The sequence below is a fragment of the Hyperoodon ampullatus genome, assembly GCF_949752795.1.
Source record: "Hyperoodon ampullatus genome assembly, chromosome: 3".
In the NCBI taxonomy this organism is placed as follows: domain Eukaryota; kingdom Metazoa; phylum Chordata; class Mammalia; order Artiodactyla; family Ziphiidae; genus Hyperoodon; species Hyperoodon ampullatus.
The window spans coordinates 55,273,420-55,345,508 of record NC_136916.1 but is presented as its reverse complement, the minus strand read 5'-3'; the positions used below and the strand labels follow the sequence as shown (position 1 = coordinate 55,345,508).

General features: G+C 39.4%; 2 protein-coding genes across 3 annotated transcripts; both read left to right on the top strand.

The window, feature by feature from the left end:
• Nucleotides 1–15,417: 15,417 nt before the first annotated feature.
• CLPX (caseinolytic mitochondrial matrix peptidase chaperone subunit X) lies at nt 15,418–51,520 on the top strand (the record flags this gene model as incomplete). 2 transcript variants are annotated; one of them, XM_079700543.1, is made up of 14 exons in its annotated part: nt 15,418–15,496; nt 23,277–23,437; nt 25,098–25,215; nt 31,391–31,545; nt 33,716–33,875; nt 35,265–35,306; nt 39,455–39,631; nt 39,996–40,160; nt 41,000–41,088; nt 42,069–42,233; nt 45,661–45,960; nt 47,585–47,677; nt 48,953–49,059; nt 51,066–51,520. In XM_079700543.1, 14 exons carry the CDS (start codon nt 15,418–15,420, stop codon nt 51,154–51,156), a joined length of 1,902 nt encoding a protein of 633 aa, XP_079556669.1. In that variant the 3' UTR covers nt 51,157–51,520. The 2 variants fall into 2 exon arrangements, with proteins under 2 accessions (XP_079556669.1, XP_079556670.1); XM_079700544.1 differs by lacking the exon at nt 35,265–35,306.
• A 5,846-nt stretch (nt 51,521–57,366) lies between these two features.
• Nucleotides 57,367–67,642, top strand: PDCD7 (programmed cell death 7; the record flags this gene model as incomplete). Its single annotated transcript, XM_079700431.1, has 5 exons — nt 57,367–58,251; nt 60,202–60,340; nt 65,222–65,458; nt 65,730–65,817; nt 67,519–67,642. The coding sequence occupies exons 1-5, from the start codon at nt 57,379–57,381 to the stop codon at nt 67,640–67,642; spliced, it is 1,461 nt and encodes a 486-aa protein (XP_079556557.1). The 5' UTR covers nt 57,367–57,378.
• Nucleotides 67,643–72,089: the final 4,447 nt, after the last annotated feature.

Here is a 72,089-nt window from a genome sequence, read left to right as displayed (position 1 = left end):
TACCCTTGGGTAGCTTGACTATTTTACATGTCTCAGTTTCTCCCTCTGACAGTCTAAAACTGCTGTGGATGCTCAGAATCTAAGATGACCGGTCTTTATATCGTGTGTCCCCAGATGAGCAGTATTTACTTAATCGTTGTTGTGGGTGTAAGGTCGGATCTTAACAAACGGCATCGCGAAACAGAGGAAAGCTTCAAGTGAGCTTTATTAGGGGGCGCTCCCGGGCGAGGTTCACTGGTCCGAGAGAAAGGGGCCAGAGAAGTCGCACCCGGGCGAGGGTTGGGCAAGATTTTATAGGGGAAGAAGGGAAAGGGGTGTGGTGAATCTGGGAGGGCGCAGGGTATTCCTTATTTGGTGGTCTCTTCGGGTATCGTGGCAATATCTGGTGCCGGTTGCGTCAGTCTTGGGACCGCTAGTCCCGCCCCTCGAAAGGCGGGAAGGCTGGGCCGGGTGGAAGGTCCCCAGGTCAGTTCCTGGAACTGGGTGGTCCGGAAAGTCTCCAGGTCAGTTTCTGGAACTGGGTGGTCCGGAGAGTTTCGGTCTGATGCAACCTGTGAATCTGATTGCGTTCCCCTGCCTCGGGCCAGTTGGCCTTACAGCGGGGTTCCCCTGTAGGACCGCTACAAGTCATGAGGATTGATCCTCAGACACTTCCCCTAGGTTCTCAGTCACCTGAGAACACCTTGTGGATGGAAGGAGCAGATGTCCCTTGTTTCTCAGAGGTGAATTAATTTAATCTCTCATTTCACTAGCAAAAGTTTTGTTCAGAACATGTATCAACTTTTTCTTTTTTTCCAGTTTAGGCCAAATTTAATAAAAACTCAGCCACCTATGTCTCCCTGGGCCTCCTGCCCTGATGCCCCTAGGTCCCTGCCTAGGAAATGCATCAGTACCCCTTAAGACTCCAAGTCTTAAGTGAAAACAGCTTGAATAAAATTTGGGGGATCATCACTTAAAAGCATCGGTTTGGCTTAGACTTCAGGTGTCCTCTAGGGGGTATCTGATATCCTGCCAACTATACCATGCATATATTGATGAAAAAAATTAATCAATAGCTAATCTAAGAAAGAAATAAAAAATTTTATTCAAGCCAACCTGAGGATTATAACCCAGGAGGTTCTCTCAGAAAGCTCTGAAGACTATTCTGCCTTTTAGAGGTCAAAGCACAGTTATATGTTTTTGAAACAAAGGCTTATATGTCAAATTATGTAATTATTGACAGTTCACACAATCCAGATCCACAGTAAAAAGCATGGGTCATGGGTCATTATGGCCCCTTACAAGATTAAGAAGGAAGGTTATCTCCTAAGGGGTGTGATCTTTTATGAGATTAGGAAGGAATGTTAGGCAATTCCCTGGTGGTCCAGTGGTTAGGACTCTGTGCTTCCACTGAAGGGGGCACGGGTTCGACACCTGGTCAGGGAACTGAGATCCTGCATGCCACGTGGCATGGCAAAAAGAAAAAGAAATGTTATCTCGTAAGGAGGTCTGGTTAATGCGGATGTACAATACACACTAAAGGGGAGGGAAGAGACCCAAACAGGCAGAGAAAAAGATTTGTTTAAATTTTGTTTTGCCATGAAATATGAATTTTATTTCATCATTCTCAATTTAACTCAGTCTTGTTCTACATTCTCTATTTGTCAACCTGTCTCTCTGACTGTCTCTCTTTCTAAGTCCCTCTCTCTAGTCAGTCTGTTTTTCAGTCTCTCCCTCTTACTGTGTGGTCTTTCCTCTCTGTAGGAACCCCTAGTTTCTTTGCAGATCAGCTTTTTCTGCTCCCCAGGGTTCATAGAAGAGGTGGCCATCTCTTAAAGCTAATGAAGAGCCCTGACCTAAGCCCAGGTTCCTTGGAGATTCTGATTGGCTCATTTCGAATTGGGGCTGTACCTCTAGTCCAAACAACTGTGGCCATAGCGGGGAGTGGAGTATAAAGGGCAGTCCTATGATACAGTCATAGTTGCTGGGGAGGTGGCACAGTTCTCAGAGGAAAGGGATCTTGGAGAGTTGGGAAGACCCCCCTGAGAGGTGAATACTTTCAGTGGGACAGTGAGCAGATCACTGTGGGTGTATGGTCAGGCCATTCAAGATGGATGTTCTCTTGGTCTCTGTACTTCCCCTGCTCAACCAGGCCCTGCTTCACTCACATGACCATCCAATTGTCTTAATTATAAGACTTAATTAGTAACTATCTACATGCTTGTCCCCTGCCTCAGCCGCTGGTTTCTTTGGTAACTGATGAGTCAACCTGACTTCAATTCCCCCTATAAATGGCAGCTTACTTCTCCCCCAAGTAGCATCTCTCCAGGACCTTTTGTTTTGTTTCTTTAATAAATTTATTTATTTTTGGTTGTGTTTGGTCTTTGTTGCTGCTCGCAGGCTTTCTCTGGATGTGGCAAGCAGGGGCTCTAGGTGCGTGAGCTTCAGTAGTTGTGGCTCGTGGGCTTTAGAGCGCAGGCTCAGTAGTTGTGGCGCATGGGCTTAGTTGCTCGGTGGCATGTGGGATCTTCCCAGACCAGGGATCGAACCTGTGTATCCTGTATTGGCAGGCGGATTCTTAACCTCTACACCACCAGGGAAGTCCCGTACCTTTTGTTTTGGATGTGTAAGATCCCCTGTCCAATAAACCATTAATGTCTGGCTGTCTCCGAACTCTTTGGCCTGGAGGCTGGGCTACTACAAGGCTTGCAAGGCCTGCAGGGTGCAGTCCAACAGTGGGTTTACTGGAAGTTTAGAGTTTTCCGTTTCCAAACATCAGGGAACTTCAAATACATCGAATGAGATCTGGGTGGTACCAATTCTTTGAAATCTGTTGTGTATTACTTCGTGACCTAGTACTTGGTCAGTTTTTGTAGTTTCTATGTGCAATTTAAAAAAAAAGTATATTCTCTAATCATTGGGTGCAGGTCTCCATACAGGACCATTGATTTATACTTTTTAATTGTTTAGTTCCATAAATGAAGAGTGTGTTGAAATCATCCACTAAATGATGTGCTTGTCAATTTCTCCCTGTGATTCTTCAATTTTGGCTTTACATATTTTGAGGCTATGTTAATAGATGCCTATTATGTATTGAATTTTCATTCCTGCTTGTGAGTTGAATCTTTTTTTTTTTTTTTTTTTTGTGGTTCGCGGGCCTCTCACTGCCGTGGCCTCTCCCGCTGCGGAGCACAGGCTCCGGATGCGCAGGCTCAGCAGCCATGGCTCACGGGCCCAGCCGCTCCGCGGCACACGGGATCCTCCTAGACCGGGGCACGAACCCGCGCCCCCTGCATCGGCAGGCGGACCCCCAACCACTGCGCCACCAGGGAAGCCCGTGAGTTGAATCTTTTATCAATATGTAGTTATGTTCTTTGTTCCTATAATGTTTTTTTTGTCTTAAAGTTTATTTTGTCTAATAATATAGCTTCCAACTCCCTTTTTGGTTAGTATTTGCTCAGTATGTCTTTTCTATCTTTTTACTTTTAAGCTTATGTATCTTGTTTAAAGATGTGTTTCTTGTAAACAGCATTGTAGCTGGATTTTAGTTTATTTTATTCAATCTAACAGTGTCTTTTAACTGTGAGTCTTGTAAGTACATATGGTGATTACAGTTATATTTGGACTTCTTTTTACCATCTTACCCGGTGGGTTTTTTTTTAAATCACTTTTATTGTCAGCTTTTGGATTGAGTAATATTTTTCTTATTCCATTTTTTTCCTCATATTGACTTAGAAGTTTTATACCTTTTCTATTCTTTTAGTGCTTTCTCTTTTTAAAATAAATTTATTTATTTATTTATTTTTGGCTGTGTTGGGTCTTTGTTGTGGCATACAGGCTTCTCATTGTGGTGGCTTCTCTTGTTGCGGAGCACGGGCTCTAGGCATGCAGGCTTCAGTAGTTGTGGTGCGTGGGCTCAGTAGTTGTGGCTCACGGGCTTAGTTGCTCCACGGCATGTGGGATCTTCCCGGACCAGGGCTCGAACCCATGTCCCCTGCTTTGGCAGGTGGATTCTTAACCACTACATCAACAGGGAAGTCCTGATTTTTATTATACATATTGATTTTAACAAAATCAAAGTTAAACAGTATCTTCGCCCCTCAAACAATATTTTAATTCCTTTTTATTTGCCCTTCAAAATATTTATTTTATAAAAAATTTATCATTTTATACAGTTTGTTTAAATTTATTTGCGTGTTTACCACCTCAGATCTTGCTTTTAAAGTCATTTTTCTTCGTCCTGAAGAATATCTTTTAAAAATTATTTTAGTGAAGATCTGTTGTGGGTAGAACTCTCAGGTTTTTTAAATTGAAATTTAATTCACATACTGTAAAATTCACAGTTTTTTAAAGTATACAATTTAATGGCTTTTAGTATATTTTAGTATATTCACACCGTCACTTTCTAATTCCAGAACATTTTCATCACAGAGAGAAACCCCACACTCATTAGTAGTCACTCCCTGACCCTCGTCGCCCAAGGCCCTGGCAACTACTTTGTCTTTATGGATTAGCCTATTCTGGACATTTCATATAAATGCAGTCCAGCAATATGCACTTGTCTCTTTCACTTAGCATGTTTTCAAGGTTCATCCATATTGTAGCATGTGTCAATATGCCATTACTCTTTTTTTTTTTTTTGTGGTACGCGGGCCTCTCACTGTTGTGGCCTCTCCCATTGCGGAGCACAGGCTCCAGATGCGCAGGCTCAGCGGCCATGGCTCACGGGCCCAGCCGCTCCGCGGCATGTGGGATCCTCCCAGACCGGGGCACGAACCTGCCTCCCCTGCATCGGCAGGTGGACTCTCAACCACTGTGCCACAAGGGAAGCCCTATGCCATTACTTTTTATGACTGAATAGTATTTCATTGTATGGATATACTACAATTTATCTATTAATCAGTTGATTAATATTTGGGTTGTGTCCATTTTTTGCCTATTTTGAATAATGTTTCTATGAACACTTCTGTACAAGTTTTTGTATGAACATATCTTTTCAATTCTCTTAGGTATATACCCAGGAGTAGAAGTTCTGAGTCATGTAGTATTTCTTTTTTCTTTTTCATAAATTTATTTATTTATTTATTGGCTGCGTTGGGTCTTCATTGCTGCGCGCAGGCTTTCTCTAGTTGTGGCTAGTGGGGCCTGTTCTTTGTTGTGGTGCGTGGGCTTCTCATTGCGGTGGCTTCTCTTATTGTGGAGCCCAGGCTCTAGGCACGTATGCTTCAGTAGTTGTGGCACGCAGGCTCAGGAGTTGTGGCTTGTGGGCTCTAGAGCGCAGGCTCAGTAGTTGTGGTCCATGGGCTTAGTTGCTCTGTGGCATGTGGGATCTTCCCAGACCAGGGCTCGAACCCCTGTCCCCGGCATTGGCAGGCGGATTCTTCACCACTGCACCACCAGGGAAGTCCGCATGTAGTATTTCTGTGTTTAACTTTTGAGGAACTGCCAAATTGTTTTCCACAGCAGCTGCATCAGTTTACATTCCCACCAGCACTGTGTGAGGGTTCTAATTTCTCTACATCCTTGCCACCACTTGGGTGTTTTTTGCTTTTTTTGAGTTATAGCCATCTAGTGAGTGTGAAGTGGTATCTCATTGTGGTTTTGATTTGCATTTTCCTAATGGCTAGTTATGTTGAGCATTTTTCTTTTTTTTTTTGTGGTACGCGGACCTGTCACTGTTGTGGCCCCTCTGTTGAGGAGCACAGGCTCCGGACGCGCAGGCTCAGCGGCCATGGCTCACGGGCTAACCTCTCTGCGGCATGTGGGATCTTCCCGGACCGGGGCATGAACCAATGTCCCCTGCATTGGCAGGCGGACTCTCAACCACTGCGCCGCCAGGGAAACCCTGTTGAGCATTTTTTACATACTTATTTCTTTTTACTTATTATTTATTTTATATACTTACATACTCATTTGTATATCTTCTCTGGAGAAATGTCTATTCAAATTCTTTGCTCATTGTCTTATCTATTTGAGCTGCTACAACAATACTATCAAAGACTGAGTGGCTTATCAACAATAGAAATGTATTTCTTATAGTTCTGAAGATTGGGAAGTCCAAGAAGAAGGTGCTGATATATTTGGTGCCTGGTGAGGGTCCACTTCCTGGTTCAAAAGGACAAGAGTGCTCTCTGGGGCCTATTTTATAAAGGCACTAATCCCATTAATGAGGGCTCTACCCTTATGACCTAATCACTTCCCAAATGCTCCAGCTCCTAATATCATCACACTGGGGATTCGATTTCAACATATGAATTTTGGGAGGACACAGACATTCAGTCCATAGCACCCCCTTTTGAAACTGGGTTGTCTTTTTACTGTTGAGTTGTAAGAGTTCTTTATATATTCTGAATACTAGGCCCTTATCAATACTTGATTTGCAGATATATTTTTCCCCATTCTATTGGTTGTATTTTCACTTTATTGAGAGTGTCCTTTGAAGAACAAAAGATTTTAATTTTGCTGAAGTCCAATTTATTTGTTTTTGGTTACTTATGTTTTTGGTGTCATATTTAAGAAACTGTTACCTAATCCAAGGTCATGAACTTATACTTAGATTCTCTTCTAAGAGCTTTATATTTGAGCATTTGCATTTAGGTCTTTGATTCATTTTGAGTAAATTTATGTATATGTATATAGGTAGAGATCCAACTTCATTTGTATGTGGATATCCAGTTGACCCAGCATCATTTGGTGAAGATTCTTCTTTCTTGTTGACTGGGCTTGGCACTCATTGAAAATCAATTGGCTGTAAAAGTGAGGGTTTATTTCTGGACTCTCAATTCTATTCTATTGCTCGGTATATCTATTCTTTTGACAGTACCATTCTGTCTTGATTACTGTAGCTTTGTAGTAAGTTTTGAAACCAAGAAATGTGAGTCTTGCAACTTTGTTCTATCAGCTTTTATTATCTGAAAATGTCTTAATTTTGTCCTAATGCTTGAAGACAGTTTTGCCACTACACAAACACTAATTCAATTTTAGTCATATAATTTTAACAATTATATTTTTAATCTCAAAGTTTTTGTTGTTGGGGTTCTTTTTCAAAATACCTGGTCCCTTTTTTTTTTTTTTTTTTTGCCACACTGTGGCATGTGGGATCTTAGTTCCCCGACCAGGAACCTTCAGTGGAAGTGCTGAGTCTTAACCACTGGACTGCCTGGGAAGTCCCCTCTGGTCACTTTTTTTTTTTTTTTTTTAAGATTTATTATTTATTTATTTATTTATATTTATTTTTGGCTGCATCGGGTCTTAGTTATGTCACTCGGGATCTTTCATTGCGGCGCCTGGGCTTCTCTCTAGTTGTGGCGTGCGGTTTTTCTCTTCTCTACTTGTGGCGTGCAGGCTCCAGGGCAGGTGGGTTCTGTAGTTTGTGGCATGTGGGCTCTCTAGTTGAGGCGCATGAGCTCAGTAGTTGTGGCGTGCGGGCCTAGCTGCCCTGCAGCATGTGGGATCCTAGTTTCCCGACCAGGGATTGAACCCATATCCCCTGCATTGGAAGGCGGATTCTTTACCACTCGTCCACCAGGGAACTCCCCCTTCTGGGCACTTTTGATAGCCTCCAATTGCTTGCTCATTTTAAAAACAATTCCTGAGTTTACTTTTGATTCTTTAAAACATTTATATGACAATTTGCAACCTATGTAGTAACATAAGAATTTGCATGCATGTTCATGGAAAATTTTCTTATTTTTTTAAAGCTCAACAATGCAATAAAAAGTGTATTTCACCCAAGACAATCTAATAGTGAGTCCTGTGGAATATAGTATGGTGGTTAAATGCATGGCTATAGAACCAGGCTACCTGGGTTCAGTATTGGTTCTTTTACTTACTGGCAGTGTAATCTTGGACAAGCAGTGTAACCTTGGACAAGTTATCTAACCTCTGTGTGCTTCAGTTTCCTCAACTATAAACTTGAGAAAATAATATGTACCTCACGGGACTATTTTAAGGATCAGTTGAACAAATGTATGAACACAGTATATATTAGTAAATGGAGGTTTGTACCTCTTAATCCCCTTCACCTATCTTCCTTACCTCCAACCCCGCCCCCTTCTGGTAAGACCGATTTGTTTTTTTGTTTTCTGCATCTGTGAGTCTGTCTTTTTATTGAGTTTTTTAAAAATTTATTTGGCTGTGCCGGGTCTTAGTTGTGGCACGTGGGATCTTTTTATTTGCGGCATGAGGGATCTAGTTCCCTGATCAGGGATAGGAACCCCTGCCCCCTGCATTGGGATCACGGAGTCTTAACCACTGGACCACCAGGGATGTCCCTGTCTTCTTACTGAGTTCTTGCATCCACTTCTCCATTTCCTCCTTTTTTGTCAGGCTCTCAGAGAACACTTTGGCTGTGGTTAATATGCCTGCTTCTAGCACCACTCCCCTTTCTAATTTACTCACTTCTGGGCAGGAGATCCATATGACCAAATCAGTAATTGAAATGAGTAAATAGACACAGAATGAGATTCTGAAGGCCCAGGTATGAGCACAGTATATGAACCTTGAATTGCCAACTTTGCAACATCTATTTTGGTGGCTCAGAAGCTTTTCTCTTCATTTCTTCTTATTGACTAATTTACCAACGGGTACTACTTTACACACACAGCCCAGTGGATGCTTGCAAGTAATAAATGATTACAACTGTTACCAAAGCATAAATATCTCTTATTGTCTAATATTATGGCTAAGGCAAATTAATTGCAAATTGTAAAGGACTTATAAACCAAGGGTCTGTATCCTCTCTCTTTCATCTCTCTTCTTCAATTTTGCATTTGAAATCAAGTGAGCTCCTTACAGTGCTAAGGTATAATCGAATAGGGTGAGGTTGTCAACAAGTTGGCCAGGAAGCGTAACTAAAAAGGAATTTTTTACAGGCATAAAAGGAAAGCCATAAATTACAGCATTGCACAGTAAAAAAAAAAAAAAATTATTAAGCACCTACTGTATACTACAACTCAGAATCTTTTATTTACATTAACCCTAGGGGGTCAGGAGCACCCTGATTTATAGTTGGAAAAACAGGCTTAGGAAGTTAAGTAACTTGCCAGAAGTCACAGAGCTGGTGAGTGACCCAGCTAGTAGACACACAGCATTCCTTCTACCCCTGACATCTGTGCCCTTTAGAAAATACTAAACAAGCATTACTAGCACTGTCTTCAAGATCTGGTACACCAAAAGTTCCAATGGATTAGCTTTAAGAACACTTCCCCCCATCCTACAACCCCTCTACCATGGATTCAAAGAGGGAAGCCATGGTGAGTTAGTGCCATCTGCTGACCATCTCCCTGAACATCAGGATGAAGGACATTCCTCTAGCTGAGGACACGGTTGGGGGTGGGGGAACCTTGTGCCATCTTAGGTCACCACCCCCGACTCAAGGACAGACCCAGGAGGACAGTGAGCATCTTCTTGTAGAATCCTTGGTCTCCCTACAGTACCAAGGCTGGGCAATGATTTACTGAGGGAGAAAGTGGTAGTAATTAAGGAAGCCTAAAATAGAGGCCTTGAGAAATAAAGGCACAGGCTCTACCACCACAGAAAAGACACTTTATTCATTTCGGCAAATAAAACTTAGCATTTCCTGATTCTAGTATTCTAGCAATAAAAATGGATTCCTGAGCCCCACTCCAGACTATTTTATCAGAACCTTCCCTGGTGGCGCAGTGGTTAAGAATCCGCCTGCCAATGCAGGAGACGAGGTCGAGCCCTGGTCAGGGAAGATCCCATACGCAGCCCATGAGCCACAACTACTGAGCCTGTGCTCTAGAGCCTGCGAGCCACAGCTACTGAGCCCGCGTGCTGCAACTACTGAAGCCCGCGTGCCTAGAGCCCGTGCTCCGCAACAAGAGAAGCCACCACAATGAGGAGCCAGCGCACCGCAAGGAAGAGTAGCCCCCACTCGCCGCAACTAGAGAAAGCCCGTGTGCAGCAACGAAGACCCAAAACAGCCAAAAAATTAATAAATAAATAAATTTATATTAAAAAAAAACCCTTAGGGAAAGGGCCGAGGTGTATTTTTAAAAATTAATTAATTAATTATATTTCTGGGTAATGAGTGAAGATTCTGTGAATCTCTAAAATCTTACCAGCTTTTGGAGGAAGATACAGGGAAGTAACGAAACAGTAGTGGAGATTAGGGTATGAATCCTGGTTCAGCTGTGACCTTTGGCAAGTTACTTAAACTCTCTGTGTCTTGATTTTCTCAGCTGCAAAACCGGAATGCAGATAACAGTACCTCACTGGGTTGCTGTGAGAATCAGATGAGAAGGTGGATGTGAAAGCACTTTGTAAAGTTCTATACAATGTTCTCAGTATTACTTTGAGTCTCATACTACTTACAGACATGAGCCTTCTTTTTTTTTTTTTTTTTTTTTTGGTCCTTATCTTTTAAAATATAAATATTGAGTTCCTGTTATGTGTCTGGCAGGATCAATGTCTGCTGGTCTGAAGAATCAGTGTTCAGCCATGAAAAAGAAATGTCTTTATTCAGAAGATACAGTGATTCCCAACAGAATGATGACTCTCTTAAGAGGCTGTATGAGAATCTCTGGTGGAGGAGAAGGTAAGAGTTTTTCTGTTTATCAAAAAGAGCCTTGGGTTAAAAAAGAAAAGATTGAAAAACACAGTTTTCAAATCTGGAGACTTGGGCTCTATTTCTCTTTGTTTCTGACTCAGTATGTGACCTTTGTCAAATCCCTGCTTTTTCATAGGCCTGTTTCCTCATGTGAAAAATCCAGTGCTAGATTGGATGACTCGCTGACTCTAACCTACAAAAATATTTTTCACTTAGCAAGTCACAGTGTTTACAGTCCTGGGAGGTAGAATCAAGCATAAAAGGAAAAAGTTTTACATAAAGTGGAGACATAAAATGTTATGTACTTTTAGTTATGTAGTTCACAAAAGGTAAATAACTCAAGAAGTCAACTCAAGTGAAACTATTTGAGCTGGAAAATTGTATTTGACTTTTTTTTTTCAGCTTTGGCAAAATTTTACTATTTCATTGCATATTTTTAGACTATTATTTGTAGTTATTATAGTCCAAGGCAAATAAATTTCCCTTTCTACAAATCTTCTACAGCTTTCAGTATCCAGGTTTGTCCTTCATTATCCTCTTTCACATTTTGGAACAACCTAGATACTTTTTTTTTTTTTGGCTGCGTTTGGTCTTCGTTGCTTCGTGCAGGCTTTCTCTAGTCGCGGCAAGCAGGGGCTACTCTTCGTTGCAGTGCACGGGCTTCTCATTGTGATGGCTTCTCTTGTTGCAGAGCACAGGCTCTAGGTGCTCGGACTTCAGTAGTCACAGCGCGTGGGCTCAGTAGTTGTGGTTCGCGGGCTCTAGAGCGCAGGCTCAGTAGTTGTGGCACATGGGCTTTGTTGCTCCACAGCGTGTGGCATCTTCCCAGACCAGGGATAGGACCTGTGTCCCCTGTATTGGCAGGCCGATTCTTGACCATTGTGCCACCAGGGAAGTCACCAACCTAGAAACTTTATTTCAAGTGTGAAACTAATCTTTTCCCTTTAATAAACAAGAACATATGCCATTCATTATCTTGTATTTGACTTTCTTTTCAAAGCACCGTTAGCCTATCAGAAAAGAGTTGAAAGTAGGTGTGATATGGAAATATTTTGTTCCACAAAGCTGATAAGAACACAAGTATTTGCCATCACTCTCCTGATAGAGGATCCATATTATCACAGGGAAAATCTCAAATGACTCTGTGCTTCCAAATTCAGAAGTTAAGGGAGGGGCCTGCTAGGAACCTAACCAGAGGTTTCCCATGAAGTACCAAGTGAGAGAGAAGGGTCTTAGTATGCATCTAGAGCCTCACTGCTCTTTGCCCAGACACCAAGCTCTGCTCCATCTCATGGCTACCTGGTCATACCCTGGAGCAAAGACATTGTCCCAACCTTTGAGTTTCAGGTCAGGGAATGTACACTTGTAAAATGGAACATGCTCCTTTGTCAAACAGCCACGTGGTTCCTAAAGAATGATCTTTTACATTTGAACCTTTCTAGCACAGATGATATTTTATTTAAACATGACACTCCTCTGTGCTCAAGTACCAAATGGAAGTCTTGGTATATCCCCATGGTATAAGTTCCCCAATTTGAATAACACTGTAAGATTTATACCATCAAAGAGCCTAGCACAAAGTTAGTGTCCCAATACAGACTTGTTGGGTACTGATCCTAATAATCCAGGTACATTCTGACCCACAGAGCATAGTTTGGGGGTGATGCATTGAAACTACCAAATTCATGTTGCCTGTGTGATGAAACCATTACCAGTCTGATGCCAAAGCCACATGACCTTTGCTCACATTTGAGAAAAAGTTAAACTGAGTTTTGTACACCTCCCTTTGTTTTGTACTTTCTAGGACAAAGTCTACATTCTGCTAATCAGGCATCTCCTGAGAATTCCTTCTGGGACACTCAATCAGTTGGATCAACCATTGTATAAATTTGTAGAATTTGTGTCTATTAACACTTCTTTGTCAATTATAATTTGCTCTGATTTTATGTCAGATTTTCTGAAGACACTATCCCAGCTTTCCGCCAAGCTAATGTAGTTGGAAGATAAGTACTTAATCAAGTATTTACTGAATTTCTACTGTGTATTCAGCCCACGTTTATAATGAAATACCTGCCTTCAAAGACTCATAGTACAGTTGGGAATACAGACTAAATACACAAAACATCGGCCCATAAATAAAACTGAATACTCAGTTGTCCTTGGAATGATAGAATATATTATGAAACAATATAAAGATATTCCTATGTCATCATACCAGTGGCACATATTTTTGTTTTACTTACTATCTTATCTTTCCCCACTAGAATAGAAGCTCCATGAGAGAAACTTTTTTGTTTTGTTCAATGCGATTTCCTCAGTCCCTGGCATGTAATTGGTACTCAATAAATATTTGTTGACTGAATGAGTAAGTCAAGTTTTTAGAATGGACAGAGAAAGGGAAGGCTTCATGGGGTGCCCCCAGATGAGGCTTGGCTTAACAATGCTTTTATTCAGCTTGCTATATAGCAATCTATAGATTTTAGCAACCAACTTCTTAATTTCTATAATAAGAAGAAAATGTGTATATAATTGAAATAGAAGTTGGGGTGGAACGAAACAAATTTAAATTGGGTGTTAAGAGTCCATGTGACCTGCTTAGCTTACTGCTACAAGAAGTTTGTCCTAGAATCAGTGGTTTTCAAACATTGTTTTAAAGCAGAACAACTATATTTTCTCTTAAAAAAAATTTTATTTATTTATTTATTTATTTATTTATTTATTTATTTATTTATTTATTTTAGTCTGCGCCGGGTCTTAGTTGCAGCATGCTGGATCTTCGTTGCGGCATGCAGGATCTTTTAGTTGTGGCATGCGGGCTTGGACTTCTTAGCTGTGGCATGTGGACTCTTAGCTGTGGCATGCATGCGAGATCTAGTTCCTGGACCAGGGATTGAACCCAGGTCCCCTGCATTGGGAGAGTGGAGTCTTACCCACTGGACTGCCAGGGAAGTCCCATGACTGTTTTTTCAAATGAAACCACAATAAATGAAACAGATAAAACCAGAGCTGCTCTGATTGACTTTGGAGGTGGCTTGGAGGAGGATTTGGGGAGGTTCATTCTCTTAGTCCCCTCACCCCCACCAAAGAGCTTTGGCTTCTGAGGGATTCTAGGAACACAGTTTGAAAACACTGGATTGTAGGAATTTTAGGGTCTCTATTCTCTCAAAATTCTATTCATGAAGGCAGCTAAGACCTGGGCTCCCTTCTGGTCTCCGTCACTTTAAGCTGAAGGAGTACCAGGAGTCAGCACCCAGAGAGACAAAAAACCTATGTGGTCTGGGCCAAGGCCAATGCCCCCCTTCTCACGGCCAGACCCGGGGAACTAGAACCCACATTTCTCTGATCCCAGACTGAAGAGGGCTAAATAACTGACTCTGGCTTGCATGTCGTCATCCCCCCACCCCCTCCGTCCCCACCCCCTCCTCCGCCAGCTCAGAACTGAAGGTATCCAAGCTCACTTGGCAGTTTCTCTGGGCTTTGGAGTTTATGAGAATCTTATATACAAAGTAAATACTCTGTCTGGTGCCAACCCAGATGGGAAAAGAGTATGATTCATTTGTCACCATCCTGCACTTTGTCAGCTAGCTGGTTGATCTGCTTTATTTATTTATTTCAAATTTATTTATTTTTGGCTGCCTTGGGTCTTCGTTGTGGGCTTTCTCTAGTTGTGGCAAGCAGGGTCTACTCTTCGTTGCCGTGCGCGGGCTTCTTATTGCGGTGGCTTCTCTTGTGGAGCATGGGTCTCTAGGCTTCAGTAGTTGTGGCTCGCAGGCTCTAGAGTGCAGGCTCAATAGTTGTGGTGCACGGGCTTAGTTGCTCTGCAGCATGTGGGATCTTCCCAGCCCAGGGCTTGAACCCGTGTCCCCTGCATTGGCAGGTGGATTCTTAACCACTGCGCCACCAGGGAAGCCCTGATCTGCTTTAGATATCCAGAGAGGAACCAGCCAAACAGAGGTCTAAGAGTAACAGAAGAGAGATTCATGAAGTAACTATTTACCAGGGTGTGCTCAGGTTTAAGGGAACGGATAAAGGATTGTAAAGCACCCAGGGACTAGCAACGGCCTGAAGAGTCATCACCACTAGGCTTGAAAAAACAAGTAAAGAGAGCTATCATCCAACAGCTGTTGCTTGAGGAACTTGGTAAAAAATACCGCCACTTCCACGTCGCAAGTCAGGAAACCAAAGATAAGGAAAAGATAAGGAACACAGGATGGGGAACCCCCGTGGGGAGGAACTTATCGATTCTTATAGAATCGGCGGCTTTCAAGACTCCTCCTGCGACCGGCTAAGCCACCGGTCTCACTTTGACCTTCCCAGCCACCAGTAGAAAATGACCAGTTTACTGTTACGAGCTGGAACTACAACTCCCGGCATGCATCTCTCCGCTACGATCGCAAACTTTTCAACGCTAGGATAAAGGGACTTCCGGAAGAATTGTGGCTCGGGACTTGTAGTTCTCCATTTGGTGGTGGTGGGGGGGGTCGGCCTTCTGCCGTAGCGTGCTCATTGGCGCCCAGGTCACCGCCCCCTTCCCCTCGCCTACGTTGGTGTCTCACGCACGCGCGGCTCGTGTCTACGACCCCTCCCTAGGCCTAGGACGCAGGCGCGCGCAAGCCCCCCTGGTAGGCGGGGGAGGGTGCGGGGGGAGGGGAACGTGGAGGGGGTTGCATGTTAGGTGTCTGTTCAGTAGACGGCAGTGGGGCACGAAGAGTGCGAAGGCACTGCTGCCAGGCGGGTGATATCTGCACTGGGCCTAGAACCGACAGGAGAGTCCGGAGCCAAGCCAGCGAACCCCGCGAGTAGCAGTTGGCCGCTGAGACCCGGAGGGCGGCAGGGGGCGAAGCCCCAGCCTAGGCCCCGCGGAGATGTCGGGCTGCGGCGCTTGTACTTGCGGCGCCACAGCCGCCCGGCTCATCAGCTCCTCGCTCGCCTCCGCGCCAAGAGGTAACGAAGTAGTCCCTCACCTGAGCTCTTGACCCAGCAGTGTCCCGGCCGGCTGCGGCGGGTACCCCGGGGAGGGCGAGAGGCCTTCCCCACCCCGAGGGTGTGAGGAGGTGCTCGGCGCTTCGCCTGGCAACCCCCGCTTTCTCCGTGGCATGGGTCTCTGCCAACCTCTGGAGCAGCTGGTTCTCACATTTGAAGTGAAACCCTCTGGCTCCCCTACCCCTCCCGCTTTCAGGCCCTCTGACTTTGGGGCCAGAATGTGGTCGCTTCGCAGAAACCCTGAAAGAGGCACGCAGTGCTCCGTTGGTTAAAAAGTGTCCCCAGACCCCACTCCGCAGGTGACTGCCGCCTCCCCTGCTGCAGCTCCTCTTCCGGAGCCCGGCCGGGTTCCCCTCGGGCCTGTCGCGGGCCGCGGGAAGGGCCCGGATGAGGAGCCGCCACTGTTGGGGTCCCCCCGGGGCCGCGGGGCGCCGAGCGGGCCGTCCCGGGCGCAGGCCGCGCGGGGGCCGCGGTTTCACAGTCGTTGTGCGGCCGCTCACACCGGGACGTAAAGGAGACTCGCACTACTTTTCGGGGGCCGCAGCAAAGCGCCCGTGGAGATGGAAATTCCCGCAGAAATTGTTTCTGAAGGGCTTAGGTGTCTCAGGGAGTCAGTCGTTTGCCGGATTTCCTAACTTGACAGTCCCAAGTAGTTTTTTAAGGGTGGCGCTTGTTTACCTTTCCTTTCTGTTTATCAGGATCTGTGGGAGAGTGGCAACCCCAGCCAAGAGATTCCGGAAAAGAAACCATTTTTCTCTTCCCTAAATCTATGAATAGCAGACCAAGAGGCTAGATCCTGTTATAATCGCTAACTTCTAGACAGATTCGTTTTGTTTTGGATTATCAGTTATGATCTTTGGATTAGAAAAAAACAGCCCCCTTTTCCGAATTTTTAGCTTCATTGTAAAATTCTTACAGTTTACTAAATGTTTATTTTCCAACATTTTATTTCACAGAGGGATTCAGTGAGGTTGTGTGGGCAGAAGCATTTTGTAAAATGGTACATAAATGTAAAGGAGTGAATTTAGTCCCAGGACACTGTTAATCCTGAACAAGTAGACATCCCTATTCCAGGAATATGAGTTGCAAACACTCGAAAGTGACAGATATTTAAATTCATTTATTTGACAAATTTGTTGAGGGCCTGCTATGTCTCAGGCCCTGCTTTGGTGCTGGAGATGGAGGGGTGAGTAAGTCCTCATCTTCGAGTTTAGAGGAATAGACAAAGAATAATATTGTTTCTGGGCCTGTATAAGGTATGTGTTCTCTTTGGGCAGGGAAGGCTTCTTTGACAACATTCTTTGTCTCTATCAATTGTCCCTGAAAACTATGAGTTATAGGAAGTGTGCAGCTATTTGTTTATTTTTCTTTTCAAAACAACGTCTTTCAAAATTGAATCTATCATTAGGTAAATCAGCAAAAACTAATGATTTATTTAGGAATTATCTATTTGTTTCTCAGTTAATACAAGTTTACTAGAGGTTTTCAGAAATACCAAACCATAATTTTCACTGTAAAGGAGTAAATTAAACCTAAAATATGAGACATTACCCAATATCATTATAGAATTTAATATTTTTATATGACAATGAAACAGCAAATGGTTTTCACATGGATTTAAGACTTTCCCAAAGCTAAATTACATAAAATGTTTGTTTTCCATGGTAGCAACTCAAAGTATACATAAGTCTACAAGAATATAAAGATGTATTTTTTTAAGGCCTGAAAAACCTTGAAAAGGGTTATTTTTATTTAGAATTCTTGGAAAGAGGAAGAGAGGTGAAAGATAGAAAAATCAGAATTGAACTTTAGCTAGTTTATTATTCTTATGTACAGAGTTAAGAATTTCAGCAACATAATTTAAACAAATAAAAATAGTTTCATCAGTATAGTCTTCTAACAGGAAATTTGTACAATGAATTAAGAATAAAAGGGGAGATTTCAGAGCTCCTCTGAAGTACAGTGCTATTCTCTATTTCTATTGGTTTATCTGTCATGTTAGACTTTAAAAATTTTAAATGGTAGTTTGAAAAATTAATTTGATAGATTGTCATACTAGACACTGGATCTGTTTTCTTTTCCTGTTGGGCTATGTGTATCCAATTTAATGTGTTTTTCTTCACTATTCTCTTTGAATATGAAACCTATAGTAAAGTAAAAATTTTAAATGTTTTTTCTGCTTGAATTGCTGGTGTTTTCAATATTGATGTATATATATATATATATATATTTTTTTTTTTTTTTGCTGTACGCGGGCCTCTCACTGTTGTGGCCTCTCCCATTGCGGAGCACAGGCTCCTGACGCGCAGGCTCAGTGGCCATGGCTCACCGGCCCAGCCACTCCGCGGCACGCGGGATCCTCCCGGACCGCGGCACGCGGGATCCTCCCGGACCGGGGCACGAACCCGTGTCCCCTGCATTGGCAGGCGGACTCTCAACCACTGCGCCACCAGGGAAGCCCTGATCTATATTTTTTAAAATGTACTTTGCATATATAACAGTCAGTTTGCATTCTAAATATATGCATTCAGAAATGTTTGATTCCATTTAAAAAATTCCGAGTGACAATACTTGGTTTGAATTTGGCTGTGAGAATTGTGTGATCCTGTGTAACTCCCTTGATTTCTGGATGCTTTCTGTTCTTGTCCATTGAAAGGGTGTCACCTCATGAGGGTGTAAATGAAGATTTGAAGATGCTCAAACATGTTGGTGGGCATCCATAATTTTCATGATAGTTACATAATGTGCCTACCTTAACAGTTTTAAGCTAGATTTTAATTCCCTCCCTCCCTCCCTATCTCTCTCTCTCTCTCTCTCTCTCTCTCTCGCCCCCTCTCTCGTAGTTAAATCCAGTACAAATTAAATAAGACAAAGGGAGTAAATGATAGAGCATCTTTATTTCTAGAATAACACACTATTTCCTAATCAACATTTCTCTTTTCTTGGGCATGTTCATCTTCAGACCAGCAGACTAGTAACCTTAGTGAAAACCTATCAAACATTTTTAAACTTGAGGAAAGCTATCATAGGAATGATGTTATTTTTCTTTATTAAGTATTCAGTATTCTTGAAGTAATAACTTGGGCATAAAATAAAAATTTGAGATTATTAAAAGCAATAAGCATCTACTAAGTTGCCAGCATTGTGAGTTTTTGTTGAATTTTGTTTCCAATTTGTGTTGGAGGTTAGAGGACAGGTGTTTAAGAGAGCATTTAACTTAATTTGCCATTTCATCAGTTGTTATACACTTAAAATATTGTCACTACAAATATAGTTTTAAATTTTCATTAGTTCTTTTGCTCTATTTCTAAAATGCAAATTAAAGATTGGTTAATCTTTTAAGCTGAATCATTTGTATGTTTTTGGAGAATGCTTAGTTCAAGATTGAATATAGGAAGTCAAGTATTTAGAAATTGAATAAATTACCCTCCAAGTTCTTAATAGCCCTAAAATCGTTGTACCTTATTCTAATATATATTAAAAAAAAAAAAACTGCTCTGAAACTCAAAGCTTTATCCTTATGACAGAAGTTTTGTAAGGGGTTTAACTTTTGACTGTCTTCTGTCATTGCTGTCAAGTACTCTTTTGAAATATACTTCGCGTAAATACTTCCCTTTTTGGCTTTTAGGGGTTTTTCACCTGGGTTCACAGGCTTCCAAAGGGCCCAGGGATAGAATTCAGAGGTTCTTTGAACTTTATTTTCACTAATCTGAGTGAAATATAGCGTTTCCTTCAATTACGAATGTAGGCAACAAACCACAGTAGTATTAGCAATACCTGTGGATCTGTCACCAATCAAAATCACAGATATTTTCATATCACATTACATTACTGGTATCTCAAAATATTGTTTATACTTTCCACTACTTTGAAATCATGGTAGTTACATTAAAAGCTGTTAGATCTTCTTTAATTTTGTTAGTTAAGAAGAATATTTTTAAAGAGAAAAACAAATACCATATGCTAACACATATATATGGAATCTAAAAAAAAAAAATGGTCATGAAGAACCTAGGGGCAAGATGGGAATAAAGACACAGACCTACTAGGGAATGGACTTGAGGACACGGGGAGGGGGAAGGGTAAGCTGGGACAAAGTGAGAGAGTGGCATGGACATATATACACTACCAAATGTAAAATAGATAGTTAGTGGGAAGCAGCCGCACAGCACAGCACAGGGAGATCAGCTCTGCTTTGTGACCACCTAGAGGGGTGGGACAGGGAGGGTGGGAGGGAGGGAGATGCAAGAGGGAAGAGATATGGGGACATATGTATATGTATAACTGATTCACTTTGTTATAAAGCAGAAACTAACACACCATTGTAAAGCAATTATACTCCAATAAAGATGTTAAAAAAAGAATATTTTAAAAATATTTTGATAACTACTTCAGGATAATTGGTTTCCTTTGTTATGTATTTTATTCTGTACATTTAAAAACATTCTGAATAGGCTTCACCAGACTGCCAGAGGGCACAAAAAAGGGTTAAAAACTGATTGGGTTGCTGCAATAATTTGTGAGGATTTTATATGATTGGTGAATGACTGGTCATTTAAATTGTTTTGTACAGTGGTTTTAAAAAGTGGGGTCCTCAGGGCTTCCCTGGTGGCGCAGTGGTTGAGAGTCTGCCTGCCGATGCAGGGGACACGGGTTCATGCCCCGGTCCGGGAAGATCCCACGTGCCGCGGAGTGGCTGGGCCTGTGAGCCATGGCCGCTGAGCCTGCGTATCCGGAGCCTGTGCTCCGCAACGGGAGAGGCCACAACAGTGAGAGGCCCGCGTATCGCAAAAAAAAAAAAAAAAAGTGGGGTCCTCAAACCAGCAGCATCAGCATCATCTGGGAACTTGTTAGAAATGCATTCTTGGGTGCCACCTCATACCTTCTGAATCAGAACCAGGGAGGATCCCCTCCAGCCTGTGTTTTAACAAGTTCTCCAGGTGATTCTAATGCATGCCCAAGTTTGAGACCCAGAGGTTTAGTATTTATAGCATCTTGTTGGTGTAGCCCTTAGATTATATCAGTAGAATATTACAACAGCTCTCCAGTACCATACCATCAGGGCCGGCAAAGAAATTCTTTTTTTTTTTTTTTTTGAATTTTTGATTTTTTTTTATTTTTTGCTTTATAACAAATTTAATCAGTTATACATATACATATGTTCCCATATCCCCTCCCTTTTGCGTCTCCCTCCCACCCTCCCTAACCCACCCCTCCAGGCGGTCACAAAGCACCGAACTGATCTCCCTGTGCTATGCGGCTGCTTCCCACTAGCTATCTACCTTACGTTTGGTAGTGTATATATGTCCATGCCGCTCTTTCACTTTGTCACAGCTTAAATTTAGATTTTTTAATGATATGAACATGTTTCTCAGATAGTATTTTCTATGGTGACTGTATGGTTGCATTGGTTTCATGTTACTTGATAAATTATTTAAGGTGAAGGACACTTTTTCTTTCTATTCACGTAGATTTTAAAAGGATCATGTTCATAATTTTTATCTCTCTTAAATTCCCAAAGATAATTTCCTTTCAGCTTATTTTCTAATAATACTAGATATTGCAAATTGTTAAATAATATTTTAAAAGATGTATTGTAAGTGGGAAATAATACACTCTATCTGATACTTCAGGGCTAAGTTTTGTTCTAAACATCCAAGTACAAACAGCCTCACATAAAGCTTGTTACAATTGTAGTTTTCTTTGTGAATACATCATAAAGATTCAATAAAAAAGTCACCCTTGTTACATAGATTATAATAAATTATTGTATTATGCTACCTTTCATATTAACTTATAATGGATGTTTTCAAGCACACACAAAATAGAACACTGATCCCCAAAATACCTGTCACCCAGCCTCAAGGTGCATTCAACTTTCTGCATTCTTGATTTCATCTATCCCTCTCCTCCATGACTTTTTCTAGACTTGCTTTTTAGATTGACATAGTCTTTAAATCATATTATGTCCTTGGAAAAACATTAATGTTTAGCTTAAATTTCATAAACTACCTTAGATCTCATTCTAATGAGAGAGTAATAACTAACATAATTTACTGCAAAAAATGGAAATGTTACACTTGAGAAAATTTGGAATGTCTTTTGAAGATGTTTCTTAGAAGGAAAACATCAAATATAGTTTTGTTTTTTTTTTCCTTATTAAGTCAAGCTTAATAGTGTTAAGCAAAATTTTACACTCTCTGGGTTAGGGATTGGGATGTCATAATCCTTTTTTGGTGTTCTTTGTGAATTTATATAGAAATGAGAAAATTTGTTTCCTCTTACTTGTATCTTTCCTGAGTAGTTTGGTGGGTTGATTTTTGTACTTCGTGGAACTGGAGATGGCCTATGGTGATAAGTAAAGAAACTAGTTCTAACAATAAAGAAACTAGTTCTAACAGTGTACAAAATAGTGTTGGAAAATGGGAGTCGTTAAAAAAAACAGTTATATAGTTAAGCAATTGGTTTTGAATTGTTTGATGTTCATAATTTTAAACCAGTTTTTGCATTTGGATACAATATATACATGTGTGCATGATCTTTTAAAAGCCCTAACAGGTGTGGGAATGAAAATTTAAGTCCTGAGTTGTGAATTTTGCAGGGAATAAAATGAGGGAGGGAAAATCAGTTTCTTAAATTTATCTAAGTGTTAACCCCTTGGTCGTTTATTACCTCCTAATAGCACTCTGCTGGGAAACTTCCTTTTTGGGGATTCATTAATGTACATTATAGCTTATGCAAGATTCTGAATAGCTCTAGGGTACTGAAGTCTATGGAATTTTGTTTAACCTATTGTATGACCATTCAATTTTCTTGTGTAGGGAACAGTCTTTTAAAGACCAGCTTGGGAAATGCTGCTTTTGGGAGTATGGCTCTTTTGCCATTGACTATAATTTATTCGGAGGCCTGTTTTGTATTTATGTGCAAAAAAGCAGGAGTCAGCAAACAATGGCCCCATGGAACAAATCCAGCCACACCCATTTGTTTACATATTGTTTACACTTGCTTTCATGTTACAGGGAGAATTAATGAGATTGAGACTACATATATGGCCCACAAAGCTGAAAATACTATCCTCGTCTTTTACAGAAAAAGTTTGCCAAATAAGTCAGTGATTAACCTATGTCTTTTCTAAGAATTTTAACTTCAAATATGGCAAAAGGTTAAAATGTTTGAAAGCTGGATGGTGGTTACACAATAGTTTTTTATTGAAATATATTTCTCTTTTCTATAGGATTGAAATATTTTATTAAAATATGTGATTTAATGAATAGCACATAACTTTTAAAAGAACATTTGAAATTTGTTGCCATTGTTGCAGATATTACCCCCATATAACCAAAGAGACACATGAGTTCATGTCAATTGTTTATTCTCATTGGTAGAAATAATATAAGAAGTATAAGGATATAGGACATAAATGGCCTTTTTCCCCTACAGGTGAGGCAGATGTTGAACTACTTATTTTTCACACTTTGAAAGAGCCATTCATTGTTATGACCTGGGTGGTCTTTCCTTACTTCCAAAGCACAGGTTGGGCCAGTTTTTGAAGATGGTGTCACCAGTTTGTACTACTGCTGTGAAGACTAGTTTTTGAAGATGGTGTCATCAGTTTGTACTACTGCTGTGAAGACTATAGCTTTTTCAACCTACTTTATGCTTGAGGGATTTTTGTCCCCAGGGGACTTATTGAAGGTGTGTTAATATTTGATGTGTAGACTAAATTTCATTGTATTTTCAGGTATTTCTTGTGGTCGCATTCATATACCAGTTTTAGGAAGGCTTGGGACCTTTGAAACTCAGCTTCTACGAAGAGCTCCTTTTAGAGCCTTTACAGAAACACCAGCATACTTTGCTTCAAAAGATGGGATGAATAAAGATGGCTCTGGAGATGGAAATAAGGTATTTTATCTTTATTGGCATCTATACACATATTTGAGTTCCCTCATTTAAACAATTAAATATAATAATACTACTCTGTATTTCATTGGTTTGTATGTTTTCTGTAGGAAATGTGAAATATATAAAATGATCTGAAGGATTTTACATATTTTTTTAAAAAATAAATTTATTTACTTATTTATTTTTTGGCTGCATTGGGTCTTTGTTGCTGCACGCAGGCTTTCTCTAGTTGCAGCAAGTGGGGGCTACTTTTGGTTGCGGTGCGTGGGCTTTTCACTGCGGTGACTTCTCTTGTTGCGGAGCACAGGCACTAGTTGTACGGGCTTTAGTAGTTGTGGCTTGTGGGCTCAGTAGTTGGGCTCTAGAGTGCATCCGTACTTGTGGCACATGGGCTTAGTTGCTCCACGGCATGTGGGATCTTCCTGGACCAGGGATCGAACCCATGTCCCCTGCGTTGGCAGGCGGATTCTAACCACTGTGCCACCAGGGAAGTCCCTACATATTTTTATTTTGTGTTATCAGTCTGAGCCATAAAATAGTTTGATAAGCATTGCACTTAGTAAGCAGTAGTTAAAATTTCTAACACCCCAAAGCAGTAAAGAAGCTTCATTAAGGCGTAGAGAACGGACATGTGGACACAGGTGGGGGAGAGGGGGGAGGGACGAATTGGGAGATTAGGATTGACATATATACACTACCAAGCATAAAATAGCTAGCTAGTGGGAACATTCTGTAAAGCACAGGAAGCTCAGCTCAGTGTTCTGTGACCACCTGGATGGGTGAGATGGAGGAGGGTGGGAGGGAGGTCCAAGAGTGAGGGGGTATATGTATATACATAGCTGATTCACTTCATTGTACAGCAGAAACTAACAAAACATTCTAAAGGAATTATACTCCAATAAAAAAAATAATCTATGTAGTCAGTCTCATGGTTGGTTGGATTGGGAATAACCATTATTTTCTGCTTCCACACAGGTCTTACAACTCATGATAGTATAAACCTTACTTCATCCTCTACCTAAAAATCTTAGATATCTGTATGACTTAATGTTAGGCTACTCTGTAGCTAGCAAGTAGATGATTGGTGATTGTATTAGATCAGTGAGTTACCATTTTTTTTTATTATGTGAATTTGACTAACACTTGAGTTATTAATATATGTGAGACAAAATGCTAGGTGCTTTCATATCTACACTTAATCCTAACAATGACCCTCTAAAGTAGGTGAAATTATCCCCATTTTAGAGATGATAAAAGTTAGATTCAAGAAAGTTGAGTCACTACTTGCCAAGATAATAACTCCTGATTCAATTTCATTGAAATGTAGTTTTTTACCTATAGTAACTTTTTTTTATTTACTAGTGCTTATTGATTTTTTTCCCTTAGTGTTTATTGATTGTCATTGCAGAAAAGCTAATTATTATACATGCTGGCACATACCATGTAAAGAAGGAATGCAGTAAATATATGTGTTTACTAGAACTGATTTTATTTTTTTACAGCAGTGATAATAGAGATATAAATTATACTAATAATTCCATTCTAAAAATTGTAAAATTATAAGATTACAAACAATATTGTTTATACTTAAGTTACATGGTGGTTGCCTGAAAGTAATAATTGACTCTTTCTTTTTTTTTTTTTCTTCCACAAACATTAGAAATCAGCAAGTGAGGGAAGCAGTAAGAAGTCAGGCTCTGGGAATTCTGGGAAAGGTGGAAACCAGCTTCGCTGTCCTAAATGTGGCGACTTGTGCACACACGTAGAGACCTTTGTGTGTAAGTATTACTTCTTCTATTGTTCTTCTTTTTCCCTGCCTTTTCTGTAAGTCGTTACTTGCATTATATACACTGTATAAACATATACATTATAAATACATACATTATATAAACCAGAATTATTTTCTTCCTGAACTTACGTTAGTCTTTTACGTTCACCAGATACTAAAAATCTCCTGGACTAGTAATGCTTTGCACTGTGGTATAAGGTAATTTAAGAAAACTCTTTGCTTCTTTTTTTTTTTTTTTTTTTTTTTTTGTGGTACACAGGCCTCTCACTGTTGTGGCCTCTCCCGCTCCGGACTCGCAGGCTCAGCAGCCATGGCTCATGGGCCCAGCTGCTCTGCGGCATGTGGGATCCTCCCGGACCGGGGCACGAACCCGTGTCCCCTGCATCGGCAGGCGGACTCTCAACCACTGCGCCACTAGGGAAGCCCTCTTTGCTTCTTTATTTTGCTTACATGTGTTTATTTTAAATTTGGATTTTGTGGGTTTTCATGTATGTAACCATTAAGCTGTAGAAGAAGCAAGGCTTATTTATTCTGTATTTGTTCTTCAAATACCTATTAAGCATCTCATATAGCTGGAGATTGTCAGTTATTCAGATATTAAGGTATTTTCCCTCTTTGAGTACTTACCAGAGGTTCTAAGTCCTCAGTTCTAGGAAGTGTCTGATAATTATTAGTGATTCAGACACTAAGAGAAGGAAGACATCAATAGTCCTATTTTTGCTGTTAGTGTCAGTAACTATTTCTGAAATGCAGAGATGCTACTGCTGATATTTTATTTAATGAATCAGATAAATCATTTCCTACATGATTAGAGTTGATGGTAATGACTCAAGAGTAAATTACTTTGCACTACCATGGTACCTGCTATACTATCCTGTTGTGAAAAGATTGATGGTCAGGTTTGGCAGAAGTTTCAGTTTCTGATGATTAGCTAGAGAGGATTCTCTATATTCTAACTCAAATATTGAGACTTCAGTTACATTTTCACATCTATCATTAATATTAATTGGCCACTGTATGAAAAAGTATTACATGTAGCATATCTTTACAGTTTTGGAAAGACCTTTAAAGTGGTACCATTCTATATGAGGTTCTCTTCGTGGCTTTGCCTAGTAAGAGATCAAGGAGAAGAATCAGTATGAATGAAAATTAATTTGGATTGCAACATAAAATGAAAGTGGTAGAATTGGATGATATAACTTCTAAATAACATTTACTATTAACACATTGGTGTCATATAATAAAATTCCAAAAAGTCTGAGGATTGCTCAATTCATAGTGGCAGTGTCATATTACATATGTTTTAATCAAGAAAATTTCCATTTTTTTCCCCCAAAGAAAGATTTCAACTTTTATAGGCCTATAATTCTACTCTAAAAATAATTTCCTAGAATAGAAATGGAAAGAAACTAACATTTAATAAATGTCAGTATGTATAATTTTATTCTCACAATCTTATTTTTGTCAAGACAGGGAATATCCTCATTTTTATAAATGAAGTAGCTAAAATTAAGTTTAAGTAATTCATCCAAGGTTATAGAGCAGTGAAGATATCTTATTCAGAAATTCCTTTCCTATTCAGAAGTTCCTGTCCTTTGTACCAACTGGAATTCTTTAGGGATAAACTAGCTCCTCTTGAGATTAAATTTTTCTTTTTATACAATGTTTTCATAACTTTTCAGGTTGTATTAATCACTGAAGGTGATTGTTAACATACAGATTCCCACCTTCCCTAGAGATTATCTAGATAAAAAACACTATACTTTAGTGTTATCTAATCAACTCAAGGCTGTTTCCTTTGGGAATTATAAATAGGGAGGGAGATGTGGGAGTAGAGAATGTGAAAGAGCAGAGTAAAAGAAGAGTACATTCTTATAAAGCATCTGTTGAGTCAGACACTGCTAGGTCCAGGAAATACACAGATGAGCATGACACTGTCCCTTTCCTCTGGAGCTGTACTGCATAGAAGAAAGAAGCCCCAACAGTGAGGCCCTCTTCCTTGGTTTTGCTGGCCCATAATAAAAGTCTCTCCAGAATGCATCCCTTTTGAATGCTGAGGATCTTCTGTGTCTACTCACTGAAAATTGGATCATCCTGGTTCTAAAGAATTTTGTTTGATCGTGGGTTATTCATTTTGTTTGAATCTGCATTTATTAGTTATTAGTTCATAAACATCTTTTTATGTGCTTTTTGTTCTTGTTTTTATTCTTTTATGTGCTTTTTAGTCACTTGTAATTCTTTTGTGAATGGCCTGTTTAAGTAATTGTCTACCTTTTTTGTCATTTTAAATTATTTTTAATTTCCCAAGGAATACATATGTATATCTCCCTTTGTAAAAAAAAAAAAAAAAAAAAGAGCATTATAGATAATGCTAAAGATATATTTCTGTAATATGTCTTCATTGAACACATAACTTTTAAAAAGCATAAATGGTTTCATATTGTTCATGTTTTTGCAAATTGTTTTTTTTTCCCAACTCAGCAGTGTTTTGAGAGCTTTGTGTGTTAATACATACAAGTCCTTTCTTTTAAATTTTAATTTTTTATTGAGCTATTATTATTCACATACCATACAATTCACCCCTTTAAAGTATACATTTCAGGAATTTTTAGTATATTCATGAAGTTGTACAGTCATCACCAGTATCTAATTCCTGAATATTTATATCACCCCCAAAAGAAACCCCATACCCCTTAGCAGTCACTTTCCACCCCTTCCCCTCCCAGCCTTGGCAACCATTAACCTACTTGTGGTCTCTATGGATATGTCTATTCTGGATATTTCATATAAATAGAATTTATACATTATGTGACTTTTTATATCTGGCTTTTTTTACTTAGCATGTTTTCATGGTTGATCAGTGTTGTATTATGTATCAGTACTTCATTGCTTTTTATGGCTGAATAGTATTTCCATTGTTTATCCATTCATCAGTTGATGGTGATTTGAGAGTTGTTTCTGCTTGTTGGCCATTATGAATGAATAATGCTACTGTGAACATTCCTTTACAAGTTTTTGTGTGTAGTTATGTTTTTACTTCTCTTGGGTATATGCTTAGGAATGGAATTGCTGGGTGAAATGTTAACTTTGTTTATCTTTTTAAGGAACTGCTACAGAGGTAGTAGTTTTATAACCATTTTACAACCCCACTAACAATGTGTAAGGGTTCTAATTTCTCTACATCCTCTTCAACATTTATGTCTTTTTATTACAGCCATCATAGGGATGGGAAGTGGTATCTCATCATGGTTGTGATCTACATTTCCCTAATGACTAAAGATGTTAAGCATCTTTTCATGTGCTCATTGACCATTTATATATCTTCTTTGGAGAAAAGACTAAATTTTTTGTCCATTTTTAAGTTGGGTTATCTTTTTATTGTTGAGCTATAAGAGGTCTTTATATATTTTGAATACTAGACCCTTATCTAGATACGTGATGTGCAAATATTTTTTCTCATTCTATGGGTAGTCCTTTCCTTTTAAATGCTGTATAGCAGGAGTCAGCAAACTTTTACTATAAAGACCAAATATTAAATATTTTAGACTTTATGGGCCATATGGTCTCTGTTGTGACTTTTCTCCTTTGCTGTTATAGTGCAGAAGCAACCATAGACAATGTAAAAGAGTAAGGATGGCTATGTTCCGATAAAATTTTGTATATGGACACTGAAATTTGAATTTCATATAACTTTCATTGTCATTTTTTTAATGTAGAAACTGTTCTTAGCTCATTGATCTTGCTGTACATATTTCATCTCACAAGTATATTTGTAGTGATTTTTATGTTTTCTTATAGTGGTATTACTCTTGCTTGACTGACTAGAAATAAAATGCCGTTTTTATAGATACCATTATGAATGTATAGAAAATCATCAAATTGAAATAGTATCTAAGATTCTTGATTATAATGATATATATTATTTAATTTTTTCTTGCCCATTTAAAAAATAACTTGTCAAACATGAATAGCATCCCTACTTTTATTTAAGGTAGAGCTTTTAGTTGTTTTTTTTGTTGTTGTTTTTTGGTCTTTATTTCTTTTTTATTTTAACTTAAGGGAGAATTGAGATACAATTTCTTTACAGAAAAGGAAAGAAAGTGTATGGATTCTAAATGTACAGTTTGATGGATTTACATATCACATATTTCCACACCCCAGAAGGCTCCCTCTTGTTCTTTCCTAGTCACTAACCTCTCTTCCCCCAAGGCAACTACTACCTTGACCTCCACCATTAGAGATTGGTTTTGCCTGTTCTTATACTTCATTTAAACAGAGTCATAGTACATGTTTTGCTTTTGGGTAGAGCCTTTAGTTTTTATTTTTATGTATATAATACTTTTTGAAGGCTTACTGTAATTACGTTTCTCATAGGTTAAGAATAAACTTTCCTGCAGTGGTTTGGAGATTTTATGTTTGACCCTGAAACTTTTTCCAAATCATGAAGAACTTTCATTTAAACAAATATCCTGAAAAAGGTTTTACTAAGGTAGTCTTTCTTCTGTCGTGGGTATATTATACAAGCATGTTTACTGGAATCAATATTCTGTTTATAAAGGAATATAGGATACCTGTAGTAATCATTTAAAGGAAGGAGGTTTGTTTATCCCCTGATAATTTAACAAAATAAGATTTTGCCCCTTGTTTTTAGGAGTAAGAAATATGCATTGCAATGCTTGTTTATTTGTTTGTTTTTCTGAAATAGCATTTTGATAAATAAAATTGAATCCTTGAACTTGGGTATATGTTGAACATGTTTCAGTGTAAAACTGTATTGCAAGTATCAGGTAGAATTTAAGCAACCCTTCAAACAGTAAGCAGAGAGGAATGTTATTTGTCAGTGTTTCTCTTTCCCCTTCACCTAATTTCTTCAGAGAAATATTTTGTTCTTGTGTTCTCAGGCCAGATTTTTCTGTCACACAGCCTGAACTAGATTAGAGGCTTCTCTTCCCTTTAATCCTTCCCCTGTTTACTGGTGCCTTATCGTAAAATAAAGCCACTGTCTTTCCCACTGATGGGAGCTGGTGATAATGTGTTTGGGCTTGTGTTAATCAAAGGTATTTGGAATAGCTTAATCTTTTTCTTTAGGGAAGGAAGCACTTACTAGGTGATTGATAAATGGAATACACAAATGACCCCTAATCTAGTTTAAAATTTGTGGCTAGAATTTATCCAGAATGTATTTTTGTTTGGCCTTGTGTTTAAGAACAGACACATAAGAATTAAATTGGCTGAATTAATAGTTAAATTTATTTTTAAAATGCAGAATTGTCTATTTTTTTAAAATTTAGATTATTTTGTGAAGATTGAGGTGTGCTTGCCAGTGCAGTTTTTCTTGTAATGTATGGATAGGTAGTTATAATATTCCCAAAGGACAGAGATTCCCATGTTTTTAAAAATTCTTTTTACCTGTCTAGTTAGGTTACACAAAGGTAACACAAAAATGTATTACCTAGACCTACCAGCATGTAACTAATTCCTGTGTACCTTTTGCTCTGTATCTGTTAATAGTCTGTATGGGATTCTCTACCATGCGAACGGGGGCTACTCTTCGTTGCGGTGTGCAGGCTTCTCATCGCGGTGGCTTCTCTTGTTGCGGAGCACGGGCTGTAGGTGCGCGGCCTTCAGTAGTTGTGGTGTGTGGGCTCAGTAGTTATGGCTTGTGGGCTCTAGAGTGCAGGCTCAGTAGTTGTGACACACAGGCTTAATTGCTCCGTGGCATGTGGAATCTTCCCGGATCAGGGATCGAACACGTGTTCCCTACATTGGCAGGTGGATTCTTAACCACTACATCACCAGGGAAGTTCCTGACTCCCCGCTTTGACTGCCGAGGACCCGGGTTCAATCCTTGGTTGGGGAACTAAGATCCTGCAAGTAGTGTGGTGTGGCCAAAAATAAAAACTTTAGCGAATGCAGAAGTTGAAAGAATTTCAACTGATCTTTTCTCTAGATGCAGTCTATCACAAAATGAAAGAACCTAGTTAAAGTGAACAAAGTGTAGTTTACTGAACTCATCTTTATCATCTATTTTAGGTATAAACTAGCCTGTTTGTTGTGGCTAGTGGAGTGAACTACAAGCATTTTTGTCAAGTACGTAGGTTTCAATTTCAATGAGTCTTTAAGGTTAAACACTATTTGAATTATTTTTCTCTGTCCTTTTACAGCATCCACCCGCTTTGTGAAGTGTGAAAAATGTCATCATTTTTTTGTTGTGCTATCAGAAGCAGACTCAAAGAAAAGCATAATTAAAGAACCTGAATCAGCAGCAGAAGCTGTAAAATTGGCATTCCAACAGAAGCCACCTCCTCCCCCCAAAAAGGTATAGGTCTTAGTTCAGTCTTATAAGCACTTTATCTTGAAAACATTTCATTGCTCCCCTCCCTCCAGTTTATATTGAATCTTAATACTAGTATCTAAACAAGTGTTATAAGTTCTTAATATGGACTATATCTGGCTAAATTGTTACTGATATTTGATACTTGAAATTCAGGCATGGAATCCATTGCTGTTTTCCCATGTCATGATTACTGTATTCGTAGCAATGAAATATAGTTGATGATTATTAAAGTAGTGTTAATGCTGAGTTAATCTAAAATGATATCCTTAAAATAGAGCAGTTGGGGATTTATTTTTGTTAGTTTGGGCCCCTAAATAACACCAGCCTGCAATTTTCCCCCCTTAAGTTAATCTACTTTATGGTAAAACAGCCTCAGGCTAACAATGGAAGCAAGTAATTTTTTCCTGACCAGTGTGCCAGGGCTCTCCTGTATAGCACTGTGACTTTTGTGGTGTGGGCTCTTCCTAGGAGTCTCAGATGGATTGTGATTTGGCCATGTGAAACACAGCAGAGTGTACCACCAGCTTCATTGGGTACTTGGTGTACACTTTCTGAGGAGGAGGAGCCCTGCTCTGGGCTGTGTGCCCTCTGTTATGGCCATATCTCAGATGTTTGCACACTTACATCATTTGTCACCCTCTGCTTCGGTTTAGCTTTCTTCTACTGTTTAGGTACCAGTGCATTTGCCTCTGCAAATGTGCTATGGCAGGTTTAATAAATCATGGGTATAATTTGTGAGGAATGATGATTTTTAAAAACCATAATAAAATACATATGGTCAACGACTATAGAATTTGTCATGTAAAAATAAATGAAGTAATGGAAAATATAGCTGTTAAGCTTTATGTTCCCCACTAATTTGTGTAGACTTCAGACATCTGAGTCAAAGTTTTAGAGAATAAAGTTCTAGAAAATAACTATTTTCAGGAGTTAGTGAATATTAACAGTTAATTTCTGTTTCTAAAAGCTGAAATAATTTATCCCAGGTGCTAAGCTGTTGGCAGTATCCAAGTTTCATCTAGAGCTTTAGTTCCTACCAAGAATAAGGCTTTTAGATTGCCATTTAGATAAAAGCATAGCTTTAAAGTTAATATCTAAGAAGAAGCTAAATGTTTATGAGCATTAAAACACATTGATTCTGGTGGTATAATGGTCTTTATAATGCCTATTTTGAAAAGGTTAGTTTTATAATATGTTGTCTTTGTGAAGAATATTATTCATATTGAGAGAGGTATAAAAAGGATTTTTAAAAATGATTTTCATTAATGATGATAGCTTTAGACCCATGGTGGCAAGTGTAGGTATTCTAATTGACTTTAATATTAACTTTCAAAAATTAGGATCAGTGACATTGTTTATAGAATAGAAACTGGCATAGCACTAGAAGAGTACAGGGATACTTTGTTAAGCTAGAGAACAAAAGAATTGTGTTTTGTTCCTTTAAAGTTTGGGGCCTCTGAATCATTGCTACATAATGTGTCATGCCCTTTGCATTTTGTTTTGTTTTGTTTTGAAACCTAAAGGGAGCAAACATTCATTCGTTTGTTTGTTTGTTTATTTATTTATGGCTGTGTTGGGTCTTCGCTGCTGCGCGTGGGCTTTCTCTAGTTGTGGCGAGTGGGGGCTACTCTTCACTGCGGTGCAGGGGCTTCTCATTTGTGGTGGCTTCTCTTGTTGCGGAGCATGAGCTCTAGGCGCACGGGCTTCAGTAGTTGCAGCGCGCGGGCTCAGTAGTTGCGGAACACAGGCTCTAGGGCGCGCGGGCTTCAAAAGTTGTGGTGCACGGGCTTAGTTGCTCCGCGGCATGTGGGATCTTCCTGGATCAGGCATTGAACCTATGTCCCCTGCATTGGTAGGCAGATTCTTAACCATTGAGCCACCAAGGAAGTCGTGGCATTTTGTTTTGGATGAGAATCTTTGTTCAAATTTAAAACTAAGTAAATGTGCTCAGTATAGGACTTTCTCGGTGCCAGTGGTTAAGACTCCATGCTTCCACTGCAGGGGGCACAGGTTCAATCCCTGGTAGGGGAAGTTCCGTGTGCTGCACGGTGCAGCCAAAAAGAAAAAAAAAAAAGTGTGCTCAGTATGTAACTTTAATGTGCATATTTTGTGGTAGCTCATAGTAAGTTGTTCATATCTAATCATTTTTCAGATTTATAACTACCTCGACAAGTACGTTGTTGGCCAGTCATTTGCTAAGAAGGTGCTTTCAGTTGCTGTATACAATCATTATAAGAGAATATATAATAATATCCCAGCTAATGTGAGACAGCAAGCAGAAGTTGAGAAGCAGACATCATTAACTCCTAGAGGTTAGTGTTTTGATAATTGACCAAAATAGAGATTACTGTGCTTTAGAGGTAATCCTTATTTGGAACTCTTTGCTTTTGTCTTAAAATACTTTTAGTACACTACAGCATTTTTCAAAATACAGATCACTTCCCATTAGTGGTTCATGAAATCATCAGTACATTGCCAGCAGCATTTAAAAAAGAGTTAATAAATGTGAGTAGAAAATACCAGAGTATGTTAACAACTTAAGTATTATTTCTTAAAACTTTTGTTTTCAGTTATATGTACATGGGTTCTGGTATACAGATTGAGACATCATTTCTGAATTGTAGACTTGACCACAACTAGTTCCCCATGACTGGATCATTGCAGTGCTTGAGTTCTTCTCTTTTGGGTTCAGGATACAGAATTTCATTTGCCTAAGTCAGAGATATATGGAGATGATAAAGCTTACAGAACATTTTCAGCACTCTTTCCTTTTAGTCCCCAGCTACAGAGTGCAAGGTTCAGGGCAAATTTGTAAGTGATTCAAAGTATAATTCCTATTAATGGTAGATTTGAATGTACCAATATACTGTGTAATGTCAACTTACTGTGGACAATATTGTGTGTGATATTAATAGAATGATTTTATTTAAAAAACTATGAATAGAGTACAGTGTAAATATTTTAAGGGTTTTTTTTGTGTGTGTGTTTTTTTTTTTGGCCAGGGAGCTGTAATTTCTGACTCGTCCTACAGTGTATCATTTTACATTCTTTTAGTCATCATTTTACAATTTTAGGGAGTTCTGCTAAATACTTTTAGTATTAAATTACTTTTAGTAGCTACTAAATGTATGACTGATTGGCTTAATGAAGACACTTGTTCTGGTTGAACTTACTGCAAAATAGTCATGTAGTAGGATCAGTTACTTTTTTAGAAAGTATAACTCATAGTAACTATTGAAAGACTTGGAACCTTCATTTTTATAAGGTCCAAATTGCGTTGTTTAGTCATGGAGCAAAATGATTTTTTCTGACTCCTTCAGTTAACAAATTAATAGTTAAGCTCTTCTAGGTGTTGGAAAAGCAAATGGTTACATGGTATTTATAGTATGAGGGATTTAAACTCTTATTAAAGACCTAAATTATTACTACTCTTTTCTTAAAATAGATAGCAGCTTTGTATTTGACAAATGTGAATATTAGCAACTGGACAGCCATCATTAAGCATCTTTGGGTTTTTTTTTAATATAGAAAGGAGGTAGCATATAAATTCTTTGATAATATGAAAAGCTGAAAGGACGTTAATGAACATATTCTTTAAATATATTTGCAAGAGGGCAAGAAGTGGAATACTCCTTGTTTGTTCCCCTAAATTAAACAAATATATAATATTTTCACATTGCCATTTTCATCCTCTTTCTTAGAGTTAGAAATAAGAAGACGGGAGGATGAGTACAGATTTACAAGTAAGTGACCTCTCTTCAGGTCCTCCTCTGTAATCATTCTTCCTTTTGAGATTTACCTCAGTGAAGTTTGTCAGCAGTAGTAATGGTAGACATGTATTTGCTTGTGTATTACTAAGAAAGATATTGTATATTATCTAAGCCTGTTTGTTATACATGGTATATATAACTTAGGAACAGTTTCATAGCTAATTTGTATAGTTTGTAGATGTTGGGTTATTTTAGATACTTGATTTTATCTTTTCTGTTGTGATATTTCTTAAAGCATAATGTAGAGAAATAAAAAGTATATGCAGTTTTTCTCTAGATCTGCATATTAACAGAAGTTGTATTTTTAAAAATCTGTAGCTTGAATATTATATCCTTTTTTAAAAAAAATCATACAATTAGAGTTGGTCTGCCTGTAAGTGACAAATTTTAGGGGAGGCAGATTATCTTCCAGCTACTCTTTGCCAGAAACCACACTGTTTATTTTTTGGTGTTTATGAAACTTAGTGTAGACTTGCTAATTATACATAAGCACCAGTTCACTGTTGCGAGCCCTAGACTGCCCCTATAAGCATCAGATGGTCTGATGGAGGGTGTGGAAGGACCTGATACACCAAAGATAGTGGCCATTCTGATGTCTTGAACCCATTCTTTGGAGGTAGATATAGCTGCCATACAGAGGGAGAAGGTTCCAAAGTTATCATAAAAAGATTCATGTTGTCACAAAAGACAAAAAACAATAGATAAGCCAGTATGAACTTTTTTCACTTAAAAGTTTGATAATTTTACATTTGCCTTTGAACCAAACAGTATTATACGTCTACTATTTGAAGTGTACTATATATTCAGGATGAGCTATGAGAACATAACTAGTTTACCAATTCTGGCATGAGATTTATTAAATGTAATAAAATATGCTATCAATATATATTTGTAAATTTGGGCAGGTGGCTGATGAAGCTACTATGAATTATTAAAGAAAAGTCTATAGTGAGTATTTTGAGAAAATATATAGTGATTTTTTTTAAATGTATGTAGTGATTTAATATAATATAAATGTTAACAAGTAACAGTATTTAAGAACTTAGGCAAAATAATTTGTAATTACATATATTGATTGACTTGGAAATTAATATTTTGAGAGCTTATATAGAATTTACTTTCATGTATAGTTTAGTCTTCTCCTATGTGGGGCATTAGTTTTTAAAGTTAGGGCATTAGGCCAAAGTCATATATAATTAAAATATTCTCGGATGTTCCTTTGGAAATCACATATTAGAGACTAACATATGTCTTTTTAACATGTTAAGATTGATGCTTTTTTCCTCCATCATTGGAACATAAAGTTTTTCTGAAGTTAAGCATGAAATGAAATAGTTGTCTTGCATATAAGGGCTATGTTATACAAATACTTAAACACAAGGAAACGGTAATACTAATAGTAAATTCTTCCAAAGCACATATAAAACTATCTGCCAGGCACTGTTTTAAGTGTTTTACATGTATATACTCATTAATCTTCCCCAAACCTATGAGACAGAAACTGTTATTTTCACTACCATTTTACGTATAAGAAAATTGAAGCACAGAAATTTTAAGTAGTTTGCCTAGGGCCATATAGCTGATGAGCTGCACACAACTAACTATTCTAGCCTGCTTGCTCATAGTCCTTATTATAGAGAGCTGCCTATGTAGTGAGAGATATGCAAGAACAGAGACTTAACTGAAAGAACAAGAGAGTTATCTCAGGTTTACCCTGGGGCATATTTTCATAAATGGAATGACAAACATCATTTGTTCTGTACTATTTAAATTATTCGTTTTTTAAAAAAACTTAAATCGTAGAGTAAGTTAAATACATGTGTCATATGATTTCACTATAGTCAGTATGCTTCTGGTGATTTTGTTCAAATTACCTAAATCATCTTTTCCCCATTGGGCAGACCTACTTTTCAGCCAAGCACCTTCTTATATTGTCACAATTCCTAACTAGATTTTGCTGAAATTAAAAAAAAACTTTTCTTTTTTTTTTTTGTTTAGTAGGGACAACTATCTAACTGAACTAATATAGACTGCATTTTTTTTTGCCTAATGTGAATTGTACTGAGACATAGCATTGTGATTTATTCGCTGATCATTAACCGTCAAATGGAGCACAGTTTAATTAAATTCAAATGTTTATTGAATGCCTATTATTTTTGATGACTAGAATAACCCTTTACCAAAGGGTGTGACCCAAAGATAGTTTGAAAGTGACAGCCAGATAGAATAGGACTATAATAATTTGTCTGCTGAACATCTGTCTGTTGGTTTGATTAAAATAATAAAGCGGGCCTCCCTGGTGGCGCAGTGGTTGAGAGTCCGCCTGCCGATGCAGGGGATACGGGTTCGTGCCCCGGTCTGGGAGGATCCCATATGCCGCGGAGCGGCTGGGCCCGTGAGCCATGGCCGCTGAGCCTGCGCATCCAGAGCCTGTGCTCCGCAACGGGAGAGGCCACAACAGTGAGAGGCCCGCGTACCGCAAAAAAAAAAAAAATAAATAATAAAGCATTGGGGGCTTCCCTGCTGGCGCAGTGGTTGAGAGTCCACCTGCCGATGCAGGGGACACGGGATCGTGCCCCGGTCCGGGAAGATCCCACATGCCGCGGAGCAGCTGGGCCTGTGAGCCATGGCCACTGAGCCTCCGCATCTGGAGCCTGTGCTCCGCGATGGGAGAGGCCACAACAGTGAGGGGCCCGTGTAGCGCAAAAAAAAAAAAATAATAATAATAATAATAATAAAGCATTGGAAAATACTGATATTCTTAGAAACAACCTAAAAATAAATCCAGAAAATATAAACAAGTATGATATGAGCACAGATACCTTAAATGCTGAGAGCCACGAGCAATATGGATAGTTACAAATCTGGCTAATTGAAAAGAGTATTGGGATTCTTTCCTTCAGCCAAGAGAGAGTGAGAATAAGATTTTTTTAAAGGGATCCAGCTGATAAACTGTTAGTTCGCCAAAAATATGATTCCCATATAGTTAAGATTATGCCTCTAATAAACGAACTGCAGTGATCCAGTTGAGATCCTGTAAAATCAGGAATTCAGATAGGGCCAGGGATAATGAATCTTACCATAGTTGGTTTCTCTGGTAGACTCACAGGATCATTTTTAAATGTGGAAGAGACTGTTTAAAGGTCATATGTCTCAGTATTTTCACTAAGGAAGCAGGCCCAGTAAAGCTAAGTGACTTGCCATGCTCCTACAATAGAACCGAGACTAGAACCCAAGTTTCCTATTTCTCAGTTCAATGTTTTTCCCTTTCTCTACAGCCCGCTTACTTTCATTTGTACTGAAAAAAATAATATACCTTTGTTTATCTTTCAAAGTGCCTCCAAATCAATTGTGTTTTGTTCTTTTTTTATTATTTTTTATTGGCTGTGTTGGGTCTTTGTTGCTGCACGTGGGCTTTCTATAGTTGCGGCGAGCGGGGGCTACTCTTCGTTGTGGTGGGTGGGCTCCTCATTGTGATGGCTTCTCTTGTTGCGGAGCATGGGCTCTAGGCACGCAGGCTTCAGTAGTTGTGGCATGTGGGCTCAGTAGTTGTGGCTCGTGGGCTCTAGAACACAAGCTCAGTAGTTGTGGCTCACAGTCTTAGTTGCTCCATGGCATGTGGGATCTTCCCAGACCAGGGCTCAAACCCATGTCCCCTGCACTGGCAGGCGGATCCTTAACCACTGCGCCACCAGGGAAGCCCTTGTGTTTTGTTCTTAAACACAGGCATAGAAACACAAAGTGTACATATGACTTGCTCAAGATCATATAGCTATTTAGAGGCAAATAAAGGACCAAAGCTAAAGCTTTCTGACTCCTAGCACTGTTCTCCTATTATACTGCCTTCTTTTCAGTAAAAGTATATTCTTCATACAAGTTTATGTAAATAAGGAAGGTAAAAATAATCCATTTCCTTTGCTTAAGGCTCCCTGAATAATCATTGTGTACTGTACATTTGTCATTAGATAAGTTGAGGTTTTCTTGCTTTATAAGTAAGGCAAAATGTCAGAATATTTAAATTTTTTCTAAATAGGTAATTGGTTTTAGATGTAGGGTTTTTTTTGGCATTATTTCAAGTAAAATCAAATGAAGCTCTAATAATTCCTTTGGCATTTTTTCAGAGTTGCTTCAGATTGCTGGAATTAGTCCACATGGTAATGCTTTAGGAGCATCAATGCAGCAACAAGTAAACCAACAAATACCTCAGGAAAAACGAGGAGGTGAAGTATTGGATTCTTCCCATGATGACATAAAACTTGAAAAGAGTAATATTTTGCTGCTTGGACCAACTGGGTCAGGTAAATAACTTACTGAAAAATCACTACTCATTAAAAAAAAATAGAATATAAATGATTCTGTAACCCGTGTCTTATGACTGGGGGATTCTCACTCTTAAGAAGAAGATCTAAGGCCAATCTTATGGTAGTTATAAAGGACTTAGAACTGAATTTGAGGTGTTGGTATTGCCTTTAGGCCAGTCCCTAATATCTTAACAGGAATAATGAAAATAGCATACCATTATATCTGAGTAATAGTAGAGAAAAGATGTAACACTAATTTTTCTTATTATACATTCTTCATATTTAATTTGTTTTGCATTTTTGTAGAGAAATTGCATGACAACATTTTTAGTAAATTTTTAGTTACTGTTTCTATTTGTAGGTAAAACTCTTCTGGCACAAACCCTAGCTAAATGCCTTGATGTCCCTTTTGCTATCTGTGACTGTACGACTCTGACTCAGGCTGGATATGTAGGTGAAGATATTGAATCTGTGATTGCCAAACTGCTCCAAGATGCCAATTATAATGTAGAAAAAGCACAACAAGGTATGTTTCAGTGTAGTTTGTCCCCAGATATAGTCTGTTGGGGAAGCAGTCTAATAGCAAGAGAATATAATTTTTATTTTGAGTCAAGGAGTAAAATTCTATAATTATATAAAAGTAGCTATGTTAAAACATTTTCTAGCATACTAAGGGCCACAAAGTTTGCTTTGCCTTAATGTTATAATATGGCTACTAGGGTGAAAACAGGCTAAATGACTATTCCATTAGATCCTTAATACTATCATTGTTTTTCCTGTTCTGACTTTCCTCTATATACTCATAATGCTGGGGTGGGGTAAGGGAGGGGACAAGGACAAGTGCAGGAGAGTGCAAGATGTATATAGAAACAAATTAGGCTGTTGACTTAGGGGATGTCATAGATGCTGCATTCCTCTTTTCCCTATCTATCATCTGTCCTTGTTTACACGAAGAGCTTGACAGCTTCCTGTCCAAATTCCTTTAAGACAAGAATATAGATGGGAAAAAATAAGCTAAAATTTTGCTAATACCAGCCCTGTATCCACCTTCTGCTTTCACACTATGCCTCTATCTCAGCTTCTTAGAATAAAGAACCTGAAAACATTAGTGGGGTAGATAACTATTGTCATAGAGAATTGGTTATTATACCCAAGTGATATTCTATAGAATAAATTATAAAACGTTTGCACAAAATGATGAGTGGGAAAGCTAGCAGTGTATTTTTATAGTATTAAGCCATTGTATATGTTAAGTGTTAAAGATTAAATAACCTTGCTCTCTAGCTACTTAGTCGTTTAAAGCTGAGTTATCTTGTGTATATCTTTTTCATATTATAAATAAATAGAATCCTCCTTAAATTATAGGAATTGTCTTTCTGGATGAAGTAGATAAGATTGGCAGTGTGCCAGGCATTCATCAGTTACGGGATGTAGGTGGAGAAGGCGTTCAGCAAGTAAGCAGTTGAATATTTTGTTCAAGTCCACTAAAAGGAAGGGAATACATCAACCTCCCAAATATTGTACGTTTGGTTTCACATTCAATTAGATTCTGTTTTGTTTATTTCTCCCACTCCAAACTCCATATACCATTTAGTTCAGGTCCTAAGAGAAAGCTGTTGGCGATTTTAAATACCAAATTACCTTTGTTAGGAAATTAAAAATATTTTAAAGAAATAAATGAAATTTAATTTTTGTTGGTTTTATTACACAAAGGCCCAGTTAAACATTTCTAGAGGACTCTTGAAGAAAGTTCTGGTTCTAACTAGACATAAATGAACTATGTACATGTATCTTATTCTTTGCACTTAATTAGAAGATAAAATAGAGTTTTATGCCTTATAGAGTCATACTTAAAGTCATAATAATTTATTGGGCAACTTGACCTTTTACTGGTAACTAATTATGACATAAACTACAGGGTAAGGAAAATTGCTTTTGTTTTTTTGACCAAGACATAGACAGGTACAGTTACACTTATAAAATGTGCTGGATGATGTTTTTTATAAAGGCATCTCAATATATAGGTATTCTCAAAGTTTAACACTAGGAGTAGAATAGAATTTTAATTTGCATGAAAGACAAATCTTCAAATATTTTCAAATTTTGAATGTTCCCACCATGGTTGGATAACATCTTAGAGAGCCATAATTCTATCTTTATGTCAGAACTATGTCTTTACCATCAAAAACAACCTCTTGGGTTGACTGTTTCCTGAATGCATCAGGAGTCCTATAACTATTCCAAATAAATTTATGAATAATTAATGTGATAGTATATTAGATTTTCATGTTAGTTATCGAAATGTGGGAGTTTTCTTCAGTTATGCTCATTGACCATAACCACATGTTATTTTCCCCATTGAATCCCATTACCTAAAGTATAATAAATAATACGCTTATATGATGATGCCATAAATCATTTATTCTTTATTTAGGGCTTATTAAAACTACTAGAAGGCACAATAGTCAATGTTCCAGAAAAGAATTCCCGTAAGCTACGTGGAGAAACGGTACAAGTTGATACAACAAACATCCTGTTTGTTGCATCTGGTGCTTTCAATGGTTTGGATAGAATCATCAGCAGGAGAAAAAATGAAAAGGTAAGTTTTTCTGAGTGATTACTAGGAGAGAAAGCATTTGAAGTTAGAGGATGGACCCTCAGTTTCTAATCTCATATCTGCTGGCTGCCAGTTGTGGATTTTTACGAGTTAGGTTTTCTTGGAGTATACCAGAAATATATGCCTAGTTATTTTTAAAATTTCAGAGTAGTAGTTTGGAAGATTTCTAAATATCATCTATATATGGGCATTTTTAAAGTATAACTTGATGATTTCAATTTTATATTTCATCTAAGGAGTTTTTTATTATTTGAGGTAGCTGCTGTATCAATAAAAATTCTACTCATTTCTCTTGCCCAATTCACTGGAGCCCAATAAAGAGCTTGTCTCCATTGCTCCTGTCCATAGAGTCTTCATAGATCACTGCTGACATGCACAAATGGAGGAAAGCAGTTTGGAGGTTGGGGGAAGGGTTGTGATCCCACCTAGTTTTATAGATGTTTCTTAAACATTCTTATAAGCCTTGATTTTAACTGGAACTTATTCTTTTCATATCCTCAAAGTTCATGCCCAGTACCTATTTATTGATTGATTATGATAAAATGTAATGTCAGCATAGTGGCAAGAAGCCCAAAAACATGCCTGTTTTCCATGCTTTTGTGTTTTACATAATAGCCACAAATGATACCTTTTATATAATATATTCTACGTAAATGAATATATCATAGATCACCTCTTTGCTATATTGTTTGCTTTAAGTCTCCTTGGCCTTGCATGTTTAGTAGTTTACTTTAGTTTTTAGTTTAGTAGTAGTAGCTACTAATGTAATAGTTCAGTAGTAGTAAAAAAAATAAATAAAATAACGCTGCTAATAAATGGTTGCCTGTGTTAATTCCTTTGCATAGCCTAGATGAGAAACCTCTTGTACAGATACTAACTGAGCCAGGCAGTGCTGTTATTCCTCAATAAGGTTAGATTTTTATTTTTCATATTAGTTAATTTATGTTTTTCTTGCTTTTGAAATTCTGTATAAATTAGCCTAATAAATTAGAAGAAATTATTTCTTTGTGTGTGTGCCCTCATACACACGCATGCGTTTGAGAGAGACAGATGGGGGAGGGTGGGGAAGAGAGAGAGAGAACTTTATATTCAAAATTCTGTAACCAAAGGCAAGGACCATGTTCTTATATTTATTTATAATTCATACTTCCAAAAAGAATTTGAAGCTAGAAACATTTAGAAAAGAACAATTAAAAGTATTATTAGTAAAGAGATCAGAAACATGTAAAAGGAAGGTTTAGGTCATTTCAACTTAGTGGAAATTAAGTCACTCTGTTTAGCTTTGAACTTCTTAATGAAAAGTAGGGAGAAATCGTGAGCTAGTTTTTATTGCCTGAAAGAGGAGGGGTATGATGTCTTCATGAGAGACAAAGATTAAAAAAGAGTTTTTCACTTAGATTTTTTTTTTAATTTATTTTGGCTGTGCCAGGTCTTAGTTGCAGCATGCAGGATCTTCGTTGTGGCATGTTTAGTTGCGGCATGCAGGATCTTTAGTTGCAGCATGCGAACTCTTAGTTGTGGCATGCATGTGGGATCTAGTTCCCCAACCAGGGATTGAACCCGGGCCCCCTCCATTGGGAGCGTGGAGTCTCACCCACTGGACCACAAGGGAAGTCCCTGTCACATAGATTTTTAGGAAAAGAAGACAGAGACATAAGAGAGTCTGCAACGGTGATTTTATAGGGATTAAACACATCCATTTGGCTACTGTTTTTACCAAACCTCATTGAAAGCCAGGAGTACAATATAAATAATATACCTCTACCTCTTCCTAACCATATGAAACTGCTTGCAGTCTTAAGTTTTATTCCTATTGCCTTTTTTTTTTTTTTTTTTTTTTTTTGCGGTACGCGGGCCTCTCACTGCTGTGGCCTCTCCCGTTGCGGAGCACAGGCTCCGGACGCACAGCCTCCGGACACACAGGCTCAGCGGCCATGGCCCACGGGCCCAGCCGCTCCACGGCATGTGGGATCTTCCCAGACCGGGGCACGAACTTGTGTCCCCTGCATTGGCAGGCGGACTCTCAACCACTGCGCCACCAGGGAAGCCCTATTCCTATTGCCTTTGCTCATGTCCTCCCCACCTCAGTCCAGTTGGCAGATATGTGTTCATTTTTTTTTAACATAATAAACATTTATTTCTTGCTCAAACAAATCCAGAAGTGTATTGGGTCGTAATATGTGTTCATTCTTTAAGACTCAGTCTGTTAAATGACTAGGCAATTCCTCTGTGAAGACTTTCTTGGTCACCTCCTACCCTCCGTCCCCAGTATTTCCTCTTTTCTTTCTTTCCACTGCTGTAGTTTCCTGTACAGTTGTCCTTCATTGCACCTATGATGCTTTAATACCTTCATGTGTTCTCACTGTAAATAAGTTCCTTTAGGTTAGGATAAGGGCTGTCTTCAGGTCTGTATCCTCAGTGTTTTATAATAATGCTTAATGCTTAATAAATGTGTATCCATATATATAATAAATATGAGTATATATATTTATTACTATATATGCCTATATTGTATATATAATAAATGCTTAATATATGTTTAAATTATTGAATGAAAGGTATTTTGCTTTCTGATACACTAACTGTCCACATACACAGCTTAGAGTATCAGGAATGGATTTTTAACTTAGCTGTTTTCTCATATATCATGTACTTGTTCTTTTGACAAAAGTTGTATGACATATCAAAATTAAACTTCGGACAGTTGCCTGGAGTATCGTTCTTTTATATTGACTAAAGCAAGATCCATACACCTTAGATACACAACTTTTTGCAGCAAAGTTACCATTTTTGTTTGATGTCCTTACATGTTCTTTATAAAATCGAAATTATTCTAACTCATAGGATGTTCTAACTCATAGGATATTCTAACTCATAGTATGCAACCCCAAATCACGATTTTAATAGAATGCTTAGCAATGACTTAGGACACTTGTGGATAATTTTAAGTCTGCTTGTTCCATAGGCACTACTCCTGTTTACAGTATTACAAAACTGACTTTGGTTACAAAATAATTACTATCTCTGTTTCCACAGTTCTTGCACATTTTGGAAGCCACACTAGTCTAGAGGTCTCAGAAAAATCCTGCAACATCATTGTATGAGTTCTAAGGGACTTCCCTTCACAGTTCTTACTTACCTACTTTTACTAGAATTCATTCTTTGAGAGTTGGTTAGGTTCTCAATTCTGAAGGCAGATAGACCTGAGTTTGAATCCTGGCTTTTACCAGTAGCAGCAATGAGAGCTTTGGTCAAGGTACTTAACCTCTCTAAGCCTTTTTTCTTCATTGTAAAATATAAATGATAATACTTTCTTCTGTTTTGAAGAAGGCATGAGATATGCATGTAAAATGCTGAGCACGATGCAGCTTTATTCTGTTATTTGTAATACCTGTCTTTTCTTTGGCAGTATCTTGGATTTGGAACACCATCTAATCTGGGAAAAGGCAGAAGGGCTGCAGCTGCTGCAGACCTTGCCAATCGAAGTGGAGAATCAAATACTCACCAAGACATTGAAGAAAAAGATCGTTTATTACGTCATGTGGAAGCCAGAGATCTCATTGAATTTGGCATGATTCCTGAGTTTGTGGGACGGTTGCCTGTGGTAGTTCCTTTACATAGCCTAGATGAGAAAACACTTGTACAAATACTAACTGAGCCACGTAATGCTGTTATTCCTCAGTACCAGGCCTTATTCAGCATGGATAAGGTTAGATATTTATTTTTTATACTTACTTAATTTATGGGGTTTTTTTTTGCTATTGAAACTCTACATGTGTTAGCCTAACAAATTAAAAAGCAATACTTAAAAAAAAAAAAAAAAAGCAATACTTATCTGGAATACCAGCCTATTCCTCACTAAATATGGATCTAGGAATCAGGGAAGGCACGTTGTGTCATATTAGACACTTAGGAGTCGGCTTTATTTTTTTCTTAATTAAAATCGACATTGTAGCTTAAAGCCCAAGGATATATAGAGAGAGAAATTGTGCTAGCAGCCTACCACTAACCCCTCAAGCCAGGCACACAGGATTGTCTTTTCAGCCTTGATATTCTAAATGCTTTCATTGTGACATACTAGGTATACTTTTTTCTAAAGTTAGCTCTCACATCTACTTCTCTGCAGCCCAACACCTGGAGCCATATATCTAATCAGATAGCAAATGTTTGTGTTTTCTGAACCTAGTGTCTCAAAATATCAGTCTCCTTCCCTCCATTGCCACTGTCCCTACCTCAAGTCAATCTCCTTTATCATTCTTCACCTTGACCCATGCATTTACTTCCTAATTGGTCTCCCTGTCTAAAGTCTGTCTCTGACCACCACCACCAAAATATTATCATCTCCCACTTTACTTCCAGAGTGGATCTTTTTAAAATTATTGAACACAGTGTCCAACAAATAGATATTAAGTTCTTAATAAATACTTAATGAATAAACACAAATCTAATTATTTTACTTCCCTCCTTAAAAATCCTTCATTGGTCCCCTAGCCTTATTTAGATGCCCCCACTTTGATGCTCTCTTAGCACCATGTGCAAACACTATGCTGTAAATGCTCTTTTGCTAATTTGTCACCACCTAATACACTTAAGTTTCTTGAGGGCAAAGGTGGTGTCTGATTCATCACTCAGTTTCTAATATATAAACACAGGGGTTCAATAAATGTTGAATAAAGTCCTAGAAAATCCATGTTAATGTAGAAAACCTCTTCAAGGACTAAGGACAAACTTGTGATTCATGCTGATACCTTCCCATAGGTTAATTCATAGAAACAAGTGCTTTTTGAAGGCAAGGTTCTGAAGCACCATGAGAGATAATTACCTCACTTAAAATTTACATTTTCTGGATGTAGAAATTAATAAACAAAAGTTGTTTAATACCAAGATTTTATAAAATCTGATGTTCCAAAGTATTTTGATTTTGGGAGGGTATATTAACTTCTCAGTAAGTTTTGGAATTTGTGGTAATTTAGAGAGAATTGTCTGAAGTTTTACCTTTGTTCTATAGGATGAGAGGGTTAGTAACACTCTTTAAAATGAATATTTTCCAGAAATGAAGTTATAGTCTAAAAATGCTTTAGTCTGAAAGGGGATAGGGTCAGTCAAGACACAAAGATTCTGACCCTGTGTTTCTGAGTATTAGTGAATCAGTGTACTTAACTCTCTGGAACTTATTTCTTTACCAGTAAAGTCAGGGCATTAGTCTCTTTTTGTTCTAAAAAGACCAGTAATGGTGGTAGGTAGTAATAGTTAGTAGATCAAATACTGCATGGTTATATTAGGAAAATATCATCAAGTATTATCTGAGTTATTTCTTTTGAATATATTTGTAGTGTGAACTGAATGTTACTGAAGATGCTTTGAAAGCTATAGCCAGATTGGCACTAGAACGAAAAACAGGTGCACGAGGCCTCCGGTCCATAATGGTAAGTTGGCATAAATTTACAGAAACTAGATTATTTCTTGGTCTGAATTTTGAGAATATTAAACCTCGATGTTTTCCTCTGGAAATACATCCAGAAAATTGGTCTAATATTTTTTGTGATTTTTTTTTTTGGTCACAGTATATTATATTTTTCTTTTTTCTAAAAAGGAACTTCAAGGTGTTTGCAACAAAGGACATACAGTTAATATGATTAATGAAATAGAGGAAATCAGGATCATGGGAAGGAGAATTTCAGAAAACTCTACATAGGCCTTTTGACTTAAGCTCCAGAGTGCCTTCTCAGAATCATTGAAATCCTCATTGTTGTTTTTTGTTTGAAATTAAGTTGTAGATACTGTGGCATTTTACCCCTAAATTCTTCAGTATGTTATGAACTCACTATTTTTATTTTGTTACAAATCCTAGAGACCCAGCCTACTTTGAGTCACCACCCACCCTCTTCCTTAGAGTTCTCTCCCCTACTCTCCCAGGTCTGGCTGTACAGTGGGTTACTATTTCCCTGCATGCTCCCAAAGCAAGCACATATTCTGTTCTCTGAGGATTTCACTGCTAAATATTACTTCTCTCATCTCAGTAGGACTTTTTGATTAGAAGTACACATCCATCACAATTTGAGATTTTACTCTTTAATGAAGGCCTGGACTTCAGGTGTTGTGACAGATTTATAAGCATGTAAACTAGAAGAACAGGTGATATAGTTGACATTTTTAGAAAATTTGATGTACTCAACCAGTATTTTCCTTAAGATGGAATATAATCCAGCCCCTACTCATAGGCAAAACTAGTTTTCTTTAGTAAATAACTTTAGATCTACTGCAGCACTTAAGACGAATGCCTGTTTGAAGTCATAGCTTGGTAGAGATGATTTAGGATTAAATCATTTTCAAATTAAGGATTACTAGTTGACCTCCTTTGGTCATAGAGTATGTCAGGAATGCTTCTGAGTAACATCTGAATCACATACAAAATGAAGGTACAGTCTTTTTATATGTGCATGGTGACCTAAGTAGGCAGAACTACAGACAAAAAGCCTTCCCTTATAGAATGACTTCTCTCTGAATTTAGTTAGAAGCTGTTTTAATATGAAGAATATGAAAGCTTTTACATTGACTTTTCAACGTTCAGTTACTGGTGCATAACAGGGACTCCGTAATATTTGTTGAGTTGATGAATTCGATTGATAACCTATAGAATACAAGCATTTTATATGTAACCTCAGTTTTCCATGTAATTCATTACTTTTTTATCTCTTTAGGAAAAGCTGTTACTAGAACCAATGTTCGAAGTCCCTAATTCTGATATTGTATGTGTGGAGGTTGACAAAGAAGTAGTAGAAGGAAAGAAGGAACCAGGATACATCCGGTAAAGTGTATTGTCAAACTAAAACAGATTTAAAGCTTAAGATAGGCTCTTTATTGCTATGGTTTATTGGTCTGTCATAAAATTGTATAAAAATCCTTATAAATCATAAAGGAATCAGTTATCTGAAGTTTTCTGTAGAAAAATTTTCCAATTTTGGTTTATAAAATGATATTTTGAGTCTTGAAAATTGATCTTCAAAATTAGTCTCCACTTGGGACTTCCCTGGTGGTGCAGTGGATGACTCCACGCTCCCAATGCAGGGGGCCCGGGTTAGATCCCTGGTCAGGGAACTAGATCCCACGTGCATGCTGCAACTAAGAGTTCACATGCCACAACCAAGAAGCCCATCTACCGCAACTAAGACCTGGTGCAACCAAATAAATAAATATTAAAGAAAAATTAGTCTCCACTTTTTTCTCCTAAAGGAAGAAGTATCAAAAAAAGATATAAAAGTAATCCAAATGAAAAGACTTAAATGAACTTTGCTGCTAATTCTGTAATTTATGAATTACTTGTTTCATGTCTTTCATAAGACCAAAACTTTTAAAATATTTATTTATTTACTTGGCTGCGTCGGGTCTTAGTTGTGGCATGAGGGATCTTTGTTGCGGCATGTGGGATCTTTCATTGTGGTGCAAGGGCTCTTCATTGTGGCACACAGGCCTCTCTCTAGTTGTGGTCCCGTGGGCTCTGGCTCTCTAGTTGTGGCGTGCAGGCTCAGTAGTTGCAGTGTGTGGGCTCAGTAGTTGCGGAGCACGGGTTTAGTTGCCCCGCGGCATGTGGAATCTTAGTTCCCAGACCAGGGATTGAACCTGTGTCCCTGCACTGGAAAGTGGGTTCTTAAGCACTGGACCACCAGGGAAGACCCACATAAGACCAAAACTTTGATGACATAATTTTTCTCTTAGTCGTATCTTATCAGTTGACAAATTTGACATATCTTTCACTGCTTTATTTAACTATTCTAGGGGTCAGTAAACTGTCTTGTACAGGGCTAGATTAATACTTCAGGGCCATACAATCTGTATTGCAGCTACTCTGCCCTCATAGCACTAGAGCTACAGTCCGTAAATGAATGAGCATGTCTGTGTTCAGATAAATATTTACAAAACAAATGATGGGCTTTATTTGGCCTGCAGGCTGTAGTTTACTGACCCAGATCTATTCAATAAATATTTATTAAACAGTGCTTGACATTAATGTTACCTACATAAAAATTAGATTTCTGTCACAACATATGTTTTATGCTTATCTTCTAAGGTAACTTATGAGGCAGTTGATTGGTTTTGTTTTGTTTTGTTTTGTTTGTTTTTTTTTTTTTTTTGCGGTACGTGGGCCTCTCACTGCTGCGGCCTCTCCCGTTGCGGGGCACAGGCTCCGGACACGCAGGCTCAGCGGCCATGGCTCACGGGCCCAGCCGCTCCGCTGCATGTGGGATCTTCCCGGACTGGGGCACGAACCCATGTCTCCTGCATCGGCAGGTAGACTCTCAACCACTGCACCACCAGGGAAGCCCAGTTGATTGGTTTTGAACAACCTTTACTTATTCAAAGAGATATAATCTCTCATTTTTATTGTTTAATATTAATATGTAAAGGAATTGTGGTGGTCTGATCATAATTTTGACTAATTTGAGTCATATTGGTTTGATCAGAAGCTTTCCACTTCTTTACCATTGACATGCTAAATGTCAAGCATTTTCGTTAAAATAATAGATTCTACTTTTTTGCTGGAGGAAAGGCCTTCACAGTTGAAGCCTTGTTGTTGATTTATTTCAGTAAAAAATTTGTTTGGGAAAACTACTTGTAGTTTTTGGTTGTGTGCTCTAAATGTTTCCCATATTTTACCATTAAGCAATCTTAGTATTAGAAGTGCTCTTAATATTTTCCTTCTTTGTGTGTCATTTCTAGCTAAATGGATTAATTATTATTCATTTTTTTGAGAAGTTGTGTTTACCCCTAATTCTTATTTAAAAAACAAAAAACACTGATGGCTTTTCATTATAGGGCTCCAATGAAAGAATCCTCTGAAGAGGAGTATGACTCTGGAGTTGAAGAAGAAGGATGGCCTCGTCAAGCAGATGCTGCAAACAGCTAAACTGTCAGACTTCTGTCCTGTATATAAAGTTTTCCTTCTTCTGTTTAGGATCGTAACTGTCTCTACAGTCTGACATTAAAAGCATTGGATCTATCTTGGATATCATACATGGTCAGAAGCTTTTAGGATAAAAATCAGATCATGTATATAATGTAACATCACATTGATTTATACAGACTGACATTACATGGACTTTAATGACACAATGTTCAGAGACAAAATGTACATTATTTTGGTTTGGTTTTTAAAAAATATGCTTTAAAAAAATTCCTAGGAGTTCTTTTAAGCAATGCAGGTGTTGCAATAACTGTGGATTTTACAATAATGTAACTATAAATGGGAAAATAAATTCTTTAAAATTGAAGATTGGGATGCCATTCTTTAGTTTAGCCTTTTCTACCCATGTTTGTTTCCTGAAAATATTAGAATTTTTTTCATCTTAAAAATTGGAATAGGTAGTTTCCAAGTAGTTAAAGATTTCATGGAAAAAGTACCCCAAAGAACCTTATTTTGATGATTTGTTTAGCTGTATTCTTAGTCTTATCCACTAATGCATGACACTAAACTTCCCCATTGGACTATAAAAAAAGGCCATTCTCTTGCTGACTTGTCTGATTTGCCATCTTTGGTCCATTTTAGTACCATGAGTGAGCAGATGGAATTGAAGTCTGCCTTAAATCTTCAGAAAAAGACTACATCTAATTCTAAAAGTAGCATTACAGCCATGTGCTGAGCTAAATAAAATATCCTAATACATTTACCTAAAGTACTTAGTTTTTTTTGTTTTCTGGTGCTGGATATTTGTCTAATTCTTTGGCTTCATAGAATATTAAAGAAAATCTATGCTATCAGCAGAAGGGAATGTGTTCATACTAAAATATGTTATTAACTTCCATTATATAAGAAAACTAAACAGTGGGGGAAATTTGGGGGACTTAACAGTGAAAATTATTTCATTTGATTCCATAAATATTAAAATATTTGGGTACCTTTTAAACTTTTTTCTTTCCCACTGTATTGATAGAAGTTCCTATACTGTCCCTTCAGTTCAGCCTCGTTGGAAATTGTTTAAATCAGAGTACCTTTAAACATTTGTTTTCAGTTTTTAGTTTATAAACTCGAGTTTTCCTCTTACTGCCCCCGCCCCCATTTTCTTGGGAAAGGACCCTAAGCTATTAGCAAATTCTACATCTTGTTGATGAAATTGGGTTTTCTGTGATGTAATAAGAGATGTTAGATATCTATTTATGGCTGAGGTAGGACCAGAAATGCACTTTTGCAAAGTGTTTAAGCCTGGTTGCTAGAGTATAGAACAGAAACTGGTTATCTTTCTTGGTCTCCCTAGTAATGGTTGAAGTTCTTCTCAGAAAGTCTTTCATATTATAACTGTTCCTTATCTTTTTCTTACAGCCTCATCATTTTCCTTTTTGTAGAGTGAAAATTGGAGTAGCTACTAAATACATTAAAGGCAGTCCTCCAGAAATGCACTGGGAGACATTTTAGTCACAACAACTTACATTTGGTTTTGAAAGTTAAAGCATAATTGATGTTTTTAAATTAAACACAACTGAGTATAACTACGATTTGTATCTTGAAACTTGTTTTGGCATTTGAATAAAACAAAAGGATTAAATGAAAGCCATTGTTGTGGTGTGTCCATAATGCAGTGCCATTTTTAAAAGGACACAGATATCATGAGTGGCTTTATTCTAGAGACTGTTAATCCTGACACATTCATATTCCTCTAATAAATTCTCCTAGTTGTAGGTTCCACAGACAAAAAGTCTGTTTATGTTAAACATTGATTGAAAATCCTTACTTAAATATCCTGCATGGGCCCCACACTAGGAATACAGACCAAGCTTTCCAAGAAGTTTACTAGTCTAGTAGGGGAAGCAAATACAAACATCAGTGCATTATAATAATGGAAGTGAGGTAGGTACCAGGTGTGGCACAAAAGGTTATAGCCCAGATGGATCTGGAAGAACAAGTAGGAATTTTCCAGAAAGGAATAATGAAAATTAAATCAAAATCTCAGAAATGTGAAACAACTAGGGAGATTTAGGAGTTGAGAAATAGGCAACCAGTACAACTTCATGTTACTACTCTGAGATGACCATTTAATGTATTTTCTCCCCTCTCCATCTTGCTGAAGACTTTGCCTTTCATTGAGAAACCATCAAAAGATGGAACTCATCTTCCCACCGTCAAATCTATAAATGTATCTGCTTCAGCACCCAACCTTTCTTTCCAGTTACAGCTGAAGGATCCCTTTTATCAAAACTCAGTCACTCCATGTTATTATGAGGGGATCCCATCATCCCCTCTCATTTCTTAAGGCCTCCGGTTCTTTTGTTAGTATCTCTACTACATTATTGGTCTCCTTCCTTCTGAAACATTCCCAGAAGCATCTAAACAATGCCTAGTATTTCCTGTTCTATAGCAAACCCCCAAGCTTATTTTTCACTTGGCTTTCCAACTACACCGTTAAGTCCACTAGCATGAAGATCATGCCTGTTTTGTTAACTATAACCAGCACTTACATGGTGCTTCATATATTTGGTACTCCGTACATTTTTTTAAAATTACAGAATATCTTGTATGCCAGGTTAAGTTGTAATTTTATGCAGAAAGTAGTGGAGAGCTATTAAAAGGGTTTTAAGCATGAGAATTGGACATGACTAGATATGTGTTTTAGATTGTTGGGAAGGGAAGGTGCTGAGATAAATGGAAACATGACTAGAGGCCTACTTGTGGACATTTCTCCAGCACTTGCCCTTTATCTCCTACCATCTTTTGGATCAATTTTTTTTTTTTAAACTGGAGTATAGTTGATTTACAATGTTGTGCTAGTTTCAGGTGTACAGCAAAGTGAATCAGTTATAAATATATCCACTCTTTTTTAGATTCTTTTCCCATATAGGCCATTATAGAGTATTGAGTAGAGTTCCCTGTGCTATACAGTAGGTCCTTATTAGTTTTCTGTTTTACATATAGTAGTGTGTATATATCAATCAGATAAATTCTTATCAACATACAAAACATAACTCTCTTGAACCCACATCCCCTCCACAGTAAACTACAAGTTGATCTTGCTGTTTCCAGTTCCCTTCCAGGCTTTGATTCTGAGTGAGATGAGAAGTTGCCGGAAGGTTTTGCATGGAGAAATGACATTATCAGACCTAAGTTTTAAAAGACCACTCTGGTTGCGGTATAAGGGAACACACTATAGAGGACCAAGGATTAAATCGGGCACTTGGGGCTATTATAATAAGCCTACTAGAAGATGATGGATTGGACTAAGATGATAGCAATGTAAGTGGAAAAGTGGATGGGTAGGTATTTTTGCAAATCTGATGAAAAGTGGTATCCCATGTTCCTCAATGGGAAAACTCAATATTATAAAGATGTCTGTTATCCCTATGTTAATTTATAAATATTCCAATAAAATGCCAATAAGTTTTAAGATGAAACTAGGCAAATGGATTCTAAAGTTCACACAAAAAAATAAGAATGGTAAACAAGCAAAATGATAATGAACACTCATAGTGCTTGCTCTGTGTTACTCTGTTCATTTAATGCAACAACTCTATGAGGTACATACTCTTATCAACCCTTCTAGATGAAGAAACTTAAGCCCAGAGTGTTTAAGTAGCTTTCCCAAGGTCACACAACTAGTAAGTAACAACCAGGATTTAACCCCAGGTAGACTGGTTCCAGAGCCTCTCCACCTAACCAACAACCGAAGAATGAGGAAGGACTGCATCTTCTATTTTTAAAATATTATAAACCTTTAAATATTTAAGTGTGTACTAGTGCATGAATGAACAGACCAATGGAAAAGAATGTAAAGTACAGAAATAGATCCCAAATAATATATGGGAATTTAGTATTGGAAAAGGTGATATTTCAAATTAGGAAAAGAATATTTAATAAATGGTATTGACAACAGTATATATCTAGAAAATAAAAAGGTATATCCATACCTTACCTAATAAATTTTAAGATGAAAACTGAAGCCTTTAAATATTATGTACAGTATTACCTAATTACTGAATACATAAAATACAAATAAATATGTAGAATATTACAAAGTTTCTGAGAAATATTAGTGGTCCCTTGGGAAGTGAGGTCAGGCTCATGTTGGTTCTTCTCATGGTACAGAGCTGGACTCTTACCCAAGGGATCATCCATCACTTTACAGCTTTGAAAAGTAAAGCTCTAATCATGTGATACTGGAGCAATTGGACATCCAAAGGGGTGGGGTGGGAGTGGGGGCTCAAACTAGTCTCAATACCTTATCAACTCAAAATGGATCACAGACTTAAATGTAAACCTAGAAAACTTTCAGAAAAAGCACAGGAGAAAAGTTTTCAGGATCTAGGGCTAAGAGTTCTTAGACTTGACTCCAAAATCATGATCCATAAGAGGAAAGCTGCTAAGTTGGACTTTATCAAAATTAAGAACTTTTGCTCTGAAAAAACAAAACAAACATGTTAGGATGAAAGGACAAGCTATAAAATGGGGGAGAATATTTGCAAACCACATAGGACTAATATCTAGAATACATAACTCAACTTTCAGCAGTAAAAAACCCAAAAAATCCAGTTAGAAAATGGGCAAAAGACATGATCAGACATTTCATTGAAGAGGGTATACAGATGGCAGATAAGCATATGAAAAGATATTCAATATAATTAGCCATTAAAGAAGTGCAAATTAAAACCACAATGAAATATCACCACATATCTATGAGGTTGTCTAAAATAAAAAATAGTAAATACACAAAATGCTGATGAGAGTGCAGGCAAAATGGATGATTCATATATCGCTGGTGGGAATATAAAATGGTACAGCCACTTTGGAAAACAATGTGGCAGTTTCTTTAAAAACTAAACGTACTGGTGTATGACCTAGCAATTGCACTCCTGGGCATTTACTCCAGAGAAATGATGGTTTGTGTTCACATAAATACCTGTATACAAATGTTTATAGTAGCTTTATTCATGATAGCCCCCAAATGGAAACAACCCAAATATCCTTCAGCAGGTGAATGATTACACAAAGTGTGGTTTCGTTTTATCCACACATTTTTTTTGCACACCTTTATTGCAATAAAAAGGAACACTGATGCAAGAACCTGGATGTATCTCTAGAGGATTAGGCTGAGTGAGAAGAGTAAATCCCAAAAGGTTATGTACTGTATGATTCCATTTATATAACATTCTAGAAAGGACAAGTTATAGAAATGGAGGATTAGTGGTTGCCAGAGGTTAAGGAAGGGAAGTGGGTATGGCTATAAAGGGGCAAATGAGGGATCCTGGTAGTATGGAAGTATGGAAATGTTCTGTATCTTGACCATCAATGTCAACATCCCGGTTATGATATTGTAATACAGTTTTGCAAGAGAAACTGAGTAAAAAGTACGCGGGATTTTGCGGTACTATTTATTACAACTGCTTATGAAGCTACAATTATCTCAGAGTTTAATTTTAAAAATCTAATCATGTGGAGTGAATGGCCTTCCCTGTCCCTCCTGCTTAAAACCCTCCAGTGGTTTCCCACTGTTCTTAAGATATAAGATCCTGGACGCTACGATCTTGTCCACCTCCCAGGATCATCAGGCTCCCTTCCGGCTTTCTGTGCTCCATCCACACTGGCATTCTTTCAGTTTCCGCACCAGACCTACTCCTATAGTCTACTAGGGGGCTTTTGTAAATGCTGTTCCCATTTGGACTGTGCGTCCCTCTCTTCTTTCTCTTCTATTTCTACTATTTAACTCATAATTACCCTTCAGACCTCAGATGGAGTCTCAAATCCTTAGGACAACCTTCCCCAACCTCTTTAAATTTAATTTTCCTATAAGCTCTTCTTGCCCTTTTTTCCTCTTTGGTAGTACTTACATTCGCCGCTGCCCTTTTGCATTTGATTGCAGGACTACTTGATTAATGTGTTTTCTTTACTAGGTAGGTAGTTCTACGAGGAGAGGAACTGTATCTGTTAGTCGCACTGCAAAGGGGCTAGTTCCGCACCTAGAATGCTCAGTAAGGATAGTATTTATGAATTGAAGGGTTGAATGAACGCCCATCCATGCGCCGGGCTCCCTGGATCGGGTGCGTCACACTTATGTCGCGCGCGGTATACGTCACTTCCTCCCGGAAAACACTTTCGCTGGGAACCACTCAGATTCCTGTCACTTCTTAGAATCCCTCCGTGGTGGCCATGGCTCTGCCACCCTTCTTCACCCCAGGTCGCCAGGGCCCGCCGCTCCAGCAGCCGCCGGCTCCCGCTCCCTTCGGCTGTCCGCCACCGCCGCTACCCTCTCCGGCTTTCCCACCGCCTCTTCCCCAGCGGCCCGGCCCCTTTCCGGGGGCCTCCGCCCCCTTCCTCCAGCCCCCGCTGTCTCTGCAGCCCCGGGCCCCCGGAGAAGCCTCCCGCGGGGGCGGGGGCGGCGGCGGCGGCTCCTTCTACCAGGTGCCGCCACCGCCGCTGCCTCCCCCGCTGCCCCAGTGCCGGCCCTTCCTAGGGAACGACGCCGGTGAGCGCCCGCGGCCGCCGCCTCCAGGCCCGGGGCCGCCCTGGAGCCCGCGCTGGCCTGAAGCACCGCCGCCGTCCGACGTGCTCGGGGACGCGGCCCTGCAGCGCCTGCGCGACCGGCAGTGGCTAGAGGCGGTGTTCGGAACCCCGCGGCGGGCCGGCTGCCCGGTGTCCCCGCGCGCGCCCGCCGGCCTCAGCCTGGGCGAGGTGCGGGCCCGGTTGCGCGGGTCCCTGCGCCTGGTGCGGCGGCTGCGCGACCTGGGCCATGCGCTGCGCGAGGCCGAGGCTGACGGCGTGGCCTGGGCACAGCTGCATGCGGAGGCACAGCCGCTGCGCGCCGAGCTGGCCGAGCGACTTCAGCTCCTGACCCAGGCAGCCTATGTGGGCGAGTCGCGGCGCAGGCTGGAGAGGGTCCGGCGCCGCCGGCTGCGGCTTCGCGAGAGGGCCCGGGAACGCGAGGCCGAGCTGGAGGCGGAGGCCACGCGGGCAGCGGAGCGCGAGCAGGAGATTGACCGCTGGAGGGTCAAGTGCGTGCAGGAGGTGGAGGAGAAGAAGCGGGTAAGAGCAGCGGATGCACACGGGAGCAGGGTAGTGGTGTTTGACACCCGATGGGGCTTGAGGCTTTGCACTGTCATTCCTGAGGGCTAAGCCTCTTTTTCCTCACCCGTAGAATAAAAAGATAGTTTACTTTTCCGACCTCATATTTCCGTATTGGTTGCGTGTTAATGGTGTACAGTACACAACACAAGTGCTCTAGGTGCGCTGCAAAATCCCATAAATACAAAGTATAGGATTGCATAGTGGTTTTGCAGGGATGACAGATCTGTTTTCTGCTCCAGTGTTCTGTCCACTTAGTAACATTCAAGACGAACAAGAATCTGGGTCCTTGCGTCTTGCCCTGCTCTAGGTAATTTTAAGAATACAAAATAAAGAGAACTTGGGGCCTTTTCTCAAGGAACATATACCCTAATTGGCTGATGGGGCACTAGTGATGATTTTCCCAGGATTCCTTTATTTACAAGTTCAACAATATCCCAAGTTCAACGATGGTATTTTTGAGCACTTACTCAAAACCTTGTAACAATCTGAGAGGTAGGCAGTATTATCCCAATTTTACAGATTAGGAAATTGAGGCATAGAGAGGTTAACTTGCCAACAGTCACACAACCGGTTTGTGGCAGTTTCACTCCTGATTTGAGCCCAGATGGCTCGATTCCAAAGCCTACTGATCTCAAGTTTTAACTTAAGTAGAGGGCCAGGGTGAAACTGGAAATCGGTCAAATAGTTAAGGCATTCTCATTACTTTTGAATGCCTCTAGGGACTTCCCCTCTTCTCCCACTCTCCACAACCAGCTGGTACAGGCTTGTGTCCTCCTTTTGTCTGCTACAGCCCTGGAGTCTGATCCAACTCCCCTCTAAAGTATATTGATGGCAAGCTTTGTCTTCACACCTCCAGGAATATATCAGTGCTTTAAAGGAGAGTACTTGGAGGCAATGCCTTAATCTAAGGGAATTTGATCCGTTCACCAGACATTTAATGTGGGCCCATTATGGCAGGCCCACTACTGAGTGCTGGAATTAAGGGTGAATAGGACATAGTGCTTGTCCTTGAGGGGCTTAGAGCACCATGGGGGATCATATCTGTATAGCATGGTGTGTGTTAAGATCTCAACTGTAGGTGCTATAAATGCCCAGAGAAGGAATATCTAATCCACTGGGGGAAGGTATCAAGGAAGGCTTCCCAGATGATATGGTGACATCTCAGCTGAGTCTTGTAGGAAATGTCAAAGCTAAGTGAAAACAACATGTGCAGTTCCAGAAACAAGAGTGAAACAGCATGGTGTGTCTGTAATGGTGAAACTATAGTGCTTATTTGACAGATGGGAAAGAGAGCTTTTAGGCAAAAGGATCCTCCCTACCATGCACTGTGAGGGTACTGGAGACAGAGTCCTGTGAGTAGTGACTTGAGGAACCAGGGTTATTTAGCTTACATGTGAACCAACTTAAGAGTAAGACTGGGTCTTCAGATGTTTAAAAGGCTGTCATATCAAAGAGGTCCTTGAGACTTTAGAGCATCGGGGCACAAACTGTGCTTAGGTTATCACAGAGAACATTGTAGAGTCCTAGTCCTTTCCAACCCCATTCTTTATCTTCCCTGCTAGTCTGAATCTTTGGATCCAGGAGTCTGCATTTTTAATAAGAGAGCCCCAACTTAACAAGGTAAGTTGGAGGCAGATGTTCCTTGAACCACACTTTGAGAAACTCTGAGGAAGAAACAAAGGCAAGAGCCCACATGGAAGCTGCAGAGAAGATAATCCCTTGGCTGGACCAATGTAGAGGGGAGTTGTGCATGGCTCAGGAAATTGGGATGTAGATCCAGTAGAGTCTTTCTTAACCTTGGGACTGTCTGATCCTCTGAAATCTCACGGCCAGGCAGATTTTCTGTGCTGTAAGGTTGTTCCTCGTAAGGTTCCATACTGGGTCTCATGGGCTCTCTTTCTCCTCCAGGAGCAGGAACTTAAAGCTGCTGCTGATGGTGTCCTATCTGAAGTGAGGAAAAAACAAGCAGACACCAAAAGAATGGTGGACATTCTTCGGGCCTTGGAGAAATTGAGGAAACTCAGGAAAGAGGCTGCAGCAAGGAAAGGTAACCATGGCTTTGCATTTCTTTCCATTCTTTACCCTAACCCCCTCCTCCCCAAAATTGTTGAAGGAAAAATGATTGATACTTCATTATTTTCACCAAGTAGGGTAACTAAGCTTATCAGCAGTACCTCAGAACTTTTTGTTGTTGTTGTTGTTTTTGCCGTATGCGGGCCTCTCACTGTTGTGGCCTCTCCCGTTGCGGAGCACAGGCTCCGGACACGCAGGCTCAGTGGCCTATGGCTCACAAGCCCAGCCGCTCCGTGGCATGTGGAATCTGCCCAGACCGGGGCACGAACCCGCGTCCCCTGCATCGGCAGGCGGACTCCCAACCACTGCGCCACCAGGGAAGCCCTACCTCATAACTTTTGAAGTAGAAAGCTTCAGAAGATATTTATCCCTGGTAGCCAAGATTGAAAAGGATGTGGGAACCCACTGCACTGTCTTTCTCTTTGTTTTACTTTTTAAAAAAAATTAATTTATTTATTTTTGGCTGTGTTGCTGCACATGGGCTTTCTCTAGTTGTGGTGAGCGGGGCTACTCTTTGTTGCAGTGCAAGGACTTCCCATTGCAGTGGCTTCTATTGTGGCAGAGCACGGGCTCTAGGCTCACAGGCTTCAGTAATTGTGGCACGTGGGCTCAGTAGTTGTGGCTCACAGGCTCAGTAGTTGTGGCTTGCAGGCTCAGTAGTTGTGGCGCATGGGCTTAGTTGCTCTGAGGCATGTGGGATCTTCCTGGACCAGGGATCGAACCCATGGCCCCTGCATTGGCAGGCGGATTCTTAACCAATGTGCCACCAGGGAAGTCCTGCATTTCTTCCTGAGTGAGGTTGGCCTGGCTGGTCAACTTTGCCCATACACCAAGGTGAAAGCTATTCTGTCTGTACTTGGTGCTTCAGAAGGTGTCGAAAACTTAGCATGCTCCTTCATATACATTTCAAACCTGAAACATTGATATTTGTAGAGGTGTGAATGGTTGGATGGGGCAGGGAGTGCCCTGAAGACTGTATGGGTGTCCCTGGCTTACCTGCGTGTCACTTTTGGACCCAGAGAACCTCAGTGGTCTCCTCTTGCCTCTAGAGGGAGCACTGGTTTTCTAGAAGTTCCCCAGTTGTGCTTTCCATTTTGCCTGCCTGCATCTTTGCTCTTGCCAGTCTGTTTGTCTGGAGGGCCGTCAGTACCATCTTTGCCATTGTTAGCTCTCACTATCCTTCAAAAGTAAATACAGCAAATTCCATCCTTCCCTGATCTGGGCTGAGGTGACCTACTGCTCCTTCTCATTTGCACCTGGCTTGAACAACATGCTGCCTTATTTAGTAGGCTGTAGGCATTGACATTCACCAGGGATATTTGAGAGTATACAAATTAGCAAGTACCACAATAGCAAATGATCTGCCCTGTGTGGTTTAAAATATAATTGAAAACTGCAGCTCAGATCCTTAATAAAATGTCACTGGGACATGTGCATTCAGTCAGGCTCATTCATTAGCTAAATGATTAACTTCTACATGCCAGCCTCCAGACTGGCTGATTCAGATTCAGGTCTCAGAATCAGATGACCCCACAAAGCATTCATGAGTCAGAGGGAGTTTGCATCTACTGTGTCTACCTCTATCTCTTCTTTATAATAATGCAAAGCCTGAGGGCTACTATTTCATATTCCCCTACTTCATGTCCTCCGTGAGCTGAGTGTTCAGTAAACTTATGCCAAGTGAATTTATTGTACAACATAATTTCTATTAGTCTTCCTCACTTTGGTCTGAAAGAAGGAAGAAATTTTAGGAGAAATTAAGATCTAAAATAAGCAGGCTCTGTGGAGTTAACTGACTTGAATGTAAAACGATTTAGTATCTAGTAACTGGTTTTGTTGGATACTTAAAAAGAAAAAGAGCAACTTTCTAAGTTCTCTAACTGTGCTGAGAAAATGAAGCTGGTTATGTAAGCAGGGCCACGTCTCAAAGTGTCTTATTTGCTAGGCTAGACTTCTCACCTATGCTTAAAGCTGAGTGGAACCATTGGAAGATTTTAAGCAGAGATGACAAAGATCAGTGCTGGCAGAGTAGAGAAAGGTTTGGGGCTTCTAGGAGGGAGGAAAAAAGAGAGACTGATAGGGCTATTGCAGTCTGGGCAGGGATAATATGGGAATGTGAACTAAGAGTCAGATGGTGAGTTGGAGAAAAGTAAGCAGATTTAAGATGTGAGTAGAGTGTGTGCATGTGTGTGTGTGTGTGTGTGTGTGTGTGTGTACACGTACATATAAGTAAATAACTTGGGGGAACTCAGCATGTGGGAGCTGAAGGAAAAAAATGACTTTCAGGTTCTAGCTTGATCTATTGAATGAGTGATGATACCATTCTAATTGACCAGGAAAACAAGAGGGGGAACAGGCTTGGGGCTGATGAGTTCAGTTTGGGACCTGTTGTGTTTGTGGTGCCTGTGGTACATCCTGGATAAGAGTTTATCAGCATGTAGCTGTAAGTAGGGATGACCTTGAGGAGATTGTGCAGTGTGAGATGAGGCCCAAAAAGACAAAATCCTAGGGAATGTCAAAATCAAGATGGGTAAGGAGGAGGCCACAAAAGAGATCAAGAGAGGTCAGAGATAGGAGGAAAGTGTAGACCCCTTACTTTTTCTGGAAAGTGGCAAATATTATGCAGAGAGATTGCATAATATTGGGCAGGTTACTTAAACTTCTCTGTGCCTTGGTTTTTCCTCACCTGTACGAAGGGAATAGTGATGGTACCGATCCATGGAGTGTTGCAATGATTAAATTAGTAAACATGTGTAAAGTGTTTAAAACAGTCCTGGCATGTAGTAAGTGCTGTATAAGTGTTTATTATTACTATTATCAAGTAATATGAAGATTAATAAACATCCATGGGAATTAGTACCAAACAGATTATTAGTGACCGGTGCTGGGTGCATTTCAGTGGAGTGGTATGGGTAGAAGCCAGACTAGGCTAGATCAAAGAGGAGGAGATAAGAAAAGCAGACAGTGAGTCCAGCTTATTAAAAGTTTGCCTGTGAAGAGAAGCAGGAGGGATAGTTAATGGCTTGAGGTCCTGCAGGAAGTAGGGAGATTCAGATCCCAGATGGAGGAATCAACTTAAGTGGAGAAGGACCCATTTTCCACTGAAATGAAAATGAAGAGGGCAAGGATGTGTAGTAATGCAGATGAGTAAAGTCAGCGGCAAAAAATTAAGGGATTTCCTGCCTGTTAGCCTCTTTTCTCTAGGGAAAATGCTAGATGGTTTGCTAAGAGTAGAGAAGTAAGGCTTTAGGAGGGAAGTGAATGTTTGAAATAATTGTTGTGAGGAATGAGTGAGAGCCGACCAGAGACGCATGGGAGTATGGCTGTAGGGAGGTGCCATTATGGGCTGAGCTGATGTAACTACACACTGGCACTAGGTCACATAATCAAATGAATCTGCAGTTGGCAGGTGAGCACAGAGCACAGGTCTATTGGGGGTTTGCTTAATGGGCGACCACACATTTTGGTGAAATCTGATATATTAGATTGGAGGTTTTAGTGAAGCTGACAGAGTTTTGGGTAGAAAGTCAGAGAAGAGAATAATTGGGTTTAAGACTTCAGAGGTGGAAACTTTTTTCTGACCATCAAGGTCCAAAGACTGCGCGATACTCTAAGGTATGGGTGGCTAAAAGGGAATAAAGGAGAAAGCATTGGTATCTAGGAGCTGCAGGAACTAGAGAAGTAATGGTAGAGGTGGAGGGAACCTAGATCATGTCGTCGCAGGGGGTCTGGAGGAGGATTGGTGGGGGGGTCGTTTCAGAGGGAGTGTGTCGTGGTGGTCAGGAGGGATCCATGAAAGGCTGAGGGGGATGAGCGCGGGTGGTGCAGGCCAGCACACCGAGATGGGAGCAGGCCACACCTTCTCAGGGGTCTGGAGGCACTTTGGGGCTGATGGCGTGTCTGTGTATTTTTGCTGTACTGAAAGATTTTAGTACTTGCAGCAGAGATTATATGACCCACAAGCCTAAAATATTCACTCTCTGGCCGCTTATGGAAAAGGTTTGCCAATCCTTGGTCTAGGTAAAGAAATGAAACAAAACCATGAAATTATTATGAAACAACAAAGTGACAGCTTAAATTTCTCAGTGCATAAGAATTTTGTGTGTATTTGGAAAATAATTAGCAATTTAGTAGAAGATGGATTTGAGTTCTAGAGTTTCCATAGGTGGGAATGAGTAGATGAAAATTTGTTCAAGCCAAGAAATCATGACAAAATCTGAAGGAATGTTAGCCTTGGAGATGAAGACAGGAGAGCGAATTCTGCAACTACTTAGCTGCCGTGATTGAGGGAAAAAAGAGTCAGACCTCCAAATCAGGGTGACCAACCATCACATCTGTCCCAGGACATTGGGTTTCCAGTGCTAAAACTGGACAAATGAAACATTTGGTCACCCTGCCCTCAGCAGCAGACTGTGAGGTTATTGTGGTTGGTTAAGTGTATTTCTTCCTCACTGTCCAAGTGTGCGCTCTCAGAAGTTCAGACTCAGTCAGAGGAAAAATTGTTTATTAGTTGGGTCTAGGAGTCTGTGCTGTAGGAATTTCACAGTGAAGAAGTAAAAGACAGTTCCTCCCTTTAGTAAAGGAATTCTCCAACCGAAGGATCAAAACCATTAAGAAATAAACAAAATCAAAGGTTAAGTAGTGTGATACAGAAAGCGGAGTTAGTGAAAGTTAGGTTAGGGTGAAATTAATTGAAGACTCAAAAAGATCAAATTGAGCCTTGAAGGCTGGTTGGAATTTGTAAACTCTAACCAAATTCATACTGTAAGTAGGACTTTGAGTCTGCTCATTAGAACATGGATTTGGGGATAAGAAAAAGTTGTATCTAAAATGTCATTTGCATCTCTTTGCCCAGGGGTCTGTCCTCCAGCCTCAGCAGATGAGACCTTTGAGCATCACCTTCAGCGACTGAGAAAACTCATTAAAAAACGCTCTGAATTATATGAAGCTGAAGAGAGAGCCCTCAGAGTTATGTTGGAAGGAGAACAAGAGGAAGAGAGAAGAAGAGAGTTAGAGAAGAAACAGAGGAAAGAAAAAGAGAAATTTTTACTACAGAAGCGTGAAATTGAGTCCAAGTTATTTGGGGATCCAGGTAAGTTCCTCTGTAACCTGTGGAGAAAAGAAAAATACTAGATTGACAGCTCTTTTCCTCATGGACGATCTCCACCTAAGCTAAGAGGTGGTAGGCGACAAATTGGAAGGATCCTTTAGGATTTGAATTCTAAACTATATCCTAGAAATCAAGGATAAAGATGAAACACATTTGATCATATTGTATAATCATAGACTAAGTCACTTTGCCTTGAGAAATATGCTGTACATATGAAGCATGATGACATGGTATTGTGCCTTTTCTTTTTCAGATGAGTTCCCACTTGCTCACCTCTTGCAGCCTTTCCGGCAGTATTACCTCCAGGCTGAGCACTCCCTGCCAGCGCTCATCCAGATAAGGTCAGAGGGGCATTCTCCATGTTTTCTTTCCCTTAGGTAGCAAGAAGCAGTCGACAAAGTGCTTATGTTGTTGAGGTCTATTACTATATCTTTTTTTTTTTTTAGTTCCTTATGAGTTTATAGAATGTTTCCAAGTTTGAAGCATGCCACACATGTCTTGTTTAGTCCTCATCAATTCTTGAGAAGTAGATGTCCCTATTTTAACAGGTGAAGACACTGAAACTCAGGTTGTGACTTGCCCTCTGTATTATCCCATGCTATAGCTGTTATGTTGACTTAAAGCATTGACTTCCTTTTCCTAATTCTCTTCTGCTGCTAAACAGACCAAGGAAAAGAAACCCTCCCTGTATACTCACCTGTGGAGACTGTTAACAAAGACCCACACTGACTTGTGAGTTCTTACAGGTCAGAGCCAAGAGAGCTAGGAAAAAGGAGTCTCAGCTTAATCTGCAGTTACTAATGAGCTGGGTAAAGTTTTCAGCTCTGAGTCTCACTTTCCTCACCTACAAGGTGAAAATGATGGACTAGACTGTGGCCTTCAAATGTGAACAGTAGTACCCTCCCAAATGTAATCTTTTGAAAAATCAGTTTGTATAACAGAATGAATGAATGGGTTCCACAGGCAGTTTAAATGTGTTATTGACTGGAAGCACTTTGTTATTTCTAGACTCCCCAAAGCATCTACTTGGGGCCTAAGTGTCTTCAAAGCCTGATTTGAAAAACCACTGAACTAAGTGCTCTCTGAGGATCCTTCCAAGGTCCAACAGTACTCTTTAGCGCTGTTCTGGGAAAAGTGTATTTCTGGTTAATATACAAGTTTTAGCCTTTAAATATATTACAGTGGGTTCTCGTTATTTACAGCAGCTATATTCTGTAAAACTGCAAATGCTGAATTAGAGAATACTGAACTGCTGCTCCTGAAGGAAATACAGAGCTAGGCTCCTGTGAGCCTTTGGCCACGACATTTTCATCAACTGATCAATACCTAACCTTGTCTTTCTTTTTAAAGACACCTTATTTAATACATACTGTTGATTCATCAACATTGAACTCATAACTAATGGCACTATAACTCATGCCTGAAGGTAGCTTATCTAACATACATGTGTTCTCCATAAGGCATATCACAGCCTTCTAATGCTAGCTATAGCACTCCAGCACTGTACTCGTGAGCCATTTTAAACAGCAAAATGCCAATAGAAAGCACAAAAATTTGAAGAATGTGGTACTAAACAGACTACAAAAAGGATACTTGTTTACAGTAGGGGAGCTGAAAACAAGAAGGCAGAGTGTCACCTTGTTCTACCATAGTTGGGAACATGCCTTTTGGTGACTCAGATTTTTCACTGCTCTGTGCATGTTGGCAAGTAACCAGGGAAGCACCATGAATAATGATTTGCGGGTTACAAATAAATTTTAGTGAATAGCCAAATTTGCAAATACAGAATCTGCAAATAATGAGGATCGACTGTATATTCATTATTTGGTTATCCATAAAATATAAGTTCTTTGGAGTTTTTTCCCATTTACATATATGTACATTTAAGAAATAGTCTTTTGCATAATTTCTAGAAATCAGGTTCTTTAATGGACTCATATTGGTCATTTGAAAGCGAAGTCCTGAAATAGAATATTTAGTTGCTAACATAGTGCTTGGAATGAAACAAAAATAAACAGTTGTTCTGTAATGTTCTCATTAAGGCATGATTGGGATCAGTACCTGGTGCCATCTGATCATCCCAAAGGCAACTCCGTTCCCCAAGGATGGGTTCTTCCCCCGCTCCCCAGCAACGACATCTGGGCAACCGCCATTAAGCTGCATTAGTAAAGATGCTCCAGGAGTGTCGTCCAGCCAAGGCTCTTTCCAGCTCTAAGTATTAGTGACGCTGCCATCTTCTTGTACTGTAGCCTAAATCACAACCTCTAAACTCCATGTGGCATTGCCCTACCCAGAAGTTACATTTTCCTTCTGTCCTCTGTCCTGGCCAAGGTGCCTCTTGAATCAGGAGATTAATATGGTTCCTCAGGAAAGGACCTAGGTGAACTGAGGTTTTTACGACAGGCAGTGGCCTTGGTTCATGAAATTCGCCTCTGTTTTGAGGGGCTTGGTCCAGATTGATTTATAAGTTTACTCTTATCTTTCTTGTGTGCTGATGGATAAGTATACGCTATACACTCATACCCTCGACACAGGTGTGCACTGGGTAGATTTAGCAGTCCCTCCCCCAGTACTCCTTGTTAAGGCAAGCTTGATGCAAAACCTCCTTACCTTTCTTACCCAGAGAGCCTCCTAACTTCCAGGAAGAAAGGTCAGAAATGCTTTATCTTCAGTTTTGTGAATCCCACTTTTGGTGCAGCTGGAGAGGCTGGGCTGCCAGAAAAGCTGGTGGCCTTGTCTGGTAGTCAAGTGGAGAACTTGGAAAGCCTGAAGAGTACCTGTACCCAAACTGGATTGTGTTTTAATGGATGATGGCTGCATTTTCCCCATATTAGAAGGATCCTAATGAAAGCACCTGCTTTTTAAGTTCCTAGAGGTCTGGTTGTTGAGAATCTGCAAGGATAAAAATTAATTTCCTTATGGGAGTGGGACCTTGATTAACCTCACTCAGTCACATTGTGGGAGCTGGTATAGTGGAAATTGTGGAATTTTCTTAGGAACTCAAGCTTCCAAAAATATACATGTAGTTTAAGCTAGGGGAAAAGCAGATAAAAATAATAAAATTTATTTTTTTATACTCATTAATAAATGCTGTTGTGCCTGGAGATGATCAGTCATATAACATGTCAGGTTTTTTGTTTTATTTTGTTTTCCTTTTTGTCATTTATTGTGTTATTTATATTTCCAAAAAGCTAAATAAATATCATTTTTAGTTTGAGCCTTTGCCCCCAGTTTGTTGCCTCCCAAATCACTACACACTCTTTCACATTGACAAAAGACATTTACTACAAAGTTCAAATTTATTAACTAGGCATTTGCTACCGGAAGGTGAATCTCAAGCACCAAACTTTTTATGCGGTATCCAATTCTGGATAAGCAGGAAAGGACATCTCAACTTTGGAAGTGATTTCATGTACTTAGAAGCTCTTGGGTACAAGATGCTAACACATTTTTCCCTTTTTTGTTGTTTCATTTGCACTGTTAAGTTTATATATTATGCATTACAGAGTTAACGGTATGAGGGCCAGCAGCACTCCTCTAATGTGTTTCTAAGCTCATAAACCTCAGAATCTGATGTGATTAGCCTCACATAACCCCGTAGGCCTGTGTGCCCTTTTGTTATAAATCTCCACCATTTTCTGATGAGATGCAGGAAGAGTAGAAATAAAAGATGAATTGTACAATGTATGTTTGGTGTCCAGACAGCCGTGCCACTAAGATACCTGCATTGATGGGGTTAGGGAGTGTGGAGCAGGGACTCAGGAAAACTCAGGCAGCAGAACCCAAAGAAAAGAAAGCATTTAACCTCAGGTGGAAAAAACCATTCCCTCTTCCCTCTCATTCAGCTTCTGCAAAGTTTTAATAAAGTGAGCATTATTTTTATTATTTGTTTGGTCTTTTGTTAAGTTTTTCCTAGTTTATGCCCTGTGTGGCAGGGCATAAAGTGGTGGTGGCAGCAGCCACTGGTACTTTAAGGCAGCGGTCCCCAACCCTTTTGGCACCAGGGACTGGTTTCGTGGAAGACAGTTTTTCTAGGGACCGGTGTTGGGGAGGGGAGCGGGGCTGGGGATGGTTCAGGCTGTAATGCGAGCGATGGGGAGCGGCAGATGAAGCTTTGCTCACTCGCTCACCCGCTTGCTGCTCACCTCCTGCTGTGCAGCCCGGGGGCGGGGGTGGGTGGGTTTGGGGACCCCTGCTTTACAGGTTCAGAAAGAAAGACTTTTAAAAAAATATATTTACTTATTTTGGCTGCTCTGGGGGTCTTAGTTGCAACACGCAGGATCTTCATTGGGGTGTGTGGGATCTTTTTAGTTGCCGCATGTGGGCTTCTTAGTTGTGGCATGCAAACTCTTAGTCATGGCATGCATGCGGGATCTAGTTCCCTGATCAGGGATCGAACCTGGGCCCCCTGCATTGGGAGCTTGGAGTCTTACCCACTGGACCACCAGGGACGTCCCAAGAAAGACTTACAGTAGTGTCTTTAATGAATTGTACTTCTGAGAATATGGACAGTATCATTGTAATCTTATCCCACAGTCTTTTCTTTTTTTTTTTTATTTTATTTTTTTATTAGTTTCTGCTTTATAACAAAGTGAATCAGTCATACATATACATCTGTTCCCACATCCCCTCCCTCATGCATCTCCCTCCCTCCCACCCTCCCCATCCCACCCCTCCAGGCGGTCACAAAGCACCGAGCTGATCTCCCTGTGCTCTGCGGCTGCTTCCCACTATCTATCTACCTTACGTTTGGTAGTGTATATATGTCCATGCCTCTCTTTCCCTTTGTCACAGCTTACCCTTCCCCTTCCCCATATCCTCAAGTCCATTCTCAAGTAGGTCTGTGTCTTTATTCCCGTTTTACCCCTAGGTTCTTCATGACATTTTTTTTTTTTTAAATTCCATATATATGTGTTAGCATACGGTATTTGTCTTTCTCTTTCTGACTTACTTCACTCTGTATGACAGACTCTAGGTCTATCCACCTCATTACAAATAGCTCAGTTTCGTTTCTTTTTATGGCTGAGTAATATTCCATTGTATATATGTGCCACATCTTCTTTATCCATTCATCCGATGATGGACACTTAGGTTGTTTCCAGCTCCGGGCTATTGTGAATAGAGCTGCAATGAACATTTTGGTACATGTCTCTTTTTGAATTATGGTTTTCTCAGGGTATATGCCTAGTAGTGGGATTGCTGGGTCATATGGTAGTTCTATTTTTAGTTTTTTAAGGAACCTCCATACTGTTCTCCATAGTGGCTGTACCAATTCACATTCCCACCAGCAGTGCAAGAGTGTTCCCTTTTCTCCACACCCTCTCCAGCATTTATTGTTTCTAGATTTCTTGATGATGGCCATTCTGACTGGTGTGAGATGATATCTCATTGTAGTTTTGATTTGCATTTCTCTAATGATTAATGATGTTGAGCATTCTTTCATGTGTTTGTTGGCAGTCTGTATATCTTCTTTGGAGAAATGCCTATTTAAGTCTTCTGCCCATTTTTGGATTGGGTTGTTTGTTTTTTTGCTATTGAGCTGCATGAGCTGTTTATAAATTTTGGAGATTAATCCTTTGTCAGTTGCTTCATTTGCAAATATTTTCTCCCATTCTGAGGGTTGTCTTTTGGTCTTGTTTATGGTTTCCTTTGCTGTGCAAAAGCTTTGAAGTTTCATTAGGTCCCATTTGTTTATCTTTGTTTTTATTTCCATTTCTCTAGGAGGTGGGTCCAAAAGGATCTTGCTGTGATTTATGTCATAGAGTGTTCTACCTATGTTTTCCTCTAAGAGTTTGATAGTTTCTGGCCTTACATTTAGGTCTTTAATCCATTTTGAGCTTATTTTTGTGTATGGTGTTAGGGAATGATCTAATCTCATACTTTTACATGTCCCTGTCCAGTTTTCCCAGCACCACTTATTGAAGAGGCTGTCCTTTCTCCACTGTACATTCCTGCCTCCTTTATCAAAGATAAGTTGGCCATATGTGCGTGGGTTTATCTCTGGGCTTTCTATCCTGATCCACTGATCTATCTTTCTGTTTTTATGCCAGTACCACCACACTGTCTTAATTACTGTAGCTTTGTAGTATAGTCTGAAGTCAGGCAGCCTGATTCCTCCAGCTCCGTTTTTCGTTCTCAAGATTGCTTTGGCTATTCGGGGTCTTTTGTTTTTCCAAAGAAATTTTGAAATTTTTTGTTCTACTTCTGTGAAAAATGCCAGTGGTAGTTTGATAGGGATTGCATTGAATCTGTAGATTGCTTTGGGTAGTAGAGTCATTTTCACAATATTGATTCTTCCAATCCAGGAGCATGGTATATCTCTCCATCTATTTATATCATCTTTAATTTCTTTCATCAGTGTCTTATAATTTTCTGCATACAGGTCTTTTGTCTCCTTAGGTAGGTTTATTCCTAGATATTTTATTCTTTTTGTTGCAATGGTAAATGGGAGTGTTTTCTTGATTTCATTTTCAGATTTTTCATCATTAGTGTACAGGAATGCCAGAGATTTCTGTGCATTAATTTTGTATCCTGCTACTTTACCAAATTCATTGATTAGCTCTAGTAGTTTTTCGGTAGCATCTTTAGGATTCTCTATGTATAGTATCATGTC